Below are 62,983 nucleotides of genomic sequence, written 5' to 3'. Positions count from 1 at the left end.
CTGATTTGGATGTAAATACCCTGAAATTAAAGCTGAAAGTCTGCACTTAAAGCACATCTTGATTGTTTCATTTCAAATCCATTGTGGTGGTATACAGAGCCAAAATGATGAAAATGGTGTCAATGTCCAAATATTTATGGACCTAACTGTATAAGAATATTGGTGGTGGTCCTTCTTTAACAACAGTTTACGCTCCACCTCTTGGAAACAAAACTTTATCCATCAAAGTGGCATTCTGAAGGCAGTTGGGTGCCTTTATCTCCAACACACCCATCTCATGGCAGCCACATTTCAGTATGTCATCTGGGGATGCCCCTATGGATTTTGAGGGTAGATGAACAGCCCTCCATTCCGGACAGTGAGGTTGGTGTGGTGGCTTACAATCACCTTGGTGTATTCCTCAACTACCATGTCCCTAAAACCAAATTTCACGGTGGTACCCTGACTAATAAATACTTGATTAGAAATTAAGTATATCTATTCTTAAGCGACCACACCACGCTACACTCCGGTTAGCTGTTAGCTAACATTATCTAAACTAAATTGTGAATGTCTGAACGTTTTCATATAAATAACAAAAGGTATACAATTGGAAGATATGCAGTGAAAACAAGACTGTTGCTTAGTAAGAACTCGTCGTTCCTCAAACCATTCCTGAACAATTTTTGCATCGTGGCAGGGCACATTATCCTGCTAAAAGATGCCACTGCCATCAGGGAATACCGTTTCCATGAAAGGGTGTACGTAATCTGCAACAATGCTTAGGTAGTTGGTACATGTCAAAGTAACATCCACATGAATGGCAAGACCCAAGGTTTCCCAGCAGAACATTGTCCAAATTATCAGACTGCCTCTGCCAGCTTACCTTCTTTCTATAGTGCATCCTGGTGCCATGTGTTCCCCAGGTAAGCGACGCACACGCACCCAGCCATCCACGTGATGTGAAAGAAAACGTGATTCATAAGACCAGACCACCTTGTTCCATTGCTCCGTGGTCTTGTTCTGATGCTCACATGCCAGTTGTTGATGCTTTCAGCAGTGGACAGGGGTCAGCATGGGCACCCTGACTGGTCTGCGGCTACGCAACCCCATACATAACAAACTGTGAAATGTGTGTTCTATCAGAACCAGCATGGACCTTTTCAGCAATTTAAGCTACAGTAGCTCTTCTGTTGGATCAGACCACACAGGCCAGTTTTTACTCCCCACATGCATCAATGAGCCATGGCTGCCCATGAACCTGTCGCCGGCTCCATAAATGATATGGAGGTTGAACAAGTACTTGAGAATTTCAACTGTGATCTGAAAAATGTAGGTACCAAAGCCACTGAGAAAAACTGTCGCCACCAGCTGCATCACAGGCACTGCACTCAGGTACTCTAATTCCAGAAATATGTGTGTCACTGACATCTTACTCACTGACTGAATCACGGGCACATTCCCTTTTTATAATTCCAGGAATCTGTGTGTTTGTGTGTCACTGACTTCATCACGGGCACTGTGCACTATCCCAATAATCTGTGTGTGTGTCTCTGTGTTTTCTGAAATTACACATTTATCCTGATTTGTTCTCTTCTGGTGTACAATATAATTCTTCAAAATAAGATAACTGTAAGCCTCATTACTTTGATTAACATTTCCAATCTGGCAACGCAGGTCTTACATATCTAATATTATGTCAAGACAGGCTCCAGAGCCCTACATGCTACACCACCCCCCCACCCCCCACCACCCCATTCACACAGAGAAACAGCTGTGTCAACATGGCAGACAGTCGGACTAACTGTCAATGTCCACCTAATTGGAGCAATAAAACCAGCAGACCTGGTATTTGTGTGTGTGCTTGGGTATGTGTGTTGAATTCTGTTACACAGATGTGTGTCTATATGCATGAGTTTGTTGGTCTGTGTTTCTTCCAAGTTCATGGTAGAATTGTGTGTGTGCGAGTGCATGTGGGTGGACAGGTGAGTGTGTATGTGGGTGGAGTTTACTGGCAATGCTTTGAGAACAATACTTTCTACACTATTCTTGAAAGATACACACCCCATTGCTCAACCTTATAGTACACAAAGTACAGATTGGTATTGTGTCATCTACGGTCAAAATGACAGGATGTGGTAATCAAGTGTATATGGCACATTTTAACATTTTGTAGCAAAAGTATATAAACGTTACAAATAAATAATTGGAATAAAAGCTGAATGAATAAAAAGCCAGTCAGCCAGCTCAAGTGCTTGGTGGTGAATTAGCATGGCAGGTGCTTGCAAATAGCAGATAAAGGAAACCCACAATAGTTTAGTGTCTGTGAGAAACATAACCTGTGGGCTCATAGCCAGAGTGTGGGCGGGTTCCCAAGTGACAGGCGCAAACAAGATCCAACTCGTGTGAAACACACACCTACACACAACCTTAACGCAAACATGCTGAGGCTACTGAGAGGTGACGGCTGTATACAAACACATGACGGTCCATGTGTGCAGCCTACATCACATTGTGATCACTGCATTAACATATAACATAACATACTGTTCTCAAGTAAAGGATTGGACTGCTGATTTCTGAATGAGTATTAAATAAATACATTCTCAGATAAAGACACTTAAAAAACTGCTGTTGTCAATTAAAGCGATTTTGATCTACACACACAATACCCAATCATTGAACAGATGAAACAATGATGATTATTGATCATGATAAATATTCAAAGTTTAAAACTGAATTACTAGCTCTGGAAGTGGCACTGGAAGTTCCCAATGGCGCAGTTTGCCAGCAGGGAGCTAGAAAATAAGAACCATTAGCAGCTCCAGAAAGCTAGAGAGGTCAAGGTGAGTCAGCACCAAGGACAGATCTGCAGGCACCACAGTCATGTGGCACCCCATGGTGAGCCAGCCCCTAGTTTAACCACCTCTGCTACTTGCAGCCTTCCTGGGCTGTTGCCATCATAAGTCCAGGAGTGGGGTCCCATGAGTGTGAGTTGGAAGGTTGTCGAATGTAAATTGTGTATCAGAGTCCTGCCCACTGACGCTAAATGCCATGCATTTTCCAGAGAGTCGGGAGCAGAGGGGAGAATAGCTTTGATAAAAAGGAGAAATGTTCCAAGACATCAGAGTCATACCAGTCCTCCTCAGGCCCTGTCAACATTCCAGCCAACTTGGGCTTGGCTCTTCATGGCACCAACCAAGAAAAAGAGACTAGGACCAGTCTGTTTTGCCTGCACTTTAGAACTGACAAAGAGACAGCAAGTAGCCCTGACGGAAGGCGCCAAAGAAAGGATTGCATTCTCCCAGCTCCAGTGTTCCACTGCCTGGTCCTTCTGTTCTGAGTTTATGGAGCTCTTGCCACATTCCAACATGAAGTAGGCTTGGTCTAGAGGATGTTGAAAATGTGTGCTACGGGGCGTCCTGGTGGCTCACCTGATAGAACGCAAACCACATAGGCTAATGCCTTACAACAGTGGCCCGGGATCGATTCCAGCCAGGGACATTTACTGCATGTCATCCCCTCTTTATCTCCCCTGCCTTTCCTGTTTCTCTACATACCCTGTCACTATCAATAATAATGCAGAAACGGGCAAACATATTTTATATCAAAGTAACAAATTTGCCCGAAAGTACTACTCATCACCTTGCCAATACTGTCCCTACAGAGAAGCATTGGGGTGACAACATAATGCTATTGGGAAGCTTCTTAGTTGCAGGGACAGCCAGAATAAACAACCTTTTTTCCAAAATGCCAGACTTTGGTATGGATGAAAGTAAAGTTATTTCTATGGAAAGAGAACTTGGTGGAAGATTTAGGGAGCACAACAGACTCCACACCAACTATCTGATGACCTCACTCACATTATATTCTCTACACAGCAGACCTTACACTAAGTCTGGGTGTAAGGGTTGGTAGCTAGCAAGCTACCGCAGCATATGAGTGTCTGTTAGCCATAAAGGTTAAAGTCTCCATCTGCCATTTCTGGCCATCTGGGCGAGAGAAAACACCACCCCCACAACAGAGGACAAGACAAGATGACGGTTACAAAATCAAGCAAACCGCCTAGGGAGTCTCTCTTCATAAGTGTGTGTTGGTGTTGACTCCAGGCCCCTACATCTAGCGTAGTTACATAATTTAATGAATATCATACTGTGTCTACAGGCAACAGCTGGCAAGAAAAAAAACTGAAGATAAATAAGGTGTTGGGTTATAATGGGTTATATTGCAGAAAGCTAAGAATTGAGTATAGCTTATTGTCATAATTATGTTGTATGCTCAAATACACAACACACTGTTGAGTTTGATCTGAATACATTTTAAAACCATGTGATGATTCTGGCTCTCCTCAAATTAAAAGCAGTCACAGTGGAATTCCACACCATACTTCAATACTTCCCTGCAGTAGACTTTGCTGGAAACTTGATTTCAAATTTGGACCGTTACCGTCAGTGGATTTTTTATAGTTTGTACAACAATAGACTTTGAGACAGATAGCATTGATTACACTATCTTAATCATCCCTTATTTATCTTTCCTATGTGTGGATGACAGAAAGATTGTATGCACTGAGTAGGCCACCTGATGAAAAAACAGTGGTCCTGTCTATACAGGCTCAAACAGATCATGTTTACTCAGAGACTGGGAGATTGGTATATGACGTGTACAATTCAGACAGTACAGTAAACATTCAGTTGACTGGTGTGTCACCGTACTGTGCTTTTGAAGTCACAGGATTAACTGTACTATGTATTACATTACTCATTATACTTAATAGACATGATCAATTCTATAATTTACGCACTAACAAAAGACATTATATCAGTGTTATAAACATTTAGACAGATAATGTCCTCCCACCTTCACTCACAGTATCAAAAGACAGTGCTAACTACTAGCATTACAGTATTTTCCAGCAAGTATCTCAGCCCCATATGAAAATGGTTACCTGAGAAACAGCCCCCAGTACCATTACAGACGTAATTATGTGTATGCTGGCCCTGACTAAGAGTATGGCTATGTGTTTATGGCCACAGGCCAACAGCGGGTTGAGTAACTCCCTCATGCCGACGTTCTCCCACTCTGTATCTTTTGGTCACACTCAGTCTCTCTCTCACTTACAAAGTCTCATTTTGGTTAAATCTCACCTTTCTATTTTTCTATTTACTCAGACTCACGTTTGAATACCTTAAAACTCATACACGTGTTTACACTTGTCTGGAATTCTCAAACACACAAAACACACACACACATCACACAGATGTGCACCTGCATGCAAATGCAAACTAATGCAAATCACTCAAACATACAGTTGACAAAGACTAAACAAACCTATACACAAGACTATTGAGTGCAGCTTACATACATTGTGGAGGGGAGTATCCCTGTGGGTGTATGTGGACATGTGGGCTTTCTCTCAGAAAATTTTATTTACAGAGTATTTGAGGAAAAACAAAGAAGAAAACACCAGATGCTTTCAAGAAGCCCACTTCTTGGAAAACGTTATATCAAAACTGAAATATGGTGACTTTATGCAAGTTCATTTGTTTTTTGGGAGTAGTCAGACTGACAAACAGGTTTTATAGGTGTGCCCTGTGATTTTAATAACAATAAATCAGCATACAAAATGTAAATGAAACAACAAAAAAATGTGAATGATTTTGTAATAGGGCTATAGAAAGTTAGCTTTTTGCATACTTGGTTTTTGCTGCGAACTCCCATGCACCCTCCAGGACCCTGCCGAGGGTCCTGGAGGGTGCATGGGAGTTCGCCCAACCAGTCTACACATGTTTTGTGGATTTGGAAAAGGCGTTCGACCGTGTCCCTCGGGGGCTCATGTGGGGGGTGCTCCGAGAGTACGGGGTACCGGATCCCTTGATCGGGGCTGTCCGGTCCCTGTACGACCGGTGCCAGAGTTTAGTCCGCATTGCCGGCAGTAAGTCGAACTTGTTCCCGGTGAGTGTTGGACTCCGCCAGGGCTGCCCTTTGTCACCGATTCTGTTCATAACTTATATGGACAGAATTTCTAGGCGCAGCCAGGGCGTTGAGGGGTTCCGGTTTGGTGACCTCAGGATCGGGTCGCTGCTTTTTGCGGATGATGTGGTCCTGATGGCTTCATCGGGCCGTGACCTTCAGCTCACACTGGAGCGGTTCGCAACCGAATGCGAAGCGGCTGGGATGGGAATCAGCACCTCCAAATCTGAGGCCATGGTTATCGACCGGAAAAGGGTGGAGTGCAATCTCCGGGTCGGGGAGGAGATCTTGACCCAAGCGGAGGAGTTCAAGTATCTCGGGGTCTTGTTCACGAGTGAGGGAAGAATGGAGCACGAGATCGACAGGCGGACCGGTGTAGCGTCCGCAGTGATGCGGGCTCTGCATCGGTCAGTCGTGGTGAAGAAGGAGCTGAGTCGAAAGGCGAAGCTCTCTATTTACCAGTCGATCTATGTTCCTACCCTCACCTATGGTCACGAACTGTGGGTAGTGACCGAAAGAACGAGATCGCGAATACAAGCGGCTGAAATGAGTTCTCCGCAGGGTGTCCGGGCTCTCCCTTAGAGATAGGGTGAGAAGCTCGGTCATCCGGGAGGGTCTCAGAGTAGAACCGCTGCTCCTCCGCGTCGAGAGGGGCCAGTTGCGGTGGCTCGGGCATCTGATAAGGATGCCTCCTGGACGCCTCCCTGGTGAGGTGTTCTGGGCACGTCCCACTGGGAAGAGGCCCCGGGGAAGACCCAGGACATGCTGGAGGGACTATGTCTCTCGGCTGGCCTGGGAATGCCTCGGGGTCCCCCAGGAAGAGCTGGTGGAAGTGGCCAGGGAGAGGGAAGTCTGGGCCTCCCTGCTTAGGTTGCTGCCCCCGCGACCCGACCCCTGGAAAAGCGGCAGATGACGGATGGGTTTTTGCTGCTCATTAATGTCATAGCAAATACCTATTACTGAGTAATGTCATAGCCAATACCTATTAGCTATATCAAGCGTACGACAATAAGCTGTCAGATGCCATCACTAAGGTATCTCTCAATCACCCTGGGATCTGCGACGGTTACCCCTTCATCCTCTGCCAGGAACCTTGGGGTTACCATGGATGACGAGCTCTCCCTCACAGCCCACATGGCTGCAGTCTCCCGGTCGTGTAGATTCACCCTCTACAACATCCGGAAGATCAGGAGATACCTGTCTGAGCACTCCACCCAGCTGCTTGTCCAAGCACTTGTCCTCTCCAAGTTGGACTACTGCAACTCGCTGCTCGCCGGTCTCCAAGCATGCGCAACCCACCCTCTCCAGAGGATTCAGAACGCGGCGGCCCGCCTGGTCTACAATCTACCCAGACGCTCCCATGTTACCCCGCTCCTCATCTCCCTCCACTGGCTACTCATCACAGCCCGCATCAGATTCAACACCCTGGTACTGACCTTCCGAGCAGTGAACGGGACTGCACCCGACTACATCAAGTCTCTCCTGCAGCCTTACACCCCCACCCGCCACCTACGGTCTTCTTCAGACAACCGCCTGGTGGTCCCACCGCTCAAGAGCACTCGGTCCCAACACAAGCTCTTCTCCTGTCTGGCCCCCCAGTGGTGGAACCAACTCCCCACATCCATCAGAGACATTGACTGTCTCCCCACCTTCAAGAAAAGGCTCAAGACACACTTGTTCCGGGAGTACAAGGGTACTTCGGAATGGTTTGCTGGACCCCATGTTAGTTTCCTCAAGGATCACAATGACTCTTGCTTAGAGCCTTGCTGCTCTTGTTAGTTGTGGTAACTGATTTAAATAGTTGAAATATGTTTTTTACTGTTGCTTGCTTTTCTACAGGTACACTTGCACTTATAGAGATTCATGTTGTTTAATTGTAACTTGTTTAACTACATGCTCTTGTGGTTCTTCCCTTTGGCACTTATTTTGGTTGTTCACAATATGTGCTTTATGTTTTGGCTACCCGCAATGTTTTTGGGGGCTATCTTGTTGTTATCAGTGACCTATGCACTTTGTAAAGCTCTCTCTCTTGGAAGTCGCTTTGGATAAAAGCGTCTGCTAAATGAATAAATGTAAATGTATCACTATGTCTTGATGAATGGCAAGCAATGTCCATTTAATTGGTACTGGAATAAGACGTCAGAGCACTAGGAAAAACAAGCCTATTACAATAATCTTGTTTGTCGCAACTTACTTTGTAACTGTAAATGTTACTTGTTACAAGAATGAGTAATTATTAAGACCTGCAGTTACCTCAGGTACAAAGCATAAAATACAGACTTCCCCCACTACATCTGAGCGAGTTAAAACTGGAAAGAAGTCAGACTATATCTGATCAAAACAGATCAGGTTGGTTCTTGTTTGTTTATAGTGGCAGGGCTCCAACCATCTTAACTAGTGAATAGTAGCTTCCCTCGGGCTGAAACTGAAAGAGGGTTTATTGAGCAAAGACAACAGCTCCTTCTCTGAGATCCTCACCCCCAGCACCACATCCCATAAGTCTGCCCTAAACTCCCAAGATGGGGGTGGAGCTTGTTCTAGTCCTCCAATCACAAGGCACAAACAAAAACAATGATGATGAAAAAGGACAAGTATTGGTTGATTTATGTGAAGTTCCTAATTGAAACAATGTATGTGCATTATGAATTAATACACATGTACTTATGCTCTTGGGAATTTGAAATGTTTGTTTCGACAAACAGCTTTGGTCAGCACCTATGGGAAACCCAGGCTAGGTGAATCATTGACTTGCATCAATGGGTTTAAATTAGCTGATGTGATCATACAAAGCGTTCAATGGGTTTAAGGAGAATGAGTAAACCCACCACTATCCTCACGCTTTGGCAAGACATATTCCTCAAGTTACCATGAGGAAGACCCAACTCTGCAACACTGGTTGGAATTACTTGCTGACTCCAGTTATCTTGTGGAAAGACAACTTACATTTGTCTGATTACCTAAAACTGGTCTGAAAATGTGTCTAATGTAATCGCCTAGTGTCTTATGAAAAGACTTGTGGTTTCCAAGGTTGGCAAGGATATTACTTAGGCCACACCACACTGACCGCAAGTGCAAAGTCCAGAGAACATGACATGAACAAGTCAATTCTCTTCCTCTATTTGATTTCTTCACTGTTTCAAAATGTTCTCAATTGCCTTTTTTGCCATTAGCACGTCAGCATCTCCCATTCCTTTTGTTAGATTATACTCAGCATCCTACTTTTACAAAGTAAGTTATTATAGCTCATTCAAAGAGGAAGTAAATGGATGAAGCCACGTAATATTGCATTGCTGCCTTTCAGTATTTGTCCCTTAAGAAATAAATGTGCTTTAGTGTTGATGAGTTTTCAGAGGCCAACATCTAGCACAGGATATTAAAAGATGAACTTGATGAGTCTGTCAAGCTCTACTGGGGCCTGATGACACCCCTCCTGGATGTGGAGATGTGCACCACTTCCTCAGCTGACATATTATGAAAAGGGTTGTGTACATAAGTAAGTCTTCATCTGAATTTTACCTGATGGTCTTGAATCACGTTTTAAAGACAGAAGATTATCACTGAAAAACTCTCAAACTGATCACTTGCACAATAAAGGATGGTTCCTCAAAACTAATTTGACTTTACAACTCCTTCAGAGAAGCATGTGCGCATTGCACAGAACGATTCGTACTCTGCTGTGGTGGGGTTGGAGTCCATCGCCAAGTCACGTTAATGAGTCAAACCGAAACCGCGACACACACAGATAGGCGCGAGGTTATGCAGCATTCAGCATATACGAATGAAGGAAACAACATCACCAGAGGTCTCACTTCACAAGGCCAGATCAGTTAATGTTTAAACAGTTTGTTTAGGGAGGGGTTTTGTCTCCCAGTTCCCGAGAGAGATATAGTTCATGTCTTTATGATTATAGACACACCAAGCATCTAAGATCATATATTCAACTACACAACATCAACTGTTCAGCCCAACACGTCATACCTTATCTGGAGAGGCATGAAGGATATGCAAGGTCAAATGTAATAAAACAAAGTTTACAATAGATGATTCTGGGAACTGTTGCCACAATATTGCTACAAGAGGTATTGTGAAACAAGTCTTGAAATAAGCTGTGCTCTTTCGTAGCTTGGGATGTGTCTCAATGGCATATGCAGGTGCACAAATGCACACATGTTCTTTCCACTCTGTGTGGATCTAATCAGTCATTTATATGTTACCTGTGAACTTGATTCAGGCTACCGACGCGTCGCATAGACATGACCAATTAAAGTAAGAGGCAGAATGCTGTGTTTGTGTGTGCGTGTGTTTGTAGCTGGTAGCTGAGTGTGGATGTGATTGCTGGTGTTGCATCACACCAGGGTTTTCCCCTGTGCTTGCAGAGGGGATGATGACTCTCTTGAGTACACACAAGGCACTTTGATATGCCCCACAGATTACTCTGATAATGATGTACTAAACTGGAGTTGTGACAGCTGGGGTCTTCATGTATGCAAATGAAAGGCTTCTCTGAGACCATTGCCCAGTATACAACCTTAAACCAACATTGCCTTTCTGTAGTTGGTAATTGTTTCTTACAATGCTAATTAGAATCAGGTTTATTCGCCAAATAAGTTTACACAAACAAATAATTTACTGTGGCAGGAAGGTGCAGTGTTTCCCCTAGGTTTACAGCTTGGGGGGGGGGGGCGACCATGTAGAGACATGGTCTCCCGACCATGTACAGACAGAAATGACATGCCGTCGTGTAAATAAGATAAATAACATAAGGCCATAGACCTGTTTTATAGGAAAGGTAACCTTAAATGAATTATTTTGTGATCTGGCGTTATATAACCACAATCTGGCGTTTAAAAAAAAAAATTATGTACTTGACCTTCCAGGGGGGACGGGGGGGGGGGGGGGGGCGTTGGCCCTTATATCTTGTCAGACTAGGATTTTGGCTGCTGAAAAGAAAAAATCTGCTTCTTTTCACAAAGTATGTAAAAAAAATCACTTTATTGCACATTGCATAAAATCACTAAATTGAACGTCATCGACATATCTACCAGTCATATTGCACTATTAATTTCGTATTTATTTTTTCTTATTTTATATTTACACTGTATAGTATTGTTTGGAATTATTTATACTTGTACATTTTCTACTTTTTATGTTTAAAATTGTTATGTTTATCGTATGCAGTGTTTCCCCTACCATTATAAAGGACATGCCTTTGAATCTCTGAAGGAAATGCAAACAAACTCCAGCCCACATAGTCTATTATGGGCTTGTGGGAACAATCATAAGGGCAGCAAAGTCTTTGAATGAATCTCTCAGAGACAAGTGTGCGCAAACACACAACTCAGAGCATCACCCAGACTCAAAGCTTCCTAATGGTTTAATATTCATACACAGCTACACCGCACACTCAGTCACTACTAACACTGTCGCATGGGGTGACAACACTTTCCGCTCTACAAAAAAAACTTGATGCTATCAGGGACCCTGTGATTATGCACCCCGTCCTTCCAATTTACTTCTATATGTCAATATAATGTATGTCCAGCACTTAGAGATAATACAGGCCTGCGTTAAGTCATATAGCTTTTTTTGCTGTCTAAATGTAAACAATATTAAACAGTATATTCCGTAACATATTAAATAACATTACATATATTTTCAGAGAACAATGATTTACAGAAGAGGACATAGTCTCTCAAACGACTGAACCAGTGCAAAAAACATGTCTGCGGTAGGTCTGGGTCTCAAGGTGAGACAGAAAGCACTTCCAGGGTTCAAGCCAGAGAATGAGTCTGCAGCTATCATGAATCCTCATTCCACTGTTTTCTTAGCTCCCAGGAAGACAGAGTGAGAAGAATAACTAGCTTGTGACAATAGAGACAATATGAAAGACAGCTCGGTATATCACCCTATCCACCCAGTGGCTATTGTCCAAAAGGCAGTCATTTCACTTGGTGATGAGTAATGTCAGATGTAGTTTTTTTGGGGAAAGAGAGATCATTAGCACCTTGACACGCTTGGCTGTGTTAAGATAGAGGGGGTGTGGGTACATGGCGTGCTTCACAGAGTACGAGAGCCAAGCTTCAGTGAGAGAAAAGACTGTTAACTTGGAAGTGCAGAGGAAGCAATGCTGACTGCTGTAAAAATCTTTAATCAATTCTGTGTTGCTAGAGAGACTACCACCCTACTAGTATCCAATTCCATATGAACAAGAACACCCATCTCTCCATGTTCTACCCACTCACACCTTCATCAACTGTAGTCCATAGTCTTGTTACACAGATGTTACATAACCTGCAGTCGATGATGAAGATATCTGTGACACACAAACACAGAGATTTGCGGAATTATATAGCTAGTGCAGTGCTCATGATTTTTGGGCCTGTTATGCAGCTGCAGTTTTTATCAGTTGCTTCTGTACCTACTTTTCTCAGATCACAATCCAAATTCTCAAAAAATCTTGTTCAACCTCCAGTCATTTATTCATATTATAAAACCAATTACTCATTCGAACAAATGCTTTTGTACATTCATGCAGATTTATGTAGCCTATAATAGTTTTCTGTTAGATTACATTAGAAATTGCAATATGTAAAGGTTGTTAATTTTCAGTTGAACAGTCTTACCTATCATTCTCATAAAAACCTTACATTAGAACATACTTAAGAGTAATCTGTTATAGCCTATTGACAACATGGTTAAACATTTTGATTATCGTGTTTGTTAACAATGACACAAGGAATCATTTTGATGGCACCGACATGTTTACTGACAGATATGTAGGCTAGAGATCTGAGGATTTGGAGTTGTGGGTTCTTGCAAGTAATCCATTGTAGGTGTTTGTATGAATTGTTTTGACACCAACAATGGACTGAGTAGGTTAAATTCAGAAGTATTTTTTTCACATGCCCGTTTGCGGCTCGCAAGATCCATGTCACAATCGCTTACTGTAGTGCAGCTCTGCTCAATGCTGTTATGAGCTATTTAAGGCATATTTACCGACCTGTGATATAAAATAGGAGATGAAACTAAAGACAACTTAATGTGTAAGTCAACATGGCTCTCGTCCTCTTCCAATCAGTATCCTTCTTCTCATCACCCAGTCAGTTTCCTTATTTTTACATTAAGTAGGCCATCAGTCATGCAACACACATGTAACCTTTTAGGCATTTTTCTTTTCTTTCGGACACATGAAGCGCTCATCCAAAAAAACAATGGTTCAAAAGAGGCACCGCACATCCTTGGGTGTTGAGGAAGACACCTGCAAATTTAAAACTTTGCACAGCGCCCGGTTCTCTAGATATTCGTTCCACAGAAATCCCACTATAGAACTTGCATGCATGCACGCGTGCACACACACACACACACACACAGACATTCCTTGCATCATAGTATAGATACTATACGATAGACATGGAAACTCTGGAAGGCCAATTTATCTGTCAGTGTCACTAGAGTATATAATAATTACCCTGTATAGTAGAGTAACTACCCCACCTTGTGGAAGTAAAGGATATTCCACATGACTGAATGCACCCAAAGTAACAATGGTTCAACTTCTGCGGATCTGATGAGTGTCAGACAGATTGAAAGCTGATATAAAAGTATTCAGTTAGTCGCCAACAAACAAGCAGGAAGTAAGACAAAAATAAGAAACCGTTTAAACATGTATTAATGCTATAGATTCTCAAGTGTTGTTCTTAATGTGTGTTAACATGAGTGCATACATCAACTTAATGTGTTCATATTGTTCAGAGCAAAGCATCCGAAATCAGGGAGAGAGCAGTTTAACCCTTGTGTTATCTTCGGGTCATTCTCACCCATCAGTCATTGTGACCCACCGTCGTATTGCGACAACTTTACCGCATACAAAAACAAAGTGAAGCATTTTCTTTGAACCGTTGGGTTCCCGCTGTCTCAGACCCCCACATTGCGAAGGTTAAAAGAAAACTAGAAAGTGCATTTCTTGTAGAAAATGCGTTGGAATGCTGAAAGATGATTTTTTTTTATTGCTGAAAATACAGAAATGAGAAAATACCCGCAAGCTGAAATGAATTTAAAAAATGTGTGAGTCACACAAAAGAGGCAGTGTGGAAGCTGAACTGCATCATCTAACAAAGCTATGAGCTTAAATAGCCTACAACCCAGCTAACACATGAAGTGCTCAGTTGGTAACCCGCGACGTTACCTTCTGGCAACGTCGTGGCAACGTCGTAGCAACGTTATAAAGGGAATGTTGCCAGTTGGTCCCATGGACAACGTTGCCACGACGTCGTACCTTGGTCGGCTGGTTACGTTATTTTTAGACCCGTGGACAACGTTGCCGCGACGTCGTACCTTGGTCGAGAGAAGCTGAAAGCTGAACTGTTAAACAGAAGTAGGCTAGCTAGTCGTAAAAAAATATTATAGTTTTAACAGGTGAAATTATAGTTGGGATAGTAATAGCAGTAGCAGATGTAGCCTACCATTGAGCGCGTTTACTCGGCTTTCTTAGTAGGATTCAATGTGTTGATGGAAGACACGGCGACACTTTGTTGCAGAAGGATGATGGTGGTGCAAGTTTTGTCCGTGGAGCATACAACAATTAATAAAAAGAATCATGTAGACGCTTTTATTGAGTAATCGCATAACTAATTACACATGTAAACGCAGTAATCGTATTATTGGCATAAACCGACAATTGCTAGTAATCGGGTTTCTCTAGGCTAGTAGTAGAACAACAGTTCCATTAGCAATAGTAGTTAGTAAAAGAGATATTAGCAGCATCTGCAGAATTAGTAGGTGCTCTTATCTTTTAATGAGACGAGTTGACTGAATAGCTTGTCTTGTGTCTCCACTAAGCTATACCAATCACCTGTGTAAGAGACTGAGTGGCGCGTGTCTGTTTGGTTGCCACGGTGATGGTGCAGCTACGATTGCTAACGCGCTGAGGGCAGAGCGAATAACAGAAATGTAGCTAGAATCCACATGTAGCGCCCTCTCAGGCCAGTTGACTACGCCACCCCTTGAAGTGGGCTAATTTATATCTGAGCAAGGGGAACTCAATAATGCTATTGCACAGTTTATTTTGGAGAAAGTATAAAAATAATCTTTATTAATAAATATTGCACAACAGTGGAGTTGGTTGGTCACCAGATAAAGAAAATAATAATAACATACATGGACAGTATGGGGGCTGGGGAACCTCGGCAATGGGCCACTAGAAGAACTGATGTCAGGCCAGGTCTGTAGGTCTCTATAACACACGTGGTCTTGTGCACACTCAATAACATGTGTTTAAATTCAGGGAAAATGCACTACAATATTCACGACACTCGTGATACGTGACCAAGCAATTAAGAGTTCCACTACAAACACACCGCACTCTCTGTAGGCTACTAGGGTGAGAAAAACTACAGAGACCGGCTATGGATAAGTCGCTAGTGGCCTTACCAGCACTGAGGTTATTAGCTATGAAGGGGGAAAGGGAGACAGACTGGAAATAAAGTAAAAACAATAATAACTAGAAAAGGCTGTTCCTGTGAAACAGCAGTGAGAATGCTGAAAACCTGAATGGGGATAGCTGACCATGCTAAAAAAGCTGAAAATAGTGAAAATTTAGTAGAAGGTTATAAGCTGAAGCTTCAAAGCAACCGAAAGGTATTTTTGAAAGGGGCTGGAGCAGCATTCCAACAATGATTTGAAAGGATTTACCATTACTTTTAAAGGGAGAATAATTTGCACAAAAACCTTTATATTTTAAAAAGTATAAAAGTGAGAAATGAGAAAATACCCGCAAGCTGAAATGAATTTCAAAAATGTGTGAGTGACACAAAAGAGGCAGTGTGGAAGCTGAACTGCATCATCTGCATCATCTTAACAAAGCTAAGAGCTAAAATAGCCTACAATGCGGGAGAAGCTGAAAGCTGAACTGTTAAACAGTAGAAGTAGGCTAGCTAGTCGGAACAAGAATATTATCGTTTTAACAGCTGAAATTATAGTTGGGATAGTAATAGCAGTAGCAGATGTAGCCTACCATTGAGTGCGTTTACTCGGCTTTCTTAGTAGGATTCAATGTGTTGATGGAATGAAACATACAGCAGTAGAGCCGATACAGGAAGACACGGCGACACTTTGTTGCAGAAGGATGATGGTGCAAGTTGTCCGTGGAGCATACAACGATTAATAAAAAAGAATCATGTAGACACGTTTATTGAGTAATCGCATAACTAATTACACATGTAAACGGAGTAATCGTATTATTGGCATAAACCGACAATTGCTAGTAATCGTGTTTCTCATGGTCAAGTAAACGTACCAATCACCTGTGTGAGAGACTGAGTGGTGCGTGTCTGTCGTTACGGTGATGGTGCAGCTATGATTGCTAACGCGCTGAGGGCAGAGAATAAGAGAAATGTAGCTAGAATCCACACCTCAAACAAGATAACCTAGACGCAAAACTGTACGTCCAATCCAAAATATAAGGATATTTTCCGAGACCCAAGACTCTGCCGAAACCAGAGATATTCTTTATATGTCTGTGCAGTCAGAAATAGACTACCTGCAGTTTCAAAAACGTGTTCCTTTTGCTTTCCTGGTGCTTGTTTGTTTGGTTGCCACGGTGATGGCGCAGCTGTGATAGCTAACGAGCTAGGCAGAGAGAAAAACGAACATTTACCTAGCATCCACACCTCAAACAAGTTGACCTAGACGCAAAACTATACGTCCAATCCAAAATATAAGGATATTTTCCGAGACCCAAGACTCTGTCGAAATCAGAGATGTCCTTTATATGTCTATGCGGTCAGAAATACGACTCTATCGGCAGTTTCAAAATATTGTTCCTTCTTGCTTTCTCTGACTGATTTTACTCACCTCTCCATTGAAGTTAGTGAGAGAATTTGAAAGGCTGCTCTCGCTTCAAGGCTCATAGCTGAAAATCTGTAAATGTGAGCTCTTTAGTAGTTACATTGGCTGAAAGAGGACAATTTTCCCTACATTTTAAGGTATAACTTGTTTCTGTAAGTTAAACTATATGAACGTTAGAGGAATTTGTTTGACAAATTAGTTGAATATCAGAAAAAGAGCAGCCAACAGAGTGTGCCACTCTGCTTGCTGCTCATTCATAAAAATCAAGAAGGAGCAAACATTTTAATGTATTTCAAACTGTCATAATTCAAAATTGGCTGAACATTTGAAAAAGCTGAATCATTTGGGAATAGCTGAATGTCTTGTGAACATTTTAAAGGTTGAATGGTGTCTCTAGTTGAAAGTAAGCTGAAGTAGTTACGTTTGAAAGAGGAGGAAGCTTTTTAATGATTTGAAAGGATTTACCATTACTTTTAATGGGAGAATAATTTGCACAAAAACCTTAATGTCTTAAAAAGTATAAAAGTGAGAAATACCAAAAGTCATAGCCATCATCTCCTGAAGGAGCTGAACGTTTTGATACAAAAGTTGTAGGAATCGGTTAAAGTATGCAGAACGAGTTAAAGGCCAAAAAACGGCGGAAGAACTAAGAAGTTGAAAAACAATAGTGAGAATGCTGAACAGCATTCTCACAACTAGAAAAGGCTGTTCCTGCGAAACAGCAGTGAGAATGCTGAAAACCTGAATGGGGATAGCTGACCATGCTAAAAAAGCTGAAAATAGTGAAAATTTAGTAGAAAGTTATACGCTGAAGCTTCAAAGCAACCGAAAGGTATTTTTGAAAGGGGCTGGAGCAGCATTCCAACAATGATTTGAAAGGATTTACCATTACTTTTAAAGGGAGAATAATTTGCACAAAAACCTTAATATTTTAAAAAGTATAATAGTGAGAAATGAGAAAATACCCGCAAGCTGAAATTAATTTCAAAAATGTGTGAGTCACACAAAAGAGGCAGTGTGGAAGCTGAACTGCATCATCTTAACAAAGCTAAGAGCTAAAATAGCCTACCATGTGGGAGAAGCTGAAAGCTGAACTGTTAAACAGAAGAAGAAGTAGGCTAGCTAGTCGTAACAAGAATATTATCGTTTTAACAGATTAAATTATAGTTGGGATAGTATTAGCAGTAGCAGATGTAGCCTATGCGTTTACTCGGCTTTCTTAGTTGGATTCAATGTGTTGATGGAATGAAACATACAGCAGTAGGGCCGATACAGGAAGACACGGCGACACTTTGTTGCAGAAGGATGATGGTGCAAGTTTTGTCCGTGGAGCATACAACGATTAATAAAAAATAATCATGTAGACGTGTTTATTGAGTAATCGCATAACTAATTACACATGTAAACGGAGTAATCGTATTATTGGCATAAACCGACAATTGCTAGTAATCGTGTTTCTCATGGTCAAGTAAACGTACCAATCACCTGTGTGAGAGACTGAGTGGTGCGTGTCTGTCGTTACGGTGATGGTGCAGCTATGATTGCTAACGCGCTGAGGGCAGAGAATAAGAGAAATGTAGCATCCACACCTCAAACAAGTTAACCTAGGCGCAAAACTGTACGTCCAATCCAAAATATAAGGATATTTTCCGAGACCCAAGACTCTGCCGAAACCAGAGATATTCTTTATATGTCTGTCCAGTCAGAAATACGACTCTACCTGCAGTTTCAAAAACGTGTTCCTTTTGCTTTCCTGGTGCTTGTTTGTTTGGTTGCCACGGTGATGGCGCAGCTGTGATAGCTAACGAGCTAGGCAGAGAGAAAAACGAACATTTACCTAGCATCCACACCTCAAACAAGTTGACCTAGACGCAAAACTATACGTCCAATCCAAAATATAAGGATATTTTCCGAGACCCAAGACTCTGCCGAAACCAGAGATGTCCTTTATATGTCTGTGCGGTCAGAAATACGACTCTATCGGCAGTTTCAAAATCTTCTTGCTTTCTCTGACTGATTTTACTCACCTCTCCATTGAAGTTAGTGAGAGAATTTGAAAGGCTGCTCTAGCTTCAAGGCTCATAGCTGAAAATCTGTAAATGTGAGCTCTTTAGTAGTTACATTGGCTGAAAGAGGACAATTTTTCCTACATTTTAAGGTATAACTTGTTTCTGAAAGTTAAACTATATGAACGTTAGAGGAATTTGTTTGACAAATTAGTTGAATATCAGAAAAAGAGCAGCAAGCAGAGTGGCACACTCTGCTTGCTGCTCATTCATAAAAATCAAGAAGGAGCAAACATTTTAATGTATTTCAAACTGTCATAATTCAAAATTGGCTGAACATTTGAAAAAGCTGAATCATTTGGGAATAGCTGAATGTCTTGTGAACATTTTAAAGGTTGAATGGTGTCTCTAGCTGAAAGTAAGCTGAAGTAGTTACGTTTGAAAGAGGAGGAAGCTTTTTAATGATTTGAAAGGATTTACCATTACTTTTAATGGGAGAATAATTTGCACAAAAACCTTAATGTCTTAAAAAGTATAAAAGTGAGAAATACCAAAAGTCATAGCCATCATCTCCTGAAGGAGCTGAACGTTTTGATACAAAAGTTGTAGGAATCGGTTAAAGTATGCAGAACGAGTTAAAGGCCAAAAAACGGCGGAAGAACTGAGAAGTTGAAAAGCAATAGTGAGAATGCTTAACAGCATTCTCACAATAAGTCCACTCTAGCCTGCGGCTCACATTTACACCTATACATATACGACACAGGCCGATAGGCTAGAGGAACTTAAACCGACACAATAAAGTAAAGAATCTATGAGCGGCACCAATGCATCAAACACACATTTACGAAAAAAAAGAAAGAAATAGAACAGCAACTAGCACTCCTGTGTAGCTGCGAGGGTCTGACACTGCAAGCATATAATACACTGGTAAAAGATACATAAACACTACATCATAATTTGCCCATATACTACAACCAGAATAGTAAAAGACCGCGGCTACGTTTAATAACGTACCTTGTTACACACAACAACACGGCGTCACTCCCCCACACGCACATCGACATACAGCGGCTCCGCTTTCCTATACAATAGGTAACAAGTAGCAACTTAGCAAGCTAGTCATCAGTGACGGAAAAACTTAGAAACCTTTGCTCAGACATACCTGTCGATTTCACGCAGCACCCGTGACTCTGCTACACAGCCCGAGAACCAGTGGTGGTGGTGTGTCTATTTATAAGCTTGTGGATAATACGTCAGGTAGCTTAATTAATTGCATCCCCTTTCCCAATTAGTGACGCACTGCTGTATGACAGGAAGAGAGACAGAGAGAACTAACTGTGCAGCTGGAAAGGGGCAGGGAGTAGGCACCAAACTACTACTGCTTGCCCACTTGCTACACACACCTCAAACAAGTTAACCTAAACGCAAAACTATATGTCCAATCCAAAAAATAAGGATATTTTCCGAGACCAAAGACTTTGCCGAAACCAGAGATATCCTTTATATGTCTGTGCAGTTTCAAAAACGTGTAACTTCTGCTTTCTCTGAGAAATGTGGGACCAGATTTGCATTGGTCTCTATGGGGCGAGAGTTGGACTTTGTCTCGCTTTCGTGGGGCTCTGAACAAATGTGTAACGTCACTGTGTCCAATCCCGACCGCTGTAAACTACTATTGTCCAAACCCGAACGGGGTTTGGACAATAGGGCACTCAGTTTCCGGTCTTTTTGCCAGCATTTTCTTTTGCTATCGCCAGCAAAGTGTAAGTAGTATTATTTTAGGCATACCAAACAATCTACGTGTAAAATTTCATGAACATATATGGACGTTTACATGTCTAAATAATATAGGAAAGTTACTTTGGCCGAAAGACCACTCGGCGACACTCGGGCGACGCTTGGGCGACGATCTTTACTCTGACTAGTGTGTCTGTGTTGTCACCGTACTGCTACTATGGGTTAGCATATGAGTGTATTTCAATGCTAGCTTAACACTACTTTGTCTTGCCAATGAAAATACACGATCATGTGTGACGTGATCTGTAGTCGAGGGGAGGAAGGGATGGGGCTAGCAAACTTTGAGAAGAGTTCAACAAAACATCCAGCAGGTGGTGGTATACAGTCAAAATGAGATTTTATCGCATAGTTTGGAGATGTTGAAGCGTGATATCTTATTGTGGAGGACATAACTACGTCCCCGGATATGTTGACAGCCTTGATGGTCAGTTTGGTGACCCTGGATCAAGTTAATATCCCCAGAAAAACAGCAGCGGCCAGTGTTTAGAAGTGCGGTCGGGTTTGGACAAGGGTAGCGCACGGCTAATTTACCGGCGCCAGCGTCTTTTGACCGGCTCTAGTAAAGGCTAAGCTAACTCTAAATTTTTAAACAATATTTAGCTCGAAAGGTAAGAAGTTAAAGCTTAACGTGAAATCAGTAAATCAGCTGAAAACGTGATACAATTATTTTTATCAATATTTGAAGTGGCATTTTATCAGAATGTTAGCTAAAAACCGGTCGGGATTGGACACAGTGACGCTAAGTCTGTTGGATTCCACAGTCAACTGTCTACGACCAACACTAAATTAGCTACCTATTGATCCAAAAATAAAGCATGAAGAGTGAAAATTGTGGCAATGCTGGCAAACTAGAAATATATTTTGAAGAAGATTTCGAGCTCCCCTCCACTAAACGTTTCAGTCAGCACTCTAGGCTCTCACATAAACACCCATGTAAATCTCAGAAACGGTTTGAAAAACTCATGAAACATAATCAATGATATTAAAAAAAGTTGAATAGATATCAAAAAGCTGAATAATAAAAAAAAGTTTAGGGGTTTGTCAACATTTTAAAGTTTAAATGGTGGCTGTAGCTGAAAGATTGAGGAAGAAGGATTGTAAAGTTGAAGAAGTTTAAGAGGATTGAGAAATTTATATTAATTCAAGCATAAGAGGTACAAAGCTGAAAAGATATAGCAGTCATAGCCTGAAACTGCTTATTTTTTTGATAGCTGAACGGTTTTAATAGCAGAAGATTTGAAGGAGCTGAAAGGTGTCACGGAAGAAGCAGCATTCCAAGTATTGTTCTATGACTTTTCAGCTTTGTACCTCTTATGCTTGAATTAATATAAATCAATATTCATAATATTTTTTACATGGTTTTCCAATTGAGTTTTTTTTCAAATCCTCTCAAACTTCTTAAAACTTCTTCAACTTCCAAATCCTTCTTCTTCCTCAATCTGTCAGCTAGAGCCACCATTTAAACTTTACATGTTGACAAAACCCTAAACAATTTTTTTTAATTTAAATTGATATCTATTCAACTTTTTTTCAATATCACTGATTATGTTTCATGAGTTTTTCAAACCGTTTCTGAGATTTACATGGGTGTGTATGTGAGAGCCTAGAGTGCTGACTGAAACGCTTAGTGGAGGGGAGCTTCGAAATCTTCCTCAAAAAATATTTCTAGTTTGCCAGCATTGCCACAATTTTCGCTCTTCATGCTTCATTTTTGGATCAATAGATATGGAGCTAAATCAGGGCCAAATGTTTTTTTAATTCGAAAAAAAAATCTTTAGTTGAAAAACTAAAGCTTGACATTGAAAATGTAAGTTTTGGTCAAAAACTTGAAAAATAAAACCATGAATTCAAAGAAAAAATAAGTTTACCAAAAAAAAATTCAAGTTGAATACAATTTCGATTAAAGTCTGGAATTATTTTAAATAAATTATTAATTTTCATTTTTTTGAGTTTCAGTTTTTTTCCCCTTCAGTTTCAGTTTTTTTTTTTCAGTTTCAGACTTTTGGCCCCGATTTTGCGTAGGGGGCGTGGCTTCAACTCAGAGGCGGGAGTTATGAGTGACAGCCTAACAAAGAGGCAGAAGACTCGGCAGTTGGCATGGCGTCCGCTCCGCCAAGGCAACACGCTGGCGCCAGCGCACAGGTAAGACATGTGAAAGATATTAGCCTTGTGAATTGTGGAAAAATGACTTTTGAGATATTGTGGTTGAGTTGGCTGCCGATATCCTTCATCCTGTGGTTGTGAGTTTGCTGCCAATATCCTTCGGTTGATGGTCTTGGGTGTATTGCTCCAAGTCATTACATACCTTTTGAGTGAAGAAGGGATAGATAATAAAAGTAGATAAAAAATAAATAAAAAGAAGATAAAAGTATAAAACTATATATCCTTGAATTTTAGTCTGAATGGGCACATGCATGCAGTCATTCATCTCCACACACACATTGCATAATACCTGTTTACCTCAAAGTTTTGTAATGACTTTGCATGATCTGTGCCACAAGAAGAGCATCAGATGCCTGATGAAGTTCTCCCTGTTCATGTAGGACAGTTGTCCTTTCATCTTCTTCAGGAGCGAGTTATTCTGCTCTGCCACCTGAGAATTTATTTTCTGGAACTGAGGATAGCTGTCCAGATTGTATCCAATGTTACACCCTTAAATAATTAAAAAAAAAGATGTATTAGCTTAATGATGTTGGTTTGATCATAATAACAAGATTTTAACAAGATATTACACATTACACATGTGCAACCAACACAACAGTTTCATTGACTAGCATTTGCAATATAAAAAGGCAAGTACCCGGTATAAAAAGCACTGCAAATCACCTGAGTGGTTGCGCCAGTGCAAACGATCCACAAGAAACCAAGTCTCTCTAAAAAAACCTGGGTCCCTCCGCAAGCAGTATGTTTGCAGCTGACAGGCATTGTCATATATGACTATCTTGGGGTCTGAATGGGGTGCACACAGATGATTACGGCCAACAAATTCACAGATAATTAGTCACGCCAATGCTAAGCAAAACCTGAACTTACATTGTCGAAAACGTGTGCAGAGTATGGTAAACGGCACGTTCACCGACTCCACTTGCTCCATTATTGAAAACCCAAGACAAACACCTAAAGTACAAAAAACATTCCATTGTGAACAAAACAGTAAAACAAAACCTCAATAACCTGACCAGCAATATTCATTAATTTCAATAGTGTAATGTCAATGTTCAAGTAAAGTAACCTCACCATGTGTGCAGAACAGGGTGAATATGCCAGGGATCAGGTTAGGGTGTCTGCCTGCTGTCTTCCTACAGTCACTGGCCTCCTTTTTACACCTGTCTGTAGTGTACGTGCCTCTGTCCCTCACAGGAGGCAGATTGGGGAAGTAATGCCCAGGATCCTCTGGGGAAGTTAGGGGTGTCGAGACCGGAGGTGTGGACACTGTTTCCAGTGCCTTTTTATAGACGCACTGAAAGATGGGTACCACCTCCTGAGAAAAAGTCCCTTCCATCCCAACCAAGCTAAAAAACAAAGGGCATTCCTTGGCAAGTTTCCCCAAAAGTGCTGGTTGCCGCTCGATCTGGCAGTACTGCAATCCCTCCATCTCTGACATCAACTCCCCGAGTTCTTTACTGGGACGTAGCAGAGCACAGGCAGGGGAGTTCTTGCTGACTTGTGTTAAGAGAGGGCGGTAGGGCTCACTTGCGTGTGTGGGTGAAGTCAGGGCCAGCTTCTGCAAAAGGGGCAGGAGGAATGGGGCGCTTTTGGCACTCTGTAACATCATTTCCCTGTGTTCTCCAGGGAGGAGCCCGTCTGCACTGTAGCGCTGCAGCAGCTTACGGAGGTCTGGCTCAGGAATAAAGTTCTCGTTCTGTGACTGGTGAATTGAATGAAAGAAAAACAAATTTAGAAAGGTCATAATAACATTAGGCCTTAATCATTTAAATGTACAAATTATAGGGGTAACATTGGCGTGCACACACACTGAGACACACAATGATTAAAACAAGAAAATCATAGACTTATCTTCCACTGTTCATTACAGTTTGGCCAGGAACAAGCCTTTCTTTGAGGGCATACCGCTGCTGATACCCCAAAGAGGTGCCATCCATAACAATCTCACTATTGAGACAATGTACACATGCATCACATACTTAATTACAAGCTCCAAACATTGTTGTGATATACAGCCATGGAAAAAATTAAAAGACCACTCCAAGGTCCGCAATCAATGTTAAGTGGTCTCTTAATTTTTTTCATGGCTGTATATCCAGACCATTTGCAACTTTGTTACAGAGCTTACTTGAAGTTCTCTTGGCAGATGGGACATTTGAATCCCCAGCAAAAGTCTGCAGACAGAAGCTGCAAAAAGGCTATAACTGCATCCCTCAACTTGCGGTAGGACATCTGGAGAGTGTCCTGTGTCCCTGCATCTCGCAGCTGAGTGTTGTACACTTCTAAGAAGTTGTACATGGTTGTGCTGCAACAGATAAAGAACAAACATGTTGAGCACCAAAGGTTTGATAATAATCTGTGTTTCTACACATGATTACATATCATATTTGGTTAACTTGCCTTGAATTTAGGAAATGATAAACATAGTCCCTGAGGACTTCATGGTGCACCATGTATGTGCCCATGTTTAGAATGAAATCACATCCACCATCATAGTTTTGAGTTTTGGGACACATTATGCATGTGAGTTGGTGGGCTTTGGAAAAAACAAACTAATTGGGTGTGCTCAAGCCTTCGGCGAGAGCACAACCTTTGTTCTCTCACATATATATTATTATTATTATTATTATTATTTTTATTTCTTTTTGCCCCCCTAAAACTCAGTCAATATTTGGCCTACATAGACAACGTAGGTGTCAAAAGTTTCGTCTTGGTAGCGATTGAGTTGCTTCTATTGGAATTTACGTTCCGTTGCATGGTTTAGGCTGAAGTTAAGTTTTTGTGGCGAAAAGTGAAGCTAACGGTGGCTAATTTGCTAGCCACAGTCACTGACGTTACTAACGTCACTACGTCACTAACGTCACGAAAACACGCGTGACTACCTTTGGCAGAACATTCGTTTCGCATCTGTTAACTTGGGGGATAGCTAGGCTAACTATAGCTTTACTGCAAGGCAGCTGCAGAAACGCCACAAGCAAAGAGGCCAGGGTGATAACTATTTACTCATTTTACTTTGTGATATGACACACAATTGTCATGTGTAATGTACAGTATAAGCTGATATTATTAAGGAAGTACATCTACTTTCGGAAACAGTAGTCTACTATTTCACTGAAGTATTAGCATCATGACATTAGCCTGTGTTGCCCGGGCAACACATACTACAGTGGTCTATGATGTAGCGTTATCTGTTTTCAATCGTTAAAATAAACATTCCTCACATATACATTTTCGTTGTAGGATTTATTCTGACATTAGTAAACGATTTGTTGGTGAAATTACCATTACCTGTGGTTTCAAACCAGTGTAGCTCACTGCAACGCTGTAGCTTACGCGATACACACAACAAAAACATCTAACTTACACAGCTGTTTAGGAAGTCAAACGGCGACAGAACATGTTCGGCACTCCCCTTACTTAAATCAAAAGTCTATCTAACTACTAACCTGAACTTCATTGCCACAGCCTAAACATTGTCAATCTGTTCATGAAAATAATTAATTTCAGCCTAAACCGTACAACGGAATGTTACATCCAATTCAACCAACGCAATCGCTACAGTACCAAGACGAACACAGCAGTAGTCTAGTACTGTACCGTAGTAGAATTTACCGGGGCAGCTTCTCCACACAGGGCTATATCGCATTTTGCGTTGTTACTAAAGAATATATTGTGCTTATTAAAGTTATGCATTGTGCTTATTAAAGTTATGAACTTAGAAGTGTGCTCAGGCTTAAACATTGGGTCTCACACTGGGTGTGGGAAGCAGGCTGTTCTTTGTGTCTCTATCTCTTCATTTTCAGAAACAACCTTGAATCTGGGTGGAGATGGCACCCGAGCAGGTGGGACGCGGAGGCAAGAACAACTCCCTGATGCACGAGAGAACAAGCTCAACCCTTTTTTGATACTTGTTTTTCAATTGCACTGTATAAATATATGCTGGGGAGGGACAGATAGCCAGTTGGACTTCGTGAACCAGCCCAAACTCTGTTGCGGGTAGGGAAACGTAGACAACCCCAGAGCTCTGTACTTGTTGATTTCCAACTGCTGCATTAAAGCTGATATTATCGGACCTCTGCGACTCCAGACCACTCTTTCTAGAACACAGATTTGTGTCATTGAATTACCATCATTACATATTGGAATAGACACAAAGATTTTGAATCCTTCAACTGGTGACCCCGACGCTGAAAAGAGGGAGTCCAGAGGGTTCCGGCCCGACCGACGGATCGGGGGAGAGACCCATACACCGGTGCGAGGAGACAGACGTAATCGTCAGAGGCCTCAACATAAAAAAAGGTAAGCAGACACCTGTTAATTCAAAGTACTGCTATTCGGAACTGAGAACCAAATTTAGACGATTACTATGTTTCATCGTACCTAGTCAAACCAACAGTGGCGGGAAATCAACCGTTTTTGTGTTTTGTCCTTGTCCAAGGGGAGGTTCGAGTCCTTTCCAGGGGTTAGAGTCCCTAAACTCGTTGTCCTTGTCTAAGGGGAGGTTCGAGTCCTTTCCAGGGGTTAGAGTCCCTAAACTCGTTGTCCTTGTCTAAGGGGAGGTTCGAGTCCTTTCCAGGGGTTAGAGTCCCTAAACTCGTTGTCCTTGTCCAAGGGGAGGTTCGAGTCCTTTCCAGGGGTTAGAGTCCCTAAACTCGTTGTCCTTGTCCAAGGGGAGGTTCGAGTCCTTTCCAGGGGTTAGAGTCCCTAAACTCGTTGTCCTTGTCCAAGGGGAGGTTCGAGTCCTTTCCAGGGGTTAGAGTCCCTAAACTCGTTGTCTTTGTCTTTTTCACTGTCTATTTGTGTGGAGTCAGATTGAGTTTAATAAAAATAGAGAGGAGTGTGGTGTGTCTTTTCTTTGTCCTCTCCGGTACAAGAGGGTTACAGAATTGAATTGATGTGAAAAAGTAATATTTGTGTGGAGTCGGGTTGAGCTGAACGGTATTTTAAACAGATCTGTCGTTCTTTAAAAAATAAAAAAAATAATAAAAAGATCCACTAGGTGTCCTCCAAGGACCATAATTGCCTTCGGTGCAAAGTCTAACAAGTTTTTAAATTGTGAGATCACTCACTTTTATCAATCTCGTGCTTTTTTTTCTTTGACCAAGAAGTTACAGAAATCCCGAGGAGAGTTGGAGAAAGGTGGGGGCTAAAAGATTCCTGTTACTTGAGATCTTACAAAGGTGATCCCAGAGGGTATAGTTCTGCATAATTATGTGAGTATTAATGCTGATAGATGTGTTCGTTTAGATGAATCCCAAGTTTGGTGGTTAACAAATGCGTGATCAACATTTGTTATAATTCCTAGCCAAACAGGGAGGTTTTTTGAAGCCTTTCCGACCAGAACTTGGATTTATAGGCGGAAAATCTGTGATGTGTGACGGTATTCAGTAAAAATGCAGAAATTGAACCCCAGGTTTATAAATTGGTTCTAATACAATTGGAAGAGTTATACTAGAGCAAACCAGCTGTGTTGGTCAAAGAATGGTTTGAGGAAATGTATGTGAAAAATTATGAGGAAGCAATTGGAAAGTTACATAAAGGATTGGTTTAGAGAGGATCATGGAAGGTTATGAAATAAAACAAGAACGTTTTGTGGATGTGAAGAGATGATTGGTTTAAACACTGATGTTTTGAAGAGGAAACTATGAATATACTTTGATGGTATATGGGATAACATTTTAAGTCAAAATAGTAAAATCTAGGGTTTTTAAGAGTTTTGATAAAGGTATTAGATATAATTTGGTTAAAAATGAGAAAGAGAACATAACTAAATGTACTTTTATTTGGAGTTTAATTGTAATTTGGTTTTAAGTTTTATTTGAGAGTTTTATCAGAGCCTGGCATACTGTTTGGGATAAACAGTTAGGCTGTGATAATGTTGTATTGATAAATGGTATTAGTGCATGAAGAGGATTATTATAACATTCAGTTCTGAAATAATTTGGGAAGACTCATCAAGTCTGATAAATTGTGGTTATGATGGTTTGAGCTAATTGGCTCGTTTTGAACTGCAGCAAAACGAGTTATGAAGTTATACCTATCTGACCTTTATAGAAAATATATTTGGGAAAAATGTTTGGTTAATAGCTACATTAAGAACATTATTTGGTCTATATTTCATTTAAGAAGCATACGGATTCTGGTTTGACATAATGAAAATTGCTTTTATCATATCTTTGATAAAAAGAGGTGTGATTTGGTAAAATAGATAATCTAAAACAATATTGGTCTTAAACTTAACTGTTTTAAAAGACAGAAAAGGTTTTTTGGAGTGAAAGAAATTAGACTAACAGTTGATTTTCTAAAGAAGGGAACAAAGAAACAGATTGTCATTTCTAGGCATGACTAATAGGAGTTGAATATGGGGGCTCGTTATTAGATGCTGTTACATGTGTTTGCTCAACAATAAGAAAACTGAAGGGAAAATACTGCCTGGTAATTATAGATACAGTATGTTTACTATGTGAATTGAAGTCTTTCCCAGTCCTATACCAGATGCATAACACCATTTGAATTGATTTATTGGAGATCATATGTAATACCACAACTTAAACATTTCACATAGCATGATGAAGAGGCGAATCAAATGGTTACCCAATTTTATAAAAAAAATGCTAACTAGAAAAGAGATGTCTTCTGCTAAATTCTGTTCCAGGTGAAGCAGTAAACCAAAGAGTGGAGGAGTCAAACGAGGAGTTTGGGTATTGATTAAAGTTATCAATGAAAGGAGGGATCTTATGAAGACTTTAAAATATGCTGTCTAATTTCTGGTTTTTCTATTTGTTTCTAATTTAGTTTATTTTATTACAATTCTAAAAGCTTGGCTAAAGTTGTATGTATGTGGTGAAGGGGGCCTGTGAGCATGTCCAGGTCTGCCGTGGATACATGGATGTCGAATGTCCACTCTGGAGTGACGGTGGGTTTTCCCCTATAACATCATTAGGGTTTTCCCACTGTGTCCAGTGTGTCCAGACCACTTGGCTATAACGCTGCATAGTCTCATCATTATTGTATGTCAACATTGTGTAATCGGTAATGGGATATTTTTTGAATTTGGGTTTGTTGTCACACCCTATAAGGGTGTGAAAGGAGGGATTTATTTGAACTTTAAAAATATCCACTTTAAATCCTGAAATGGGTTCTTGATTTCAATATCTGTGTTTAATCATTGGTGTTCGACTGTTCGCATCTCATTTGACTCAGTTACTGCTTGATCATGGGAGATAAGGTGATGCTGGGACTGTAACTCTTTTCTGCTTCAGGACGAGTCAGACCGGCGGGTCTGACTACCTAACCCCTGTTCTAAGGCCCCATTCCCCTGGAGACCCTGTCCCCCCCCCTTCTCACTGGATGATCTACCCCTTCCCCTTGGAGACCCTGCCCCATCTGCCCCTATGCCCCATCAGACCTAGGAGTGGTCTGCCCCCCCCCCCCCTTCCCCTTGAAGACCCCCCCCCCCTGCCCCAATACATCATCAGATGTTCGGGGAAGCCTGTTGTACATTTATGGACAGGACCATTCAAGGTCATCGAGAGAACCTCGCACGCCCTAAGGGTGCTGGGGAAAGGGAGTACGTGGTACCACTGGAGCATGTGTTCTGCTGCTCCAGAACCCAGTCGTACGTTGCAGGAGTTGGTGGAGAAGGGCCAGAAGGGCCAGTGAACTGTTTGCTATTTGCTACGAATGTGAGAGTCCGGAAAAGAGGGTTACGACGAGGTCAAGAGTAATACTGCTTGATCACACTAGAGTTGTACTGGACTAAGACAGTTTTCGCTATTTTGCTTAAGAGTGTGTTTTATCAATATCAACATGAAGTGTGTTACAGGGTTAGCCGGGCTGGGATTGCTTAGCTTAGTCATAGGCTTGCAAGTGTATTATTTTTTGTATTTACCACAACAGTTGGAGAGACGGGCAAGACAGAACAATCCACCGGAGGTATGCATGACCGCCTATCAGGGATGTTGTGCATGTTTGCTCTGTGTGGGTGTTGTTGTATCCCTTGTATCAGGTCCCTGTGTAACAGGATCATTGTCTCGGCTGAGGAGAACCCGACGAAGGGGTTCCAAATGCCGTTGCTGGGGCTGGCTGACCAGGACGAGGAGGCGGTTGTTGGTCCGGGCTATGTTGATTGATCTCTGGTGTTTTCAGAGATCAAAAGAGGGATTAAAGAATATATTGTGCTTATTAAAGTTATGCATTGTGCTTATTAAAGTTATGAACTTAGAAGTGTGCTCAGGCTTAAACATTGGGTCTCACACTGGGTGTGGGAAGCAGGCTGTTCTTTGTGTCTCTATCTCTTCATTTTCAGAAACAACCTTGAATCTGGGTGGAGATGGCACCCGAGCAGGTGGGACGCGGAGGCAAGAACAACTCCCTGATGCACGAGAGAACAAGCTCAACCCTTTTTTGATACTTGTTTTTCAATTGCACTGTATAAATATATGCTGGGGAGGGACAGATAGCCAGTTGGACTTCGTGAACCAGCCCAAACTCTGTTGCGGGTAGGGAAACGTAGACAACCCCAGAGCTCTGTACTTGTTGATTTCCAACTGCTGCATTAAAGCTGATATTATCGGACCTCTGCGACTCCAGACCACTCTTTCTAGAACACAGATTTGTGTCATTGAATTACCATCATTACATATTGGAATAGACACAAAGATTTTGAATCCTTCATTACTGACAATGATCGCTACCAGTGAGCTTTTTATCAATGAGCGATTTTCCACTAAATAAATGTCAAGCTTATTTACGTTTTTGGGGGCATATTTTCAGTTAGCAGATGGTACTGTTTGAATCGCGATTCCATCTTCTACTGCCGGTAACGTCGTAGAATAATCTTCAAAGGGGGTTCTTTATTAATGAATGAATGCAATGAGTAGGCTAAATGCCTGAAAATATCACGAGAAGGGAAAACTTAAAAGGACGTTTAAATCATAGAGATTAGGTCAATTTTTACACCGCTCTGCCAAATTTATTCGTTTTGATTCAGCTATGAGGCTGCCTCTTGCAGGGGAAATGAGAAGACATCTATTTCATTCTACACTTCACTCGTATTTTGAGTTGTAAATTAGCAGCAACAAATATATGCTTTTAAATCTATGTAATCTTTATAAATAATAAGTATGCATTTTTATATAAAATATACAGAAATACGGACCCCTGTGCAACCGATGCAAGCAAGCACACCCTACAATTTCCCCAGAAATTGTACCCTCTCTAGTTGTTATTGCATTCCATATACAAAACCAATCATCATGTCAGAAATAAACCTTTGGAAAATCTTAATAGTTCTAGATAATTCTCAGTGAATACCTTTCACTTTGTACACATGACATCTGTTGTACAAATGTGTATCTTTTTGAGGGGTCAAGGATAATGGCCTGCCACAGTCACATCGTTCCTTGGGGGTGGGATACAGGAGGAACACTCCATCCTTCTCTTGGTGAAGATTAGGAACAGCAGTCCCATAACGAACCTGTAACAGAAATTGAGTCAGAATCGGATCATATACAGAGGGGAGAAATACCTAGACCTTTTACAAAACTACATGGTCAACAAACACATACCCTATCTGGTAAAGGAATGTGAAAGAGGACTGGTTCTGTGGAAACAGCCTCTTTCACAGTGTCAGGGTATAGAGACCCCTCTTTCATTGCCTCCTTAATCCCTAACGATAAAAGGTGTGCTTCATCGTTGAGGATGTCCTGCAGGATTTGCACGTGGCAGCAGTTCCTCTGGTGCAAACGGCACATCTGACACCTCATTGCGCCAGCACTCACTTTGATGATTGCATATCCATCTTTTTCAACAACAAAGTAACTGCTGGCAAACAGAATACGTTTGACATTGCTGTTCTACAGTGAGAAAGAACAATTAGTGACATGAAGTTACATACTGTATGGCACGACTATTACCAATTACTGTCACCATTACCTCTGTTGTTCCATTAGTGGCATAACTGTGCTCTGAGAAGAAAATAAATAGTACAGTAAACAACCATTGTTGCCTCCGTAACAACATTGGTCCAAATAACGCAGCTGTTTAAACAAAATGTTGTGATGCTTTAGCTCTATTTTAGAGGCGTGGAGTAGAGAAGTGAATACTTACCCATTTCACTGGGACTATCCGGGACATCCTCAATACTGGGCAAAACCCCATTAAATGCCTTGATGTGGAGACAGTCCTGCCAGGCCAACTCTGTCATGATCGAGATAACACTTATATTTGTAAAAGGGGAGTTTACATACTGGACATTCATAAACATTAAGTACAATATAAACGTAATACCATCAACGGATGTGTCCACGTGTGTAGACAGTGCCAAGATGTGCCTGGCATGGTGGTCATTGCATGAACACATATATATCCACCTGCAGCCCTCTGGAAACTGCATTGCTCTTCTACTGATTATGGCAAAATCATCATTCTGCCAATTCAAGAAAGACAAGAATATAATCACATTCAAAGACACTTGCCGTCAAATAGATTATAAAGTATAAAGTGGGCTAAAAAAAATGTCTCACATTAAGACGCTTGGTGGAATGGTTGAATGTGTTGATGATGAACACTTTACCCTCCTCATCTACCAACATAACATTTTCTGTTTCCAACAGAAGCCAGATGTATTTGTCTAGTTTGCTAGAAAATGGTACCTGGGATGGAATACATAGATATGCTTCAATCCTCTACAGGTAGGTAAACAGAGATACCAAATCTTTAATTCACAATTATCCACTGGCCAAAAGGTAAACATTGAATCCTATGAAATTGTCAATATTTTCACAAATAACTGTCTTACCCTGTTCTCATGAATGGTGGAATTGGCGTCAGCACTAGCACCAGCATCTATACCAACACCAGCATCTATACCAGCATCAACACCAGCACCAGCATAAACACCAGCACCAGCATCAACACCAGCACGAGCATCTATACCAGCACCAGCATCAACACCAGCACCAATACCAGCACCAGCATCAACACCCGCACCAGCATCAACACCAGCACCAGCATCAACACCAACACCAGTATTCACGGATTTCTTCTTGTGGTCCTTAAAGCAACACAAATAGGCCAACGTAGATAAGAGATCCTTCTTTCTGAAGTAAAACTGTAAAATATTACAAAATTAACAAAAGATTGGTATTTACAGAATTACGTCTCAGTAGTCCAGGGATACGTTTAACATCATACTTGACGTTGGAAACTTGTCCAGGGAGATCCTGACTTAGGGCCTCGAAGGCCCGTCTTTTATTTAGATGGTCCTTAAATACAAAACAAACAATAATCAATTAATTACACAAACATACACAAACATTTGATGATAATAATAACAACATATAACTAGAGAGGGTACAATTTCTGGGGAAATTGTAGGGTGTGCTTGCTTGCGTCGGTTGCACAGGGATCCGTTTTTGAATGACATTTTTACAACTGATTTCTGTAGGCCTATATTTTATATGAAAATGCATACTTATTATTTATAAAAATTAAATAGATTTAAAAGCATCTTTTTTTTGCTGCTCATTTACAACTGAAAATACGAGTGAAGTGTAGAATGAAATAGATGTCTTCTCATTTCCCCTGCAAGAGGCAGCCTCATCGTTGAATCAAAACGAATAAATTTGGCAGACCGGTGTAAAAATTGACCTTATCTCTGTGACTTAAACGTCATTTTAAGTTTTTCCCTTCTCGTGATATTTTCAGGCATGTAGCCTACTCATTGCATTCATTCATGAATAAAGAACCCCCTTTGAAGATTATTCTACGACGTTACCCGGCAGTAGAAGATGGAATCGCGATTCAAACAGTACCATCTGCTAACTGAATATGCCCCCAAATAAGCTTGACATTTATTTAGTGGAAAATCGCTCATTCATAAAAAGCTCACTGGTAGCGATCATTGTCAGTAACAACGCAAAATGCGATATAGCCCTGTATGGAGAAGCTGCCCCGGTAAATTCTACTACTACTGTACAGTACAGTACTAGACTACTGCTGTGTTCGTCTTGGTAGCGATTGCGTTGGTTGAATTCGATTTAACGTTCCGTTGTACGGTTTAGGCTGAAATTAATTATTTTCATGAACAGATTGACAAAGTTAAGGCTGTGGCAATGAAGTTCAAGTTAGTAGTCAGATAGTTTCACCTATTGAAAGACTTTTGATATAAGTAAGGGGAGTGCCGAACATGTTCTGTCGCCGTTTGACTTCCTACAGCTGTGTAGATGTTTTTGTAGTGTGTCTCGCGTAGGCTACAGCGTTGCAGTGAGCAACACTGGTTTGAAACCACAGGTAATGATAATTTCACCAAAAAATCGTTTACTTGTAATGTCATAATAAATACTACAACGAAAATGTATTTGTGAGAAATGTTTATTTTAACGATTGAAAACAGATGCATCATAGACCACTGTAGTGTGTGTTGCCCGGGCAACAGAGGCTAATGTCATGCTAATGCTTCAGTGAAATAGTAGACTACCGTTTCCGAAAGTAGATGTGGGCCTACTTCCTTAATAATATCAGCTAATATTGTACATTTCACAATTGAGTTTCACATCACAAATTAAAATGAGTAAATAGTTATCACCATGACCTCTTTACTTGTGGCGTTTCTGCAGCTGCCTTGCAGTAAAGCTATAGTTAGCCTAGCTATCCCCCAAGTTAACAGATGCGAAACGAATGTTCTGCTACAGGTAGTCACGCGTGTTTTCGTGACGTTAGTGACGTAGTGACGTTAGTAACGTCAGTGACTGTGGCTAGCAAATTAGCCACCGTTAGCTTCACTTTTCGCCACAAAAACTTAACTTCAGCCTAAACCATGCAACGGAACGTAAATAAAAATACAAGCAACTCAATCGCTACCAAGACGAAACTTTTGACACCTAGTTTGTCTATGTAGGCCAAATATTGACAAAGATTTAGGGGGGCAAAAATAAATAATAACTAGAAACGGCTGTTCCTGCGAAACAGCAGTGAGAATGCTGAAACCCTGAATGGGGATAGCTGACCATGCTAAAAAAGCTGAAAATAGTGAAAATTTAGTAGAAAGTTATAAGCTGAAGCTTCAAAGCAACCGAAAGGTATTTTTGAAAGGGGCTGGAGCAGCATTCCAACAATGATTTGAAAGGATTTACCATTACTTTTAAAGGGAGAATAATTTGAGCAAAAACCTTAATATTTTAAAAAGTATAAAAGTGAGAAATGAGAAAATACCCGCAAGCTGAAATGAATTTCAAAAATGTGTGAGTCACACAAAAGAGGCAGTGTGGAAGCTGAACTGCATCATCTTAACAAAGCTAAGAGCTAAAATAGCCTACAATGTGGGAGAAGCTGAAAGCTGAACTGTTAAACAGAAGAAGAAGTAGGCTAGCTAGTCGTAACAAGAATATTATCGTTTTAACAGATGAAATTATAGTTGGGATAGTAATAGCAGTAGCAGATGTAGCCTACCATTGAGTGTGTTTACTCGGCTTTCTTAGTAGGATTCAATGTGTTGATGGAATGGAACATACAGCAGTAGAGCCGATACAGGAAGAGACGGCGACACTTTGTTGCAGAAGGATGATGGTGCAAGTTTTGGCCGTGGAGCATACAACGATTAATAAAAAAGAAGACGCGTTTATTGAGTAATCGCATAACTAATTACACATGTAAACGGAGTAATCGTATTATTGGTATAAACCGACAATTGCTAGTAATCGTGTTTCTCATGGTCAAGTAAACGTACCAATCACCTGTGTGAGAGACTGAGTGGTGCGTGTCTGTCTTTACGGTGATGGTGCAGCTATGATTGCTAACGCGCTGAGGGCATAGAATAAGAGAAATGTAGCTAGAATCCACACCTCAAACAAGATAACCTAGACGCACAACTGTACGTCCAATCCAAAATATAAGGATATTTTCCGAGACCCAAGACTCTGCCGAAACCAGAGATATTCTTTATATGTCTGTGCAGTCAGAAATACGACTCTACCTGCAGTTTCAAAAACGTGTTCCTTTTGCTTTCCTGGTGCTTGTTTGTTTGGTTGCCACGGTGATGGCGCAGCTGTGATAGCTAACGAGCTAGGCAGAGAGAAAAACGAACATTTACCTAGGATCCACACCTCAAACAAGTTGACCTAGACGCAAAACTATACGTCCAATCCAAAATATAAGGATATTTTCCGAGACCCAAGACTCTGCCGAAACCAGAGATGTCCTTTATATGTCTGTGCGGTCAGAAATACGACTCTATCGGCAGTTTCAAAATCTTGTTCCTTCTTGCTTTCTCTGACTGATTTTACTAACCTCTCCATTGAAGTTAGTGAGAGAATTTGAAAGGCTGCTCTCGCTTCAAGGCTCATAGCTGAAAATCTGTAAATGTGAGCTCTTTAGTAGTTACATTGGCTGAAAGAGGACAATTTTTCCTACATTTTAAGGTATAACTTGTTTCTGTAAGTTAAACTATATGAACGTTAGAGGAATTTGTTTGACAAATTAGTTGAATATCAGAAAAAGAGCAGCCAGCAGTGTGCCACTCTGCTTGCTGCTCATTCATAAAAATCAAGAAGGAGCAAACATTTTAATGTATTTCAAACTGTCATAATTCAAAATTGGCTTAACATTTGAAAAAGCTGAATCATTTGGGAATAGCTGAATGTCTTGTGAACATTTTAAAGGTTGAATGGTGTCTCTAGCTGAAAGTAAGCTGAAGTAGTTACGTTTGAAAGAGGAGGAAGCTATTTAATGATTTGAAAGGATTTACCATGACTTTTAATGGGAGAATAATTTGCACAAAAACCTTAATGTCTTAAAAAGTATAAAAGTGAGAAATACCAAAAGTCATAGCCATCATCTCCTGAAGGAGCTGAACGTTTTGATACAAAAGTTGTAGGAATCGGTTAAGGTATGCAGAACGAGTTAAAGGCCAAAAAACGGCGGAAGAACTGAGAAGTTGAAAAGCAATAGTGAGAATGCTTAACAGCATTCTCACAACTAGAAAAGGCTGTTCCTGCGAAACAGCAGTGAGAATGCTGAAAACCTGAATGGGGATAGCTGACCATGCTAAAAAAGCTGAAAATAGTGAAAATTTAGTAGAAAGTTATAAGCTGAAGCTTCAAAGCAACCGAAAGGTATTTTTGAAAGGGGCTGGAGCAGCATTCCAACAATGATTTGAAAGGATTTACCATTACTTTTAAAGGGAGAATAATTTGCACAAAAACCTTTATATTTTAAAAAGAATAAAAGTGAGAAATGAGAAAATACCCGCAAGCTGAAATTAATTTCAAAAATGTGTGAGTGACACAAAAGAGGCAGTGTGGAAGCTGAACTGCATCATCTGCATCATCTTAACAAAGCTAAGAGCTAAAATAGCCTACAATGCGGGAGAAGCTGAAAGCTGAACTGTTAAACAGAAGAAGTAGGCTAGCTAGTCGGAACAAGAATTTTATTGTTTTAACAGCTGAAATTATAGTTGGGATAGTAATAGCAGTAGCAGATGTAGCCTACCATTGAGTGCGTTTACTCGGCTTTCTTAGTAGGATTCAATGTGTTGATGGAATGAAACATACAGCAGTAGAGCCGATACAGGAAGACACGGCGACACTTTGTTGCAGAAGGATGATGGTGCAAGTTTTGTCCGTGGAGCATACAACGATTAATAAAAAAGTAGACGCGTTTATTGAGTAATCGCATAACTAATTACACATGTAAACGGAGTAATCGTATTATTGGCTGCTCATTCATAAAAATCAAGAAGGAGCAAACATTTTAATGTATTTCAAACTGTCATAATTCAAAATTGTCTGAACATTTGAAAAAGCTGAATCATTTGGGAATAGCTGAATGTCTTGTGAACATTTTAAAGGTTGAATGGTGTCTCTAGCTGAAAGTAAGCTGAAGTAGTTACGTTTGAAAGAGGAGGAAGCTTTTTAATGATTTGAAAGGATTTACCATTACTTTTAATGGGAGAATAATTTGCACAAAAACCTTAATGTCTTAAAAAGTATAAAAGTGAGAAATACCAAAAGTCATAGCCATCATCTCCTGAAGGAGCTGAACGTTTTGATACAAAAGTTGTAGGAATCGGTTAAAGTATGCAGAACGAGTTAAAGGCCAAAAAACGGCGGAAGAACTAAGAAGTTGAAAAACAATAGTGAGAATGCTGAACAGCATTCTCACAATAATAAATATATATGTGAGAGAACAAAGGTTGTGCTCTCGCCGAAGGCTTGAGCACACCCAATGAGGTTAGTGGCTGGGTGCAGTGCAGGGGTTAGTGGCCGGAGGCTGGGACGGCTGGATGCAGAGCAGGGAGTAGGGGTAGGAGGCTGGGCCCAGCGCTGGATGCAGAGCAGGAGGCTGGGACCAGCACTGGATGCAGAGCAGGACGCTGGGACCAGCGCTGGATGCAGAGTATGAAGCTGGGCCCAGCGCTGGATACAGAGCAGGGGGTAGGGGTAGGAGGCTGGGACCAGCGCTGGATACATAGCAGGGGGTAGGGGTAGAAGGCTGGGCCCAGCGCTGGATGCAGAGCAGGGGGTTGGGTCCAGTGCTGGATGCAGAGCAGGAGGCTGGGACAAGCGCTGGATGCAGAGCAGGAGGCTGGGCCCAGCGTTGGATGCAGAGCAGGAGGCTGGGACCAGTGCTGGATGCAGAGCAGGAGGCTGGGCCCAGCGCTGGATGCAGAGCAGGAGGGTGGGCCCAGCGCCTGATGCCGAGCAGGGGGTAGGGGTAGGAGGCTGGGACCAGCGCTGGATGCAGAGCAGGAGGCTGGGACCAGCACTGGATGTAGAGCAGGAGGCTGGGACCAGCGCTGGATGCAGAGAAGGAGGCTGGGACCAGTGTGCGAATCACGGGGGGGTTTGGGGGGGTCTGACTCCCCCGATTAAGGCTCGGACCCCCCCAAAAGAGGTAAAAACCACCGGTCGGGGGGGGTCGATACATTTATATATTGTTCTTACCTGTAATCATAAATATCCCAATATAGTTACCATATTCATTCAATAACAGGTTGGCGATACACTGAAATGTTAACTTTATGGCAGGGAATACCACTATTACACTGACTGCCATAGTCAAAATTCACTCAATAAACACAGCGCGAGTGACCAGTGCCCAATAAAACTCAAGAAACACCGCGCGCGAGTGACCAGTCAGTGTGCAATACAGAAGCTTGTTGAATCACCTCAGTGTAGCGGTGCGTTCTGCGTCGTGATAAAGTGAAATATTGGCAAGTTTGCTATCTAATACCCCAACAATCCCCCAACAATCTGTCACAAATGTATTTGTAATGGCAATTAGCTGTAGAATATTCACAAGAATGTTAATGATAGAAACATAGTTAACCACCATTTAAAATATAGCTATCGCTAGCTCTATATCAAGCAAGATAGCTTCATTTGTCTGTCTCATTGCTTGTCAGAATCTGGAAAGATTTCCAACAACCTTATTTTGTGATGAACAGTCAGATATGTTACTTTGCAAATTTTGTAAAGATCAAGATTATTTCAGAAAGAAATGACTAAAAACAATAGTGTTTGTAGTTTTAGTAGTGCGTTGTCGTGCCGTTTACTTGGTTGGGGCGGCGGCAGGGGTGAACTTTGTCCCGGGGGGGGGGGGGGGGCACTGAGTTGACCCCCCCGATTGTCATTGTATAATTCGCACACTGGCTGGGACCAGCACTGGATGCAGAGCAGGAGGCTGGGCCCAGCGCTGGATGCCGAGCAGGGGGTAGGGGTTACTAGTACCCCTACTGGGTACTGGCTGGTAGGCAGGAAGCACACTCAGGGTACCAGGGGTTGTGGACCTGAAAGGCAGGCTGATAAATAGCTGTTCTGCTTTGAGATTTTCCCACGATCTCTCAATCACCCTGGGATCTGCGACGGTGACCCCTTCACCCTCTGCCAGGAACCTTGGGGTTACCATGGACGACGAGCTCTCCCTCACGGCCCACATTGCTGCGGTCTCCCGGTCGTGTAGATTCACCCTCTACAACATCCGGAAGATCAGGAGATACCTGTCTGAGCACTCCACCCAGCTGCTAGTCCAAGCACTTGTCCTCTCCAAGTTGGACTATTGCAACTCGCTGCTCGCTGGTCTCCCAGCATGTGCAACCCGCCCTCCTCAGAGGATTCAGAACGCAGCGGCCCGCCTGGTCTACAATCTACCCAGATGCTCCCATGTTACCCCGCTCCTCATCTCTCTCCACTGGCTACCTATCATGGCCCGTATCAGATTCAAGACCCTGGTATTGACCTTCCGAGCAGTGAACGGGACTGCACCCGTCTACATCAAGTCTCTACTGCAGCCTTACACCCCCACCCGTCACCTACGGTCTTCTTCAGACAACCGCCTGGTGGTCCCACCGCTCAAGACCGCCCGGTCCCAACACAAGCTCTTCTCCTGTCTGGCCCCCCAGTGGTGGAATCAACTCCCCACCTCCATCAGAGACACTGACTGTCTCTCCACCTTCAAGAAAAGGCTCAAGACGCACTTGTTCCGGGAGTACAACGGTACTTAGGAATGGTTCGCTTGACCCGATGTTAGTTTCCTCAAGGATCACAATGACTCTTGCTCAGAGACTTGTTGCTCTTGTGGTTAGTGGTAACTGATTTAAAATTGTTTGTACTCGCTGTGATATATTGTTTTTTTATTATTGTTGCTTGTCTTTGTTTTTTTTTTTTTTTTTTCACAGGTACACTTGCACTTATAGCAGTTCATGTTGTTTAATTGTAACTTGTTTAACTACATGCTCTTATGGTTCTTCCCTTTGGCACTTACTTTGGTTGTTCACAATGTGTGCTTCATGTTTTGGCTACTCGCAATGTTTTGTGGCTATCTCGTTGTTATGATCAGTGACCTATGCACTTTGTAAAGCTCTCTCTTGGAAGTCGCTTTGGATAAAAGCGTCTGCTAAATGAATAAATGTAAATGTAAACCACCAGGACGTGTTGAGGCCCGGTTCAACAGCCACCATGCCAAAGCGAGGTGCATAATTGAGAGCACTTTCGGCATGCTGAAAACTCGCTGGAGATCCATCTTTCTGAGGGCTCTGGAAGTGCGTCCTCTGTTTGTCCCCAAGGTGGTTGCTGCCTGCTACATTCTCCACAACCTTTGTCTCTCTGTGGACGACATCTCAGAGGTGGACCATCCTCAGCATGAGGAAGAGGGTGACAATCCGGAGGACTGTGCAGATGAGCAGGAGGTGTCTGGCAACAACCTCCGGGCTAGACTGGCTGCACACCTTTCTGCTCCTACAGAACTCCATGCATATCTGCAGAAGCATGATTACTTTTAGGGGATAAAAACTGTGCTAGGTAGGGTGGGGGGTAAACTTTGAATGTGTAATCTTTTCTATTATTTATATAGCCTATTGAATTATTTCATTTACGTTAAATGTAATTTTTTGTAAATTACTGCATTGTATGAACTTATTTTTTATGCCAATTTCATTTTGAGACCCTTGGCATTGCTGTGTGTTCCCTTCTCAGCAATAAACAACATGTTCTTGTCAGTGCTGAATGTAGGAGGTTATTAACGGGCTTGTCTAGTAATCATAAACCTTACTAATAAGAAAAACATTTTTTATTATATTTTGTCAACCAATTTCTCAAAAAGTGAGAGGAATTTTTTGCTTCTGGCAGCTGCTGCCCTCTCCCTCTCCTCTTCCCTTTGAAGAGCCTGCCTCTCTCTCTCTCCTCTTCTTTCCCAGCCTGCATTTTCAAAAAGTCCAGGGGCCTCATGTATAAACGTTGCGTACGCACAAAAAGCTTGCGTACGCTGGTTTTCACGCACACTTTGTGATGTATAAAGATTTACTTGACGTGAGAATGTGCGGGCCGTCACGGAAAGTTTTGAGCAGACGTGAGAACGTGCGGACCGTCCGCAAAGTCTTGTCTGGCTCTGTAACATGGCGAATTCTAACTGAAAACTCACCAAACATTACAAAATAAAGTTTCCACTACAGTTTCTGTCATACGTAGGCATAACGTTAGTTATAAAAAAAAAACATATTTGTTTTGACAACCTCTGTTGTCAGAACCTTGATCTCACAGTCACCGTATTTCTTAGAATAAAACGCCACGGCGTTTAACGTTCATTTTTGGTACGACCGGTTTTATACATGTGACTATTTCTGTGCGTAGGTACTTTTCGAGTTTTGGCCGTACGCCATCTTCTGGTATGAAAGCTGTGCAATCCTTTATACATGAGGCCCCAGGAGTTCACCTGACTTCTTCCTTGCTGCTGGCCTGGCTCTCTCCCTGGCAGGGGCAGGGGCAGAGGAGGCCACAACACCACCTGCAGTGGACGTCAGGTTTGCAGCAACTACCAGGGGCGGATTAATCGAATGCCGCCCCCGGAGTGCTGCATCCATGGTGGCATACCACTGCCAGGTGGCAGCAGTGACCCCCCCTGCCTCCACCCCTTTCCCTGATGGTGGGTCCCTCAGCTCCTATAAGCAAAAGTCCAACAACTAAGTTGCAGAGTTGCTATCACCTTAGACCTTTGTGTTTATAATTTTAAATATGAAATCATAAGATTTTATCTTCTAAAATATGACAAGCACCAAGCTTGTCACAAAATGTGGAAGTGCTAAAACAACAACTGGTGTTGGAAATGGTACAACACTTTAATAAGAAACATCACACCTGACTTTACAATGTTTTTAAATTACCTTGTATTTTTCTTTCAAGTTGTTCCATTTTTTCTTAGCTTGTTTGTCTGTAATTTGAAACTCTGCCTGATTCACGAAGGCTCTGGGGAAAACAAAGTGGAAGTCACATCAACAGTTCAATTCACATGAAAATTATGAATGGAAACTGAAATATTAAACTCTTCCCTCTCTAAGAGCAATTCAGGGAAACTGATCAATATTAAGCAAGTCTATCTATAATCAACTATTTTGGTTATTTGTAAAAACTACTGAGCAAAAACTAGTGAAAGAGAAACTAAAATGCTATTTGTAGCAGGTGCCTGTTTCCCACCTGCTACCGCAATGTACATCATACCTCAACTACAATGGCTAGGATGACTTTTTTGTATTTAAGTGAACCTGTTATATTTGCTAAAGTTATAATCTTTAGAATCTCTACTCACTCCCATCCAGATTTGGAAGAGTTTCTCTTCCCTGTGAAGAGACTCATTCGCCCCCCTCCACTCAATGAGGGCTGTAATCTCATCAGCAGTCCCTGAATAAAATATTTACGTGAAGATAAGAATTTGATCGATATTACATTTGAAAAGGGAGACTCTGTAGCCCTTGCTAACTTACCTAATGTTAACTAGTGTCTGCACTGCACTGAGATGCTAGCTAGGTTATCGAAAAGTCGGAGCAAATTTACAAATGAGCCGTTTCATCAATAAAATAAGCTTTTTCTCGTCACATTTTAATTCAGATGCTAATTTACACGTACCGTTTAGCTGAAATACGAAAAGTAAAAACTTACAGTTGTGAGGTTTGTCCGCCTCGCTTGACATCTTGCAATGACTTCTGGGAAATCAGAAGTGTTCTCGCTGGTCAAGTCACCATCCAATGCATCCTCGATAAAAGGGGCGGATCAGGAACATTTACGGGTATTTTTGGCGTTCTTCAGGAACGCCAAAAACGTTTTTGTTCCCCATGAGAAATAAGGCATGTCTACCAATTTACAGGCATTTTGGGCTAATGGGGCGCTGGAGAAATCACGTAGACTTTGGGCGTGTTTTATAGTGCCACCTATGGGCGTACATGGGCCACTAGCTGTCTGGGAGTAATGAGTGACCTGTTGTATCATTGGGCCAAATTTGATTTTTGGCCCTATTGGGCCATTTAGCGGAGAAATATAATAATAAGAATAATAAGAATACTAACAAAAACAATAGGTTTCCTCCTACCGGAGGGTCATTCTGACCCATCAGTCATTGTGGCCCACCGTTGTATTGCGATAACTTTACTGCATACAAAAACAAAGTGAGGAATTTTCTTTTAACCGTCGGGCTGTCTCAGACCCCCCACATTGCGAACAATAGGGTTCCTCCTACCGGAGGAACCCTATTGTTTTTGTTAGTATTCTTATTATTATTAGGGTTCCTCCGGTAGGAGGAAACCTATTGTTCTATTATCCCATTACTGAACACAATGCAACAATACTAATAATAAGAGTATGCAGCGTTATGGCCAAATGGTGTGGACACACTGGACACAGTGGGAAAACCCTAATGATGTTATAGGGGAAAACCCACTGTCACTCCGCAGAGTGGACATTGGACATCCATGTACCCATGGCAGACCTGGACATACTCACAGGTCCCCTTCACCACATACATACAACTTTAGCCAAGCTTTTAAAAGATTCGAAACATATAGAAAGAACAAAATAAATTAGACAGGATATTTTAAAGTTTTCATAGAATCCCTCTTTTCACACCCTCTAAAGGGTGTGACAACAATCACAAATGTATAATATCCACATAGAATCAGTAATCAATGCTAAAGAGTAATAAAATTAGAAAATTATGAATCAAGAACAATTGAAGAAGTGGAAAAATAAGAGATAGAATGAGAAGAAACAGGTTGTTTTTTGTTGTTGTTTTTTTTTGGGGGGGGGAGAAAAATAGATTCGAAACATATTGAAAAACAAAATTAAACAATATATTTTAAAGTGCTTTTCAGCTCCTGAATAGCCGTTTTCAATGCATTTACAATGTTTGGCATTTTACTAGTTCACACGACTTTGACTTAGATTTCAGGCTAAAACAGGCCACACTGCCTCAAATCAACTGTAAATCACCTAATCCATGCTACTTGACAATAGCCATTAGATTCCGAGTTTTGAGACTTTCATTTTTTTATTGCTTTAAAGTGCTTCTCAGCTCCTGAATAGCCGTTTTCAATGCATTTACAACGTTTGGTATTTTACTAGTTCACACGACTTTGACTTAGATTTCAGGCTAAAACAGGCCACACTGCCTCAAATCAACTGTAAATCACCTAATCCATGCTACTTGACAATAGCCATTAGATTCCGAGTTTTGAGACTTTCATTTTTTTATTGCTTTAAAGTGTTTTTCAGTACCTGAATATCTGTTTTCAATGCCTTTACAATGTTTGGCATCGTACTAGTTCACACTACATGACTTTGACTTAGATTTCAGGCTAAAACAGGCCACACTGCCTCAAATCAACTGGAAATCACCTAATCCATGCTACTTGATAAGATTTAGCCATTAGATTCCGAGTTTTGAGACTTTCATTATTTTATTGCTTTAAAGTGCTTTTCAGCTACTGAATAGCCGTTTTCAATGCATTTACAATGTTTGGCATTGTAATAGTTCACATTACATCACTGTGACTTAGATTTCAGCCTAAAACAGGCCACACTGACTCAAATCAACTGTAAATCACCTAATCCATGCTACTTCATAAGATTTGGCATTTGATTCCGAGTTTTGAGACTTTCATTCTTTTATTGCTTTAAAGTGCTTTTCAGCTCCTGAATAGCCGTTTTCAATGCATTTACAATGTTTGGCATTGTACTAGTTCACATTACATGACTTTGACTTAGATTTCAGCCTAAAACAGGCCACACCGACTCAAATCAACTGTAAATCACCTAATCCATGCTTCTTCATAAGATTTAGCCATTAGATTCCGAGTTTTGAGACTTTCATTCTTTTATTGCTTTAAATTGCTTTTTAGCTCCTGAATAGCCGTTTTCAATGCATTTACAATGTTTGGCATTTTAATAGTTCACACGACTTTGACTTAGATTTCAGGCTAAAACGGGCCACACTGCCTCAAATCAACTGTAAATCACCTAATCCATGCTACTTGATAAGATTTCGCCATTAGGTTCCGAGTTTTGAGACATTCATTCTTTTAGTGCTTTTCAGCTCCTGAATAGCCGTTTTCAATGCATTTACAATGTTTGGCATTTTAATAGTTCACACGACTTTGACTTAGACTTCAGCCTAAAACAGGCCACACTGACTCAAATAAACTGTAAATCACCTAATCCATGCTACTTCATAAGATTTGGCATTTGATTCCGAGTTTTGAGACTTTCATTCTTTTATTGCTTTAAAGTGCTTTTCAGCTCCTGAATAGCCGTTTTCAATGCATTTACAATGTTTGGCATTGTACTAGTTCACACGAATTTGACTTAGATTTCAGGCTAAAACAGGCCACACTGCCTCAAATCAACTGTAAATCACCTAATGCATGCAACTTGATAAGATTTAGCCATTAGATTCCGAGTTTTGAGACTTTCATTCTTTTATTGCTTTAAAGTGCTTTTTAGCTCCTGAATAGCCGTTTTCAATGCATTTACAATATTTGGCATTTTACTAATTCACACGACTTTGACTCAGATTTCAGCCTAAAACAGGCCACACTGACTCTAATCAACTGGAAATCACCTAATCCATGCTACTTGACAATACTTAGCCATTAGATTCCGAGTGTTGAGACGTTAATTCTTTTAGTGCTTTAAAGTGCTTTTCAGCTCCTGAATAGCCGTTTTCAATGCATTTACAATGTTTGGCATTGTAATAGTTCACATTACATCACTGTGACTTAGATTTCAGCCTAAAACAGGCCACACTGACTCAAATCAACTGTAAATCACCTAATCCATGCTACTTCATAAGATTTGGCATTTGATTCCGAGTTTTGAGACTTTCATTCTTTTATTGCTTTAAAGTGCTTTTCAGCTCCTGAATAGCCGTTTTCAATGCATTTACAATGTTTGGCATTATACTAGTTCACACGAATTTGACTTAGATTTCAGGCTAAAACAGGCCACACTGCCTCAAATCAACTGTAAATCACCTAATCCATGCAACTTGATAAGATTTAGCCATTAGATTCCGAGTTTTGAGACTTTCATTCTTTTATTGCTTTAAAGTGGTTTTTAGCTCCTGAATAGCCGTTTTCAATGCATTTACAATATTTGGCATTTTACTAGTTCACACGACTTTGACTCAGATTTCAGCCTAAAACAGGCCACACTGACTCTAATCAACTGGAAATCACCTAATCCATGCTACTTGACAATACTTAGCCATTAGATTCTGAGTGTTGAGACGTTAATTCTTTTATTGCTTTAAAGTGCTTTTCAGCTCCTGAATAGCCGTTTTCAATGCATTTACAATGTTTGGCATTGTAATAGTTCACATTACATCACTGTGACTTAGATTTCAGCCTAAAACAGGCCACACTGACTCAAATCAACTGTAAATCACCTAATCCATGCTACTTCATAAGATTTGGCATTTGATTCCGAGTTTTGAGACTTTCATTCTTTTATTGCTTTAAAGTGCTTTTCAGCTCCTGAATAGCCGTTTTCAATGCATTTACAATGTTTGGCATTGTAATAGTTCACATTACATCACTGTGACTTAGATTTCAGCCTAAAACAGGCCACACTGACTCAAATCAACTGTAAATCACCTAATCCATGCTACTTCATAAGATTTGGCATTTGATTCCGAGTTTTGAGACTTTCATTCTTTTATTGCTTTAAAGTGCTTTTCAGCTCCTGAATAGCCGTTTTCAATGCATTTACAATGTTTGGCATTATACTAGTTCACACGAATTTGACTTAGATTTCAGGCTAAAACAGGCCACACTGCCTCAAATCAACTGTAAATCACCTAATCCATGCAACTTGATAAGATTTAGCCATTAGATTCCGAGTTTTGAGACTTTCATTCTTTTATTGCTTTAAAGTGGTTTTTAGCTCCTGAATAGCCGTTTTCAATGCATTTACAATATTTGGCATTTTACTAGTTCACACGACTTTGACTCAGATTTCAGCCTAAAACAGGCCACACTGACTCTAATCAACTGGAAATCACCTAATCCATGCTACTTGACAATACTTAGCCATTAGATTCTGAGTGTTGAGACGTTAATTCTTTTATTGCTTTAAAGTGCTTTTCAGCTCCTGAATAGCCGTTTTCAATGCATTTACAATGTTTGGCATTGTAATAGTTCACATTACATCACTGTGACTTAGATTTCAGCCTAAAACAGGCCACACTGACTCAAATCAACTGTAAATCACCTAATCCATGCTACTTCATAAGATTTGGCATTTGATTCCGAGTTTTGAGACTTTCATTCTTTTATTGCTTTAAAGTGCTTTTCAGCTCCTGAATAGCCGTTTTCAATGCATTTACAATGTTTGGCATTGTAATAGTTCACATTACATCACTGTGACTTAGATTTCAGCCTAAAACAGGCCACACTGACTCAAATCAACTGTAAATCACCTAATCCATGCTACTTCATAAGATTTGGCATTTGATTCCGAGTTTTGAGACTTTCATTCTTTTATTGCTTTAAAGTGCTTTTCAGCTCCTGAATAGCCGTTTTCAATGCATTTACAATGTTTGGCATTATACTAGTTCACACGAATTTGACTTAGATTTCAGGCTAAAACAGGCCACACTGCCTCAAATCAACTGTAAATCACCTAATCCATGCAACTTGATAAGATTTAGCCATTAGATTCCGAGTTTTGAGACTTTCATTCTTTTATTGCTTTAAAGTGGTTTTTAGCTCCTGAATAGCCGTTTTCAATGCATTTACAATATTTGGCATTTTACTAGTTCACACGACTTTGACTCAGATTTCATCCTAAAACAGGCCACACTGACTCTAATCAACTGGAAATCACCTAATCCATGCTACTTGACAATACTTAGCCATTAGATTCTGAGTGTTGAGACGTTAATTCTTTTATTGCTTTAAAGTGCTTTTCAGCTCCTGAATAGCCGTTTTCAATGCATTTACAATGTTTGGCATTGTAATAGTTCACATTACATCACTGTGACTTAGATTTCAGCCTACAACAGGCCACACTGACTCAAATCAACTGTAAATCACCTAATCCATGCTACTTCATAAGATTTGGCATTTGATTCCGAGTTTTGAGACTTTCATTCTTTTATTGCTTTAAAGTGCTTTTCAGCTCCTGAATAGCCGTTTTCAATGCATTTACAATGTTTGGCATTGTAATAGTTCACATTACATCACTGTGACTTAGATTTCAGCCTAAAACAGGCCACACTGACTCAAATCAACTGTAAATCACCTAATCCATGCTACTTCATAAGATTTGGCATTTGATTCCGAGTTTTGAGACTTTCATTCTTTTATTGCTTTAAAGTGCTTTTCAGCTCCTGAATAGCCGTTTTCAATGCATTTACAATGTTTGGCATTATACTAGTTCACACGAATTTGACTTAGATTTCAGGCTAAAACAGGCCACACTGCCTCAAATCAACTGTAAATCACCTAATGCATGCAACTTGATAAGATTTAGCCATTAGATTCCGAGTTTTGAGACTTTCATTCTTTTATTGCTTTAAAGTGCTTTTTAGCTCCTGAATAGCCGTTTTCAATGCATTTACAATATTTGGCATTTTACTAGTTCACACGACTTTGACTCAGATTTCAGCCTAAAACAGGCCACACTGACTCTAATCAACTGGAAATCACCTAATCCATGCTACTTGACAATACTTAGCCATTAGATTCCGAGTGTTGAGACGTTAATTCTTTTAGTGCTTTAAAGTGCTTTTCAGCTCCTGAATAGCCGTTTTCAATGCATTTACAATGTTTGGCATTATACTAGTTCACACGAATTTGACTTAGATTTCAGGCTAAAACAGGCCACACTGCCTCAAATAAACTGTAAATCACCTAATCCATGCTACTTCATAAGATTTGGCATTTGATTCCGAGTTTTGAGACTTTCATTCTTTTATTGCTTTAAAGTGCTTTTCAGCTACTGAATAGCCGTTTTCAATGCATTTACAATGTTTGGCATTGTACTAGTTCACATTACATGACTTTGACTTAGATTTCAGGCTAAAACAGGCCACACTGCCTCAAAACAACTGGAAATCACCTAATCCATGCTACTTGATAAGATTTAGCCATTATATTCCGAGTTTTGATACTTTCATTCTTTTATTGCTTTAAAGTGCTTTTCAGCTACTGAATAGCCGTTTTCAATGCATTTACAATGTTTGGCATTGTAATAGTTCACATTACATCACTGTGACTTAGATTTCAGCCTAAAACAGGCCACACTGACTCAAATCAACTGTAAATCACCTAATCCATGCTACTTCATAAGATTTGGCATTTGATTCCGAGTTTTGAGACTTTCATTCTTTTATTGCTTTAAAGTGCTTTTCAGCTCCTGAATAGCCGTTTTAAATGCATTTACAATGTTTGGCATTATACTGGTTCACACGACTTTGACTTAGATTTCAGCCTAAAACAGGCCACACTGCCTCAAATCAACTGTAAATGACATAATCCATGCAACTTGATAAGATTTAGCCATTAGATTCCGAGTTTTGAGACTTTCATTCTTTTATTGCTTTAAAGTGCTTTTTAGCTCCTGAGTAGCCGTTTTCAATGCATTTACAATATTTGGCATTTTACTAGTTCACACGACTTTGACTCAGATTTCAGCTTAAAACAGGCCACACTGACTCAAATCAACTGGAAATCACCTAATCTATGCTACTTGACAATACTTAGCCATTAGATTCTGAGTTTTGAGACTTTCATTCTTTTATAGCTTTAAAGTGCTTCTCAGCTCCTGAATAGCCGTTTTCAATGCATTTACAATGTTTGGCATTGTAGTAGTTCACATTACATGACTTTGACTTAGATTTCAGGCTAAAACAGGCCACACTGCCTCAAATCAACTGGAAATCACCTAATCCATGCTACTTCATAAGATTTGGCATTTGATTTCGAGTTTTGAGACTTTCATTCTTTTATTGCTTTAAAGTGCTTTTCAGCTCCTGAATAGCCGTTTTCAATGCATTTACAATGTTTGGCATTATACTGGTTCACACGACTTTGACTTAGATTTCAGCCTAAAACAGGCCACACTGCCTCAAATCAACTGGAAATCACCTAATCCATGCTACGTGATAAGATTTAGCCATTAGATTCCGAGTTTTGAGACTTTCATTCTTTTATTGCTTTAAAGTTCTTTTTAGCTCCTGAATAGCCGTTTTCAATGCATTTACAATGTTTGGCATTGTACTAGTTCACATTACATGACTTTGACTTAGATTTCAGGCTAAAACAGGCCACACTGCCTCAAATCAACTGGAAATCACCTAATCCATGCTACTTGATAAGATTTAGCCATTAGATTCCGAGTTTTGAGACTTTCATTCTTTTATTGCTTTAAAGTGCTTTTCAGCTACTGAATAGCCGTTTTCAATGCATTTACAATGTTTGGCATTGTACTAGTTCACATTACATGACTTTGACTTAGATTTCAGGCTAAAACAGGCCACACTGCCTCAAATCAACTGGAAATCACCTAATCCATGCTACTTGATAAGATTTAGCCATTAGATTCCGAGTTTTGAGACTTTCATTCTTTTATTGCTTTAAAGTGCTTTTCAGCTACTGAATAGCCGTTTTCAATGCATTTACAATGTTTGGCATTGTAATAGTTCACATTACATCACTGTGACTTAGATTTCAGCCTAAAACAGGCCACACTGACTCAAATCAACTGTAAATCACCTAATCCATGCTACTTCATAAGATTTGGCATTTGATTCCGAGTTTTGAGACTTTCATTCTTTTATTGCTTTAAAGTGCTTTTCAGCTCCTGAATAGCCGTTTTAAATGCATTTACAATGTTTGGCATTATACTGGTTCACACGACTTTGACTTAGATTTCAGCCTAAAACAGGCCACACTGCCTCAAATCAACTGTAAATGACATAATCCATGCAACTTGATAAGATTTAGCCATTAGATTCCGAGTTTTGAGACTTTCATTCTTTTATTGCTTTAAAGTGCTTTTTAGCTCCTGAGTAGCCGTTTTCAATGCATTTACAATATTTGGCATTTTACTAGTTCACACGACTTTGACTCAGATTTCAGCTTAAAACAGGCCACACTGACTCAAATCAACTGGAAATCACCTAATCTATGCTACTTGACAATACTTAGCCATTAGATTCTGAGTTTTGAGACTTTCATTCTTTTATAGCTTTAAAGTGCTTCTCAGCTCCTGAATAGCCGTTTTCAATGCATTTACAATGTTTGGCATTGTAGTAGTTCACATTACATGACTTTGACTTAGATTTCAGGCTAAAACAGGCCACACTGCCTCAAATCAACTGGAAATCACCTAATCCATGCTACTTCATAAGATTTGGCATTTGATTTCGAGTTTTGAGACTTTCATTCTTTTATTGCTTTAAAGTGCTTTTCAGCTCCTGAATAGCCGTTTTCAATGCATTTACAATGTTTGGCATTATACTGGTTCACACGACTTTGACTTAGATTTCAGCCTAAAACAGGCCACACTGCCTCAAATCAACTGGAAATCACCTAATCCATGCTACGTGATAAGATTTAGCCATTAGATTCCGAGTTTTGAGACTTTCATTCTTTTATTGCTTTAAAGTTCTTTTTAGCTCCTGAATAGCCGTTTTCAATGCATTTACAATGTTTGGCATTGTACTAGTTCACATTACATGACTTTGACTTAGATTTCAGGCTAAAACAGGCCACACTGCCTCAAATCAACTGGAAATCACCTAATCCATGCTACTTGATAAGATTTAGCCATTAGATTCCGAGTTTTGAGACTTTCATTCTTTTATTGCTTTAAAGTGCTTTTCAGCTACTGAATAGCCGTTTTCAATGCATTTACAATGTTTGGCATTGTACTAGTTCACATTACATGACTTTGACTTAGATTTCAGGCTAAAACAGGCCACACTGCCTCAAATCAACTGGAAATCACCTAATCCATGCTACTTGATAAGATTTAGCCATTAGATTCCGAGTTTTGAGACTTTCATTCTTTTATTGCTTTAAAGTGCTTTTTAGCTCCTGAATAGCCGTTTTCAATGCATTTACAATATTTGGCATTTTACTAGTTCACACGACTTTGACTCAGATTTCAGCCTAAAACAGGCCACACTGACTCAAATCAACTGGAAATCACCTAATCCATGCTACTTGACAATACTTAGCCATTAGATTCTGAGTTTTGAGACTTTCATTCTTTTATAGCTTTAAAGTGCTTCTCAGCTCCTGAATAGCCGTTTTCAATGCATTTACAATGTTTGGCATTGTACTAGTTCACATTACATGACTTTGACTTAGATTTCAGGCTAAAACAGACCACACTGCCTCAAATCAACTGGAAATCACCTAATCCATGCTACTTGATAAGATTTAGCCATTAGATTCCGAGTTTTGAGACTTTCATTCTTTTATTGCTTTAAAGTGCTTTTCAGCTACTGAATAGCCGTTTTCAATGCATTTACAATGTTTGGCATTGTAATAGTTCACATTACATCACTGTGACTTAGATTTCAGCCTAAAACAGGCCACACTGACTCAAATCAACTGTAAATCACCTAATCCATGCTACTTCATAAGATTTGGCATTTGATTCCGAGTTTTGAGACTTTCATTCTTTTATTGCTTTAAAGTGCTTTTTAGCTCCTGAGTAGCCGTTTTCAATGCATTTACAATATTTGGCATTTTACTAGTTCACACGACTTTGACTCAGATTTCAGCCTAAAACAGGCCACACTGACTCAAATCAACTGGAAATCACCTAATCCATGCTACTTGATAAGATTTAGCCATTAGATTCCGAGTTTTGAGACTTTCATTCTTTTATTGCTTTAAAGTGCTTTTTAGCTCCTGAATAGCCGTTTTCAATGCATTTACAATATTTGGCATTTTATTAGTTCACACGACTTTGACTCAGATTTCATCTTAAAACAGGCCACACTGACTCAAATCAACTGGAAATCACCTAATCTATGCTACTTGACAATACTTAGCCATTAGATTCTGAGTTTTGAGACTTTCATTCTTTTATAGCTTTAAAGTGCTTCTCAGCTCCTGAATAGCCGTTTTCAATGCATTTACAATGTTTGGCATTGTACTAGTTCACATTACATGACTTTGACTTAGATTTAAGCCTAAAACAGGCCACACTGACTCTAATCAACTGGAAATCACCTAATCCATGCTACTTGACAATAGTTAGCCATTAGATTCCGAGTGTTGAGACGTTAATTCTTTTATTGCTTTAAAGTGCTTTTCAGCTCCTGAATAGCCGTTTTCAATGCATTTACAATATTTGGCATTTTACTAGTTCACACGACTTTGACTCAGATTTCAGCCTAAAACAGGCCACACTGCCTCAAATCAACTGTAAATCACCTAATCCATGCTACTTCATAAGATTTGGCATTTGATTCCGAGTTTTGAGACTTTCATTCTTTTATTGCTTTAAAGTGCTTTTCAGCTCCTGAATAGCCGTTTTCAAAGCATTTACAATGTTTGGCATTATACTGGTTCACACGACTTTTGACTTAGATTTCAGGCTAAAACAGGCCACACTGACTCAAATCAACTGGAAATCACCTAATCCATGCTACTTGATAAGATTTAGCCATTAGATTCCGAGTTTTGAGACTTTCATTCTTTTATTGCTTTAAAGTGCTTTTTAGCTCCTGAATAGCCGTTTTCAATGCATTTACAATATTTGGCATTTTACTAGTTCACACGACTTTGACTCAGATTTCAGCCTAAAACAGGCCACACTGACTCAAATCAACTGGAAATCACCTAATCCATGCTACTTGACAATACTTAGCCATTAGATTCTGAGTTTTGAGACTTTCATTCTTTTATAGCTTTAAAGTGCTTCTCAGCTCCTGAATAGCCGTTTTCAATGCATTTACAATGTTTGGCATTGTACTAGTTCACATTACATGACTTTGACTTAGATTTCAGGCTAAAACAGGTCACACTGCCTCAAATCAACTGGAAATCACCTAATCCATGCTACTTGATAAGATTTAGCCATTAGATTCCGAGTTTTGAGACTTTCATTCTTTTATTGCTTTAAAGTGCTTTTCAGCTCCTGAATAGCCGTTTTCAATGCATTTACAATATTTGGCATTTTACTAGTTCACATTACATGACTTTGACTTAGATTTCAGGCTAAAACAGGCCACACTGCCTCAAATCAACTGGAAATCACCTAATCCATGCTACTTGATAAGATTTAGCCATTAGATTCCGAGTTTTGAGACTTTTATTCTTTTATTGCTTTAAAGTGCTTTTTAGCTACTGAATAGCCGTTTTCAATGCATTTACAATGTTTGGCATTATACTGGTTCACACGACTTTGACTTAGATTTCAGCCTAAAACAGGCCACACTGCCTCAAATCAACTGTAAATGACCTAATCCATGCAACTTGATAAGATTTAGCCATTAGATTCCGAGTTTTGAGACTTTCATTCTTTTATTGCTTTAAAGTGCTTTTTAGCTCCTGAGTAGCCGTTTTCAATGCATTTACAATATTTGGCATTTTACTAGTTCACACGACTTTGACTCAGATTTCAGCCTAAAACAGGCCACACTGACTCAAATCAACTGGAAATCACCTAATCCATGCTACTTGATAAGATTTAGCCATTAGATTCCGAGTTTTGAGACTTTCATTCTTTTATTGCTTTAAAGTGCTTTTTAGCTCCTGAATAGCCGTTTTCAATGCATTTACAATATTTGGCATTTTACTAGTTCACACGACTTTGACTCAGATTTCATCTTAAAACAGGCCACACTGACTCAAATCAACTGGAAATCACCTAATCTATGCTACTTGACAATACTTAGCCATTAGATTCTGAGTTTTGAGACTTTCATTCTTTTATAGCTTTAAAGTGCTTTTTAGCTCCTGAATAGCCGTTTTCAATGCATTTACAATATTTGGCATTTTACTAGTTCACACGACTTTGACTCAGATTTCAGCTTAAAACAGGCCACACTGACTCAAATCAACTGGAAATCACCTAATCTATGCTACTTGACAATACTTAGCCATTAGATTCGGAGTTTTGAGACTTTCATTCTTTTATAGCTTTAAAGTGCTTCTCAGCTCCTGAATAGCCGTTTTCAATGCATTTACAATGTTTGGCATTGTACTAGTTCACATTACATGACTTTGACTTAGATTTCAGGCTAAAAAAGGCCACACTGCCTCAAATCAACTGGAAATCACCTAATCCATGCTACTTGATAAGATTTAGCCATTAGATTCCGAGTTTTGAGACTTTCATTCTTTTATTGCTTTAAAGTGCTTTTCAGCTACTGAATAGCCGCTTTCAATGCATTTACAATGTTTGGCATTGTACTAGTTCACATTACATGACTTTGACTTAGATTTCAGGCTAAAACAGGCCACACTGCCTCAAATCAACTGGAAATCACCTAATCCATGCTACTTGATAAGATTTAGCCATTAGATTCCGAGTTTTGAGACTTTCATTCTTTTATTGCTTTAAAGTGCTTTTCAGCTACTGAATAGCCGTTTTCAATGCATTTACAATGTTTGGCATTGTAATAGTTCACATTACATCACTGTGACTTAGATTTCAGCCTAAAACAGGCCACACTGACTCAAATCAACTGTAAATCACCTAATCCATGCTACTTCATAAGATTTGGCATTAGATTCCGAGTTTTGAGACTTTCATTCTTTTATTGCTTTAAAGTGCTTTTCAGCTCCTGAATAGCCGTTTTCAAAGCATTTAAAATGTTTGGCATTATACTGGTTCACACGACTTTTGACTTGGATTTCAGGCTAAAACAGGCCACACTGACTCAAATCAACTGGAAATCACCTAATCCATGCTACTTGATAAGATTTAGCCATTAGATTCCGAGTTTTGAGACTTTCATTCTTTTATTGCTTTAAAGTGCTTTTTAGCTCCTGAATAGCCGTTTTCAATGCATTTACAATATTTGGCATTTTACTAGTTCACACGACTTTGACTCAGATTTCAGTCTAAAACAGGCCACACTGACTCAAATCAACTGGAAATCACCTAATCTATGCTACTTGACAATACTTAGCCATTAGATTCTGAGTTTTGAGACTTTCATTCTTTTATAGCTTTAAAGTGCTTCTCAGCTCCTGAATAGCCGTTTTCAATGCATTTACAATGTTTGGCATTGTACTAGTTCACATTACATGACTTTGACTTAGATTTCAGGCTAAAACAGGCCACACTGCCTCAAATCAACTGGAAATCACCTAATCCATGCTACTTGATAAGATTTAGCCATTAGATTCCGAGTTTTGAGACTTTCATTCTTTTATTGCTTTAAAGTGCTTTTCAGCTACTGAATAGCCGTTTTCAATGCATTTACAATGTTTGGCATTGTAATAGTTCACATTACATCACTGTGACTTAGATTTCAGCCTAAAACAGGCCACACTGCCTCAAATCAACTGTAAATGACCTAATCCATGCAACTTGATAAGATTTAGCCATTAGATTCCGAGTTTTGAGACTTTCATTCTTTTATTGCTTTAAAGTGCTTTTTAGCTCCTGAGTAGCCGTTTTCAATGCATTTACAATATTTGGCATTTTACTAGTTCACACGACTTTGACTCAGATTTCAGCCTAAAACAGGCCACACTGACTCAAATCAACTGGAAATCACCTAATCCATGCTACTTGATAAGATTTAGCCATTAGATTCCGAGTTTTGAGACTTTCATTCTTTTATTGCTTTAAAGTGCTTTTCAGCTACTGAATAGCCGTTTTCAATGCATTTACAATGTTTGGCATTGTAATAGTTCACATTACATCACTGTGACTTAGATTTCAGCCTAAAACAGGCCACACTGACTCAAATCAACTGTAAATCACCTAATCCATGCTACTTCATAAGATTTGGCATTTGATTCCGAGTTTTGAGACTTTCATTCTTTTATTGCTTTAAAGTGCTTTTCAGCTCCTGAATAGCCGTTTTCAATGCATTTACAATGTTTGGCATTATACTGGTTCACACGACTTTGACTTAGATTTCAGCCTAAAACAGGCCACACTGCCTCAAATCAACTGGAAATCACCTAATCCATGCTACTTGATAAGATTTAGCCATTAGATTCCGAGTTTTGAGACTTTCATTCTTTTATTGCTTTAAAGTGCTTTTTAGCTCCTGAATAGCCGTTTTCAATGCATTTACAATATTTGGCATTTTACTAGTTCACACGACTTTGACTTAGATTTCAGCCTAAAACAGGCCACACTGCCTCAAATCAACTGGAAATCACCTAATCCATGCTACTTGATAAGATTTAGCCATTAGATTCCGAGTTTTGAGACTTTCATTCTTTTATTGCTTTAAAGTGCTTTTTAGCTCCTGAGTAGCCGTTTTCAATGCATTTACAATATTTGGCATTTTACTAGTTCACACGACTTTGACTCAGATTTCAGCCTAAAACAGGCCACACTGACTCAAATCAACTGGAAATCACCTAATCCATGCTACTTGATAAGATTTAGCCATTAGATTCCGAGTTTTGAGACTTTCATTCTTTTATTGCTTTAAAGTGCTTTTTAGCTCCTGAATAGCCGTTTTCAATGCATTTACAATATTTGGCATTTTACTAGTTCACACGACTTTGACTCAGATTTCAGCCTAAAACAGGCCACACTGACTCAAATCAACTGGAAATCACCTAATCCATGCTACTTGATAAGATTTAGCCATTAGATTCCGAGTTTTGAGACTTTCATTCTTTTATTGCTTTAAAGTGCTTTTTAGCTCCTGAATAGCCGTTTTCAATGCATTTACAATGTTTGGCATTGTACTAGTTCACATTACATGACTTTGACTTAGATTTCAGGCTAAAACAGGCCACACTGCCTCAAATCAACTGGAAATCACCTAATCCATGCTACTTGATAAGATTTAGCCATTAGATTCCGAGTTTTGAGACTTTCATTCTTTTATTGCTTTAAAGTGCTTTTTAGCTCCTGAATAGCCGTTTTCAATGCATTTACAATGTTTGGCATTATACTGGTTCACACGACTTTGACTTAGATTTCAGCCTAAAACAGGCCACACTGCCTCAAATCAACTGGAAATCACCTAATCCATGCTACTTGATAAGATTTAGCCATTAGATTCCGAGTTTTGAGACTTTCATTCTTTTATTGCTTTAAAGTGCTTTTTAGCTCCTGAATAGCCGTTTTCAATGCATTTACAATATTTGGCATTTTACTAGTTCACACGACTTTGACTTAGATTTCAGCCTAAAACAGGCCACACTGCCTCAAATCAACTGGAAATCACCTAATCCATGCTACTTGATAAGATTTAGCCATTAGATTCCGAGTTTTGAGACTTTCATTCTTTTATTGCTTTAAAGTGCTTTTTAGCTCCTGAGTAGCCGTTTTCAATGCATTTACAATATTTGGCATTTTACTAGTTCACACGACTTTGACTCAGATTTCAGCCTAAAACAGGCCACACTGACTCAAATCAACTGGAAATCACCTAATCCATGCTACTTGATAAGATTTAGCCATTAGATTCCGAGTTTTGAGACTTTCATTCTTTTATTGCTTTAAAGTGCTTTTTAGCTCCTGAATAGCCGTTTTCAATGCATTTACAATATTTGGCATTTTACTAGTTCACACGACTTTGACTCAGATTTCAGCCTAAAACAGGCCACACTGACTCAAATCTACTGGAAATCACCTAATCCATGCTACTTGATAAGATTTAGCCATTAGATTCCGAGTTTTGAGACTTTCATTCTTTTATTGCTTTAAAGTGCTTTTTAGCTCCTGAATAGCCGTTTTCAATGCATTTACAATGTTTGGCATTGTACTAGTTCACATTACATGACTTTGACTTAGATTTCAGGCTAAAACAGGCCACACTGCCTCAAATCAACTGGAAATCACCTAATCCATGCTACTTGATAAGATTTAGCCATTAGATTCCGAGTTTTGAGACTTTCATTCTTTTATTGCTTTAAAGTGCTTTTTAGCTCCTGAGTAGCCGTTTTCAATGCATTTACAATATTTGGCATTTTACTAGTTCACACGACTTTGACTCAGATTTCAGCCTAAAACAGGCCACACTGACTCAAATCAACTGGAAATCACCTAATCCATGCTACTTGATAAGATTTAGCCATTAGATTCCGAGTTTTGAGACTTTCATTCTTTTTTTGCTTTAAAGTGCTTTTTAGCTCCTGAATAGCCGTTTTCAATGCATTTACAATATTTGGCATTTTACTAGTTCACACGACTTTGACTCAGATTTCAGCCTAAAACAGGCCACACTGACTCAAATCAACTGGAAATCACCTAATCCATGCTACTTGATAAGATTTAGCCATTAGATTCCGAGTTTTGAGACTTTCATTCTTTTATTGCTTTAAAGTGCTTTTTAGCTCCTGAATAGCCGTTTTCAATGCATTTACAATATTTGGCATTTTACTAGTTCACACGACTTTGACTCAGATTTCAGCCTAAAACAGGCCACACTGACTCAAATCAACTGGAAATCACCTAATCCATGCTACTTGATAAGATTTAGCCATTAGATTCCGAGTTTTGAGACTTTCATTCTTTTATTGCTTTAAAGTGCTTTTTAGCTCCTGAATAGCCGTTTTCAATGCATTTACAATATTTGGCATTTTACTAGTTCACACGACTTTGACTTAGATTTCAGCCTAAAACAGGCCACACTGCCTCAAATCAACTGTAAATGACCTAATCCATGCAACTTGATATGATTTAGCCATTAGATTCCGAGTTTTGAGACTTTCATTCTTTTATTGCTTTAAAGTGCTTTTTAGCTCCTGAATAGCCGTTTTCAATGCATTTACAATATTTGGCATTTTACTAGTTCACACGACTTTGACTCAGATTTCATCTTAAAACAGGCCACACTGACTCAAATCAACTGGAAATCACCTAATCTATGCTACTTGACAATACTTAGCCATTAGATTCGGAGTTTTGAGACTTTCATTCTTTTATAGCTTTAAAGTGCTTTTTAGCTCCTGAGTAGCCGTTTTCAATGCATTTACAATATTTGGCATTTTACTAGTTCACACGACTTTGACTCAGATTTCAGCCTAAAACAGGCCACACTGACTCAAATCAACTGGAAATCACCTAATCCATGCTACTTGATAAGATTTAGCCATTAGATTCCGAGTTTTGAGACTTTCATTCTTTTTTTGCTTTAAAGTGCTTTTTAGCTCCTGAATAGCCGTTTTCAATGCATTTACAATATTTGGCATTTTACTAGTTCACACGACTTTGACTCAGATTTCAGCCTAAAACAGGCCACACTGACTCAAATCAACTGGAAATCACCTAATCCATGCTACTTGATAAGATTTAGCCATTAGATTCCGAGTTTTGAGACTTTCATTCTTTTATTGCTTTAAAGTGCTTTTTAGCTCCTGAATAGCCGTTTTCAATGCATTTACAATATTTGGCATTTTACTAGTTCACACGACTTTGACTTAGATTTCAGCCTAAAACAGGCCACACTGCCTCAAATCAACTGTAAATGACCTAATCCATGCAACTTGATAAGATTTAGCCATTAGATTCCGAGTTTTGAGACTTTCATTCTTTTATTGCTTTAAAGTGCTTTTTAGCTCCTGAATAGCCGTTTTCAATGCATTTACAATATTTGGCATTTTACTAGTTCACACGACTTTGACTCAGATTTCATCTTAAAACAGGCCACACTGACTCAAATCAACTGGAAATCACCTAATCTATGCTACTTGACAATACTTAGCCATTAGATTCGGAGTTTTGAGACTTTCATTCTTTTATAGCTTTAAAGTGCTTCTCAGCTCCTGAATAGCCGTTTTCAATGCATTTACAATGTTTGGCATTGTACTAGTTCACATTACATGACTTTGACTTAGATTTCAGGCTAAAAAAGGCCACACTGCCTCAAATCAACTGGAAATCACCTAATCCATGCTACTTGATAAGATTTAGCCATTAGATTCCGAGTTTTGAGACTTTCATTCTTTTATTGCTTTAAAGTGCTTTTCAGCTACTGAATAGCCGCTTTCAATGCATTTACAATGTTTGGCATTGTACTAGTTCACATTACATGACTTTGACTTAGATTTCAGGCTAAAACAGGCCACACTGCCTCAAATCAACTGGAAATCACCTAATCCATGCTACTTGATAAGATTTAGCCATTAGATTCCGAGTTTTGAGACTTTCATTCTTTTATTGCTTTAAAGTGCTTTTCAGCTACTGAATAGCCGTTTTCAATGCATTTACAATGTTTGGCATTGTAATAGTTCACATTACATCACTGTGACTTAGATTTCAGCAAAAAACAGGCCACACTGACTCAAATCA

General features: G+C 40.0%; 1 protein-coding gene across 2 annotated transcripts; it reads right to left on the bottom strand.

Annotated features, from left to right (window-relative positions):
* Positions 1–22,774: 22,774 nt before the first annotated feature.
* LOC134039632 (uncharacterized) lies at positions 22,775–32,195 on the bottom strand. 2 transcript variants are annotated; one of them, XM_062485622.1, is made up of 8 exons: positions 25,042–25,070; positions 24,892–24,995; positions 24,611–24,710; positions 23,835–24,465; positions 23,631–23,714; positions 23,424–23,546; positions 23,058–23,249; positions 22,775–22,902 (listed from the first exon to the last, which is right to left on the bottom strand). In XM_062485622.1, exons 4-7 carry the CDS (start codon positions 24,370–24,372, stop codon positions 23,059–23,061), a joined length of 936 nt encoding a protein of 311 aa, XP_062341606.1. In that variant the 5' UTR covers positions 24,373–24,465; positions 24,611–24,710; positions 24,892–24,995; positions 25,042–25,070; the 3' UTR covers positions 22,775–22,902; position 23,058. The 2 variants fall into 2 exon arrangements, with proteins under 2 accessions (XP_062341606.1, XP_062341607.1); XM_062485623.1 differs by lacking the exons at positions 24,892–24,995; positions 25,042–25,070 and adding an exon at positions 32,079–32,195.
* Between the last annotated feature and the right edge of the window lie 30,788 nt (positions 32,196–62,983).

The sequence above is a fragment of the Osmerus eperlanus genome, chromosome 19 (genome assembly GCF_963692335.1).
Source record: "Osmerus eperlanus chromosome 19, fOsmEpe2.1, whole genome shotgun sequence".
In the NCBI taxonomy this organism is placed as follows: Eukaryota; Metazoa; Chordata; class Actinopteri; order Osmeriformes; family Osmeridae; genus Osmerus; species Osmerus eperlanus.
The sequence above is the reverse complement of the archived record's forward strand: the minus strand, read 5'-3'. Positions and strand labels throughout refer to the sequence as shown.

Bases quoted from the DNA above. Each gene is read 5' to 3' on its own strand.
- LOC134039632 (XM_062485623.1), bottom strand. From the start codon at position 24,372: ATGATGTTACAGAGTGCCAAAAGCGCCCCATTCCTCCTGCCCCTTTTG. The intron at 23,547-23,630 runs GTAAGTTCAGGT...CACCCCATTCAG, and splicing joins CTGCACACGTTTTCGACAAT to ACCCCAAGATAGTCATATAT. The intron at 23,250-23,423 runs GTGATTTGCAGT...TAATTATTTAAG, and splicing joins GCACTGGCGCAACCACTCAG to GGTGTAACATTGGATACAAT.